Source organism: Hyla sarda, chromosome 11 (genome assembly GCF_029499605.1).
Source record: "Hyla sarda isolate aHylSar1 chromosome 11, aHylSar1.hap1, whole genome shotgun sequence".
NCBI classification, from domain to species: domain Eukaryota; kingdom Metazoa; phylum Chordata; class Amphibia; order Anura; family Hylidae; genus Hyla; species Hyla sarda.
In genome coordinates this window covers 17,561,671-17,633,759 of record NC_079199.1, presented here as the reverse complement: position 1 = coordinate 17,633,759, position 72,089 = coordinate 17,561,671, and the positions used below count along the sequence as shown (strand labels likewise).

At 40.3% G+C, this 72,089-nt stretch overlaps 2 long non-coding RNA genes across 6 annotated transcripts; one reads left to right on the top strand and one right to left on the bottom strand.

Annotated features, from left to right (window-relative positions):
* Window positions 1-15,876: 15,876 nt before the first annotated feature.
* LOC130295519 (uncharacterized) lies at window positions 15,877-67,993 on the bottom strand. 5 transcript variants are annotated; one of them, XR_008848868.1, is made up of 5 exons: window positions 67,903-67,993; window positions 41,071-41,240; window positions 16,799-16,886; window positions 16,292-16,356; window positions 15,877-16,070 (listed from the first exon to the last, which is right to left on the bottom strand). It is a non-coding gene; the product is annotated as an uncharacterized LOC130295519 (long non-coding RNA). The 5 variants fall into 5 exon arrangements; XR_008848866.1 differs by lacking the exons at window positions 41,071-41,240; window positions 67,903-67,993 and adding exons at window positions 17,526-17,737; window positions 32,070-32,084; XR_008848870.1 differs by lacking the exons at window positions 41,071-41,240; window positions 67,903-67,993 and adding an exon at window positions 35,905-35,928.
* On the top strand, window positions 18,989-27,710 carry LOC130295520 (uncharacterized). Its single transcript, XR_008848871.1, has 3 exons — window positions 18,989-19,234; window positions 20,569-20,758; window positions 26,305-27,710. It is a non-coding gene; the product is annotated as an uncharacterized LOC130295520 (long non-coding RNA).
* Window positions 67,994-72,089: the final 4,096 nt, after the last annotated feature.

Sequence of the window (72,089 nt, the reverse complement as noted above, 5' to 3'; positions counted from 1 at the left end):
CCAAAAAAAGTGATGTTACTCAGTACCTAATCCTGATCATGTACATAGCATTTTTATGTGTCTAGGACCTATATATCCCTAACAAATAGCATTTATATCTTTCTCTCTTGCTTTGTCTTCTTGCCTTGTGGAGGGGGGGTGTCCATCTCTCTCCCTCACTGTGATGACTCATCTGCTCTGAGTCTGTGAGCAGCCTGGCAGTCTGCAAATCACTGCACAGTAGTTTTTATGCATACGTTTTCTATCTGTTCCTAGTAAAGCTGGCTGCTAATCAACATAGCTGTCACTATGGGTGTCATTCAGCTTTCACAGCTACACTGTGTTAGAGCAGTGTAGCCTTTAGCTGTTGCAAAACTACAACTCCCAACATGCCCACACATTCTTTGTCTGTAGTTTTGCAAGAGCTGGAGGCACACAGCTGGAGAATACACAGCTCCATCACAGAGTTTTACAAAGATATTACCCTTAGCTGTTGTATAACTACAACTCCCATCAAGTGAGTTGTATTTTAGGAACAGCTGAAGGCTGCAGTGGTGCAATGGTGATCTCCTATACTGGATACCAACACACTTTACGGCCGTTATCCAGTATGCTGCAAAACACAGAGTAGTCTGCATAAAGATAGATGACCCCTAGTGGCGGCTATTTTCATTTTAAATTTTTTAGTAACATTTTTTTTTTTTTTAAATAAATGTATATTTCAAAAAATCCTCTACAAAAGTAGTACTACAAAATATAAAACGTTTTTCATAATGACAGTGCCTCTTTAAGTACATACAGATGTAGCAGCATTAACAGTCAGAGTTTTAACTCTATATCTGTATGCACAGATATAACTTGCTGCAGTCTTTTCGATTACATTGTGATTATTCTGCCCCCATATTTCACACACTAACAAATAAACCTTTCCCTCTGTTTTTCCCCTCAAAATAATGTAATAGGCACAGATAGTACTGCTTTATTGTCTATCCTTGTAAATCATGTAGATACCAATAATCCTGCCTCACTGTCTTCCTTTGTAAACTATATAGCCACAAACTGTAGTGCCTCATCATATCTGCCTATAAATAATATAGGACAAGATGATGTTGTCTCCCTATCTCTCCCTGTAAATAGTATAGGAACAGATATTGCTGTCTTCCCATTTCTGCATCAATATTTTTTGTGGATTATATAGGAAACAAATAGCATTGTTTCCTCATCTATTCCTGTAAATTATATATAGGGAAAGAGAGTACTGCCTCCTCCTTATGTTGCTATATACTATATATTCTTATACAAAAAATAAATAAACTAGTATTATCTCACTACTTCTGCCTACAAATAATATAGGGACAGAAAGTACTATATCCCCAACTTTTCTTTTAAAATATATAGGAATATTGGCCAGGAAATATTGTCTCATCATCTCTGCTTTAAAATTATATAGAAACAGATAGTATTGCCTACCTATTTTGTAAATTTAGTGACAGAAAGTGTTGTATACCCATCTCTTACTGTAACTGATACAGATAACAATGCCTATAAATGATACAGAAACATTTCAACCTCTCTGACAAAAAAATGACGCAGGAACCCCAAGTACTGTCTCCATTATTTCTGCCTGTAAATGATATGGAAAAAGATAGAACTGCCTCACCCTCTCTGCCAGAAAATGTTATAGAAACAGATACAGTAAAATTGTTTCATTTCTATGCGTAAATAATATTAAAAAAAAACAGATAATATTGTCTCTCCATTTTTTCCTAGAAATGACATAGGAACAGATAGTGCTGTTTCCTTCATCTCTGCCAGTAAATGACACATGAATAGATAATAATGTAATACTATAGTTTCTTTCTGTAAATAATAAAAGAACAGACAGTGATGTCTAATTAATTTATTCCTGTAAAAGTTATAGGAACAGAACATTCTGTCTACTTTATTTCTGACTGTAAATGATATAGTAACAGATAGTGCTACCTCCTTAATTTCTGTATGTAAATGATACAGTAAAATATAGAAATGCTTCACCATCTATGGCAGTAAATGCTTTAGGGACAGATAGTATTGCTTCACAACTTCTGCCTGTTAAGAATATAGGAATACTGTAGATAGTATTATCTCTCCATCTTTTCCTATAAATGATATAGGAACAGATAGTACTGTCTCCTTCATCTATGCCATTAAATGATACAGGAATAGGTAATACGGTTTCCTCATTTCTGCCTGTAAATGACAAAGGCACAAGTAGAATTGGCTTGTCATCTTTTCTTCAAAATTATATAGGAACAGATTGAATTGTCTTGACAATTGTAGGAACAGATAGTACTACCCTGTTTCTCCTACTGATCACAATATGAATAGATAGTACTGTCTCCTTTAGTTCTGCATGTAAATGATATAAGAAACAAATAGTAGTACCAGTTTATCCTTGTAAATAATATAGGTACAGATAGTACTGTCTCCTTTAGTTCTGCTTGTAAATGATGTAAGAAAAATTAGTAGTACCAGTTTCTCCTTGTAAATAATGTAGGTACAGATAGTACTGATAGGGATGACCCTTATGTTTCTAATGACTGATTAATATACTAATACTAAAATGCCATTGCTGCTGGAAAAATATATCTGTTCCCTACCCTTTAACCCACATACATCAGAATGCTATCTGTTTGTGACTTGGGAATGAGACCTTGCCATGACGCCATACAGCAGTAGAAAGACAAAATATCTGACGAACAGAGAACTTCTGCCAAGAAATTAATGGACACTAGATATGCTAATATATACGGACACAAACAATCAAAATGTAACATGCTAATTGTGATGTCATAACTAACCCTCCCATCTTCCGAATGTAAAAAAACAAATTTACTTCCTGTAATAAAGGAGAACTCCCTGGGATTCCTAGGAGGGAACTCATACCAACCTGGCCTGGTGTGAATTTTCTTACGTTGACACTCGGCAAAAATAGATTAGCGGTAGTCTCTCACAGATTAAGGCCGCACATTAACCAATCCTTAACAGAACAATCTCCTTTAGTTCTGCCTGTAAATGATATAAGAACAGATAATACTGCTCCATTTCTACTTGTAAATGATATAGGAACAGATAGTGCTGTGTCCTCATTTTTTGCCTGTAAATGATGTCAGAACAAATAGTACTGTCTCCTTTATAGCTGCCTGTTAGAAGAACATATATATATATATATATATATATATATATCTGTCCTTTTTCTCATTTTAATGAGAATGGAACAGTTAGTCTCCTTTATTTCTGCATGTAAATGATGTAAGAACAGATAGTACTGCCTTGTTTCTCTTTGTAAATGATGTAAGTACAGATAGGACTTCTTTATTTCTGACTGTAGATGGTATGAGAGCAGATAGCTCAGCCCTGTTTCTCTTTGTAAGTTATAAAGATAAAGATAGTACTGTCTCTTTGTCTTTTCCTGTAAATGACTTAGATTTGTAGATTTGTTGTCACAGATAACACTAATATATATGTAAATTTTATCGGTTAATGATGATTTAGTTAAAGGGGTATTCCGGCTTTATACATCTCATCCCTTATCCAAAGGATCGCTGGGGACCCCCGCGGTCTCGGTGCAGCCCCCGGCATTCTGTGCTGGGCACTGCGTCCGAGACGGGACGTGACGTGACGTCACGCCATGCCTCCTCGAGGAGGGGGCGTGGTGTGACATCATTATCGGGCGTGGCCGTGATGTCACGTTCTGTCTCAGAGACAGCACCCAGCACAGAATGTCGGGGGCTGCACTGAGATCGCGGGGGTCCCCAGCGGTGAGACCCCTGCGATCATACATTTTATCTGCTATCTTTTGGATAGGGCATAAGATGTATAAAGCCGGAATACCCCCTTTAAAATCTAAAAATTCAAAAAGTATATACCAAGATATCAGTATGACAAACCCAGCTCTGCTGCACTAAATTCAACCTCTCTTCATCTATCATTTTTAGCATTCTTCTTAAAAGAAAAAAAAAGCTGTACCTGAAGTGAATACGGGTTATCCATATCCATTAGTTGACAAATGTTATCTTAATGGTGCCTGATCAGACGTAGAACGTTGCTCATTCTAGGCGTCAGTGAGCCGTGGGGTGTTGCTGGGTTTGAGTTATTTATCAAGCTTAGTCTTTTTTATTCTACTGGGTAATGATGGAAAAAAAAAACTATAATCTACAACCCAGTCTTTTATATTCCAATACTCATATGGGGTTCTGTGATTTTTAGTCCTAATTTTACAGATGATTGAGAGTCATGAAATTGCTCATGTTTATCTTCATTCACAAAACAGGCAGCTGAACCCTGGAGAGAAGGTTCCTCAAAGCTTTGAAAGGCTTAGGATTGAACACAGATCTGCACTGATGTTTAAAATGGCTACACACTACTTCATTGTGTCTACCGTGATGTCACAAATGACATCATTAGATGATGATGTCATGAGTACGAGGTCACAATAGAGGCTTGAAAGAATAATAGTATCTTCAAAACAAAAGGTGTCTTTAAAATTTTTTTCAAGATTAAAAGGGTACTCCACTAGCCAGCGTTCGGAACATTTAGCTCCGAACGCTGTGCTCGTGCTGCGTGGGTCGGCCACGCCCACTTGAGACGCCAATTCACCAAGAAAACAATTGGCAACACACTATGCAGTGAAGTACTGAAATCCTGCAGCGTCCGCAAGGTCCCCCTGCTCGATAACTCAACTGGACAGGCTGTGGGAAGTTGGCCATAGAACATCTGAATGATAATTTCTTTGTCAATGGGTGAACATACAAAATCATCAGGGGATCAAATTATTTCTTCCTCACTGTATTTCCCACCCTACCTCCAATTTTCATGGGCTGTGCTGCTCCATAGTTTTTATGTTATCAGAAAGGTGACACGTTTCACTGAATGATGAAGAGGAAATCTTTGGATGGATATGTCTATGATCTCTCCAGAGTAAGCAGAAGTCCTCATCCTTAGCTTCGGCGTTGCCTACTGCTGTTGTCTAACCCATAGCCGCCGAGCCATTTATCTTAATGGATTATATTTGGAATTTAAAATATTGCAATAGATCACAATATGTGACATTGGATGAAGAGGGAATTGTTAATAATTGGAGATTTCTGAGGAATATTACACCTTGGGCAGAGGAGGGGCAGATGCCGCCTTCAGAGGAGGATAAAATTAGTGGTTTGGATTAGACATTTAGCCAGTTCGGAGAAAAGTAATTGAAGTATCTCCAGTGCATTATATTGTAAGCACCATCCAAGGTTACAGCCATAGATTATGTTACTAAATGTTTTGTGAAATTCAGTGCCATTAATCTAGTTCAAGAGGAAATATATAACTACATTTCTCATAGTAAAACTGCAGATAGCTCTGGTCCGAAAAAATGAAAACTTCCTTAATGTCCAAAGTTTCCGGCCCACGCGATCTTCATCTCCAGCGTGGGGAGTCGCAGGCCACGCTGAGCGGATCAGTTGCCGAGGCAACCAAACTCCGTTCAGCGGAGTTCCGTGCAAGAGTTTCATTCATCAGAAAAAGGCTTGTACACGAAGCTTCGCTGATGGTGTACAGGCCGATCCGTTGCCCCATTTGTCTTTGTTCTTCCTTATTAAAGGGGCTATATGGCCAAAAAGCAGCACCCGCATTCTATGTGGGGCTGTGTCTCCAGTCTTGGAAAGCTCTTTGTTTCCGGGACTGGAGATGTGACATAAAGCCACGCCCCTTGTGACATCACTCCACGCCCCCTCCATTCATGTCTAACGGATTGGCTTGTGGTAAGTATTATTTTCATCAGTCTCACCTGCAATACAAGTCTGTACCAACAGGTTAGTGCAGATGACACTTATGACAGATTCCCTTTAAGGACAAATACTTTACAAAAGTACTGTACATGAGGATCGTAGAGTACTGGAAGATTTACTTTTTTTAGTTGGAGGGATGTTTTATAGAGGACCTGTGACCAACTCCAAGACTGTTATTAACTGTCATCAGGTAGCCAGGTAGTGTAGATTGCCCTGGTCACACAACTTTTTACGGTTTCTTGATCCACCCTCCTGTTCCTTAGATATGAGGGTTTATAGTCTGACACTTTAGGGAATAAGTCAGATGGGTGTGAACTTATGGGAGTGACAGGTGATGGGTGGGATTATACAAACAGAGAGTGTGTACTGTAGAAGGCATACACTGTATGTAAAACTTCACAGCCCCTGACTGCAAAAACCCCGCCCATCACCAGATACTCACTCCTATTATTAAAATTAAGTTCACGCCCATCTGACTATTACCTGAATCATCAGACAAACTATAAACCAACATATCTCTGGAACAGAATGGCGTATCAAGAAACTTTAAAAAGGTGTGTAATCAGGGTGTCCTAAATTATTTCATGATAATGAAATCTCATTTTTGGGGAGTTGGCCACATGCCCTTTTTAATAAAGAGTTGATACAATCCTAATGACATCAATGACATCTCTATTATACTTCATTGTGTGACCTCTTCTCCAATGGTGGCAGTTTGTCCTTTTCTCATGATCCTAAAGGGGCTGAACCTATTTGAACTCTATAATCTGACTCCCATAGCACCTCCAGTGCAGTTTCACCTGGCGATGACGGCAGATGACTGGCAGGATATCACTGATCGATGGTATGGTGCAGATTCCTGAGCCTGGTAAATGATCGAATGCAGACTGAATCGCCTACAATTCTTCCTGTCTGATTCGGGATGAGATGTATGATTAGTGCCACAAAAAGAAAAAAAAATCTATATTTCATCTTCGCACTTGATTTGACATACAATATCTCAAACGAGAAAAAAAAAAGAAAACTAGCCGCTTTGAATAAATTGTCACCTATTACATTCTGTTTCATCTTCCTTTCACCATTTTTGTTTCATTAGAAGAAAAGAAACCTGTACAATTTGAAGGAAGGTTTTTACATAGTTACTACTCAAATGAATCTTGTTCTATTACACTTGTGCTTCTCAACAAAGACATTTTCTCCTATTTAGTCAATCTCTTTAATGATCTACAGTAAGTGTCTTTCTATAGGACTCTAGTTGTAGAGAACGTCTTAGATATACATAAGTATCCTCAGGTAATGGAAAAAGTATGTTGACTGAGCCGGTGGGGAGGTAATAGGCCAAAAAAAAAAACGTTTCCTCTATTTAGTCAATCTCTTTACTGGTTCGCAGAAAGCGCCATTCTATAGGATTTTAGAACACGTCTTAGATTTTCTCAAGTATTTTGAGGTAATGCTGTAAGAGCTGGAAGGGGTTATAGGACAAAAAAACATAAGGTATAGACAGAAATTAATGGGCTAAACAGAATAGGCCCACTGAAAACGCCTCTAAATGTTCAATATCTTTGTTAAATCAAAATGGCATTTAATGGCTTTTTCCTTAACGGCAGGAAAGGAAATACGTTTCTGACCAGTGTGGCTCCCACTGATAGGGCCTCCAAGGATGTCAAGAACATAGATCTCTTTTCCTATGACACTTGCTTGGCCACTGGACTAGTCACTCTCTATGGACTTCCAGAAAGAGTCCAGTGCTTGACTACCCTCAGAAGTCCCAAAGTGTGTGGATGAAGTGGAGGAACGCTGCTTCTCCATTCTTTTGTGGGATGACAAATCTCTGTTCTTATGTTTAAAGGGGGTCCTAGTGGTTCAACTGTAACTGATCAGATACATAGTTACATAGTTATTATAGTTTAGGCACATATCCACTTAAGTTCAGCCAAGTAGATGAAGGGAAGGCGTATGGGTGAATGAAGGAGAGGGGTATGGATGGATGAAGGGAAGGAGTATGGGTGGATGAAGAGAAGGGGTATGGGTGGATGAAGAGAAGGGGTATGGGTGGATGAAGAGAAGGGGTATGGGTGGATGAAGAGAAGGGGTATGGATAGATGAAGGGAATGGGTATGGGTGGATGAAGAGAAGGGGTATGGATGGGTGAAGGGAGTATGGGTGGATGAAGAGAAGGGGTATGGGTGGATGAAGGAGAGGGGTATGGATGGATCAAGGGAAGGAGTATGGGTGGATGAAGGGAAGGAGTACGGGTGGATGAAGGGAAGGGGTATGGGTGGATGAAGGGGAGCGGTATGGCTGGATTAAGGGAAGTGGTATGGGTAGATGAAGGGATGGGGTATAGGTGGATGAAGGGGAGCAGTGTGGATGGATGAAGAGAAGGGGTATTGGGGGAAGAAGGGAAGGGGTATAGCTGGATTAAGGGAAGGGGTATGGATGGATGAAGAGAAGGGGTTTAGGTAGATGAAGGGAAGTAGTATGGGTGGATGAAGGGGAGCGGTGTGGATGGATGAAGGCAAGGGGTATGGGTGGATGAAGGGGAGTGGTATAAGTGGATGAAGAAAAGGGGTATGGATGAATGAAGAAAAGGGGTATGGCTGGATTAAGGGAAGGTATATGGGTAGATGAAGGGAAGGGATATGGATGGATTAAGGGGAGCGGTATGGGTGGATGAAGAGAAGGGTATGGATGAATGAAGGGAAGGGGCATGGGTGGATGAAGGGGAGCGGTGTGGATGGATGAAGGGAGGAGTATGGGTGGATGAAGGAGAGTGGAGGGATATTGGTGGATGAGGGGGAGAGGATGCAATTCTATATCCCTGCATATTTAGCTCTTAACTTTTCCTTCTGTGAGCAATCCCTGAAGTAAACTGTTCCACAGATTCACAGTTCTTATGATAAAGAAGGCTTGTTACCTGTGGAGACTAAACCTTTTTTCCTTCAGGTGGAGGGAGTACCCTCATGTCTTTTAATGTTTTTCTCCATATGGACCATTTAAATAATTTGATCATATCCCCCCTTAAATGTCTCTTCTCAAGATTAAAAAAATCTAGTTATTTTATTATTTCCACATAACTAAGATGTCTCATGCCCTTTTTAGTTTAGTTACCGTCTCTCCAGGACGTTCTTTATATTCCATGTGAGGCGGCACCAATGCTTTATAAAAGTGTAATATTAGGGTGGGTTGGGACAGCGGCCTTTCTACTCGGAACTGTTTCTGTTTTAGTTTGTGCCGTTACGCAGTGAATTAAGCTTTCCATGTGGAATGATGGTGGATTTTCCGTGTTGAAATTCTGAGGTGGAAAAACTACAGTCTGCAGGACAAAGCGGAATCCTCATTGAAACTAATACTAAAACTTTGTGCAGAATTCACCCCATCATACATACTCACCACTACCCCCCCCCCTTTTTTTTCATTACCTGATGGCCCTTTTAGGTTCCACATTTAAATGGGTTGTCAAGGATTAGAAAAACCATCCTACTTACTTGCAAAAACAGCACCACTTTTGTTCATAGGTTATGTCTGGTATTGCAGCTCGGCTCCATTGAAGTAAATAGAACTGGGCTGCAGTACTACACACAACCTGATGGCAGGAGTGGTGCTGTTTTTGAAAGAAAGAAGCAGCATGTTCCTAATCCTGTTAAAGTTTTGTTTCAAAAACTAAAGTTTCAACCCCATTCAAGATATCTGATGGAATCGACCAAAACAGAATTTGTTTCCTAAGATTAAGAAAAAAAATCATATTTAAGTGTAGACATCCATTTTTAGATAAGTCAACAAGAACCAGAGTAGCGATGCAGTGCACATACCTCAAACACTTACAATAAGGTCAGTAACCCAGGTCAGGTGGAAAGGAGGAGACCCATACAACAGTAGAGAGAACATACAATGTTATAATACTTGACCTTACTGTCCCATTGCCTGGGGTGGGGGGTGAACCACTGAGCAGCCAGCATTTCACCCGTATGTTCGCCTGGAACAGTTGCTGGTCTGTTGTACCAGATTATTTTTGTATTAGATTAAAATCTGAAATTATATTGTACAAGGCGCTCTGCGAGTCTGGAAGTCACGACCTTCTGCACTTTAGGTCGCCGTTTCCTGCCTGTGCAATTGGTTTATTTGTCTCCATTGGCAGAGACATAAATCAGTCAGGCACCTGCTAAGTCTCTCGTATTCTGAGAGCTTATGTGTGACCGTAGCAGCACAGGGCAAAGCACTTTCATGTCCTACGTCAGTGTCAAGTGTCATCTCCTCAGATTGTGGAACCATACAAGTTGTTACATTAACCAAGTCCCGAAATCAGATCCACTTCTAACATACACATTGGAGGCAATCTTGCCAGTTGGGTTTGAAGCAGGTCTCTTGCGTAATGTTTTTATTCTTTTATTTTTTTTATACAGATAAGTCACTGGAAAGCATTGCCTTCCTACAATTCATCTCCCCTGTTGTGTCCACAATGAGACAATTTATAGAAACACATCAAAGTATTGCCTCCTCCGAAGGAATTTACTGACAGAAAATGTATTGCCATAAAAACATTGTTGCATTATAGTTTGATTTCTCAAAATTCTAATTTATACTCTAATTCATTCACTTGCTTCTAATCCCGTCCCATCCCAATCCCATATTTTAGATATCTAGTTGTTCTTAGAACTGTCCAGGCTAAAGTATATCCTCTGGCACCTGACTTCTTAAAGGGGTGCTCTGGTGCTGAAAATCTTATCCCCCTAAATACAGGATATGGGATGTGTCTGATTGTGGGGGGGTCCGACCGCTGAGACCCCACTGTGATCTCCTGCCCGGCACCCAGGCTTTTTCCATGCATGGAGCAATCTCCTCTCCATGCACAGATTACTGTTGACCATGGCAGGAAGGAGAGCCAGAGATACAGCATTCGTGTATCTCAGGCTCTCCCATAGAGATACATGGAGGGGCATGTCATCCACAGCTGTGGTCACAGCTGTGGCCCTTCAGCCAAAACTCTTACCAATTTGTTTTTTAGGACATGTGGTTAGGTACCAAGGGGTACCAGAGAATATTGGATCGGGGTGTACAATTTGTCTCAAGATTTTGGCAAGCTTTCTGTAAACAATTGGGAGTTGATATGTCCTTTTCTTCTGCTTTTCATCCACAATTTAATGGTCAGACAAAAAGAATGAATCAGAATGTTGAACAGTACCTTAGATGTTATTTAGCAGATACACAGGATTAATGGGTTTCTTTTTTGTCTCTTGGTGAGTTTGCTTTGAGTTTGCCTCGAGAGAATTCCTCTATCGTCATGTAACCATTCTTCTGTGTATATGGTTTTCATCCACGATTCTCTTCATGTACTGATGCTATTATTGATATCCCTGAGGTTGAAATGACTATGAATAAACTGTGCACAGTTTGTGCCCAGGTTCAGGAGAAACTGAGGAAAGCCCAAGAGTCTCAAAGTAAATTTGCCAACAAGAGACGCACTTGTGGCACTGTATTTAAAGTAGGTGACAAAGTGTGGCTTTCTACAAAGAATTTACATCTTAAAGTTCCATCCTGTAAATTGGTTTCACGTTTTATTGGGAATTATGAGGTATTTGAAGTCATCAATCTGGTCTGTTATATGTTGAAATGACCAAGTTCTTTTAAGATCCATAATGCGTTTCATCGTTCTTTACTCAAATGACATGTTACTTTTCAAACTCCCTTTCGTTTCTGATCCTCCTTCTCCATTATAGAGTGATGATGAAATTTCCAAGATATTGGATAGAAGTAGGGTGCAAAACTCTATCCAATATTTGGTGCATTGGAAGGGGTACAGTCCGGAGGAGAGGTCATCAATTCCAGCGTATTCCATTCATGCTCCCACTTTGGTTAAAAGATTCCATACCTCTCATCCGGACAAACCCGGACCCATATTTAAGGGTCCAGTGTCCCCTCCTAACAGAGGGGATACTGTCAGAACCCATAGGGTTAATCTGCCCTAAAAGTTTTTGTTTTCCTTAGTTGCTGGGACAATGCCTCTGTGCTTTGGGTGTGGTTCAGTTTGCAGCCAATTAGAATCCTTCTGTTAGTTGCACAGGCATATATAGAGGATGTTTTTCCCAGTCATTCCTTGCCTGTGAAAGTTCTTGTAACTGACCTAGCAACCTCTGTGCTCATATTGTTTATTTTGGTTTTTTGACTTTTGGCTCGGCTTTTGACTACACTGTAATTGTACTTCATTCCCTTCTGGCTTGGACTTGGCTCGTTGACTGCGTATTTGTATGCGTGCGTGTTTAGGTTTATTTCTGTTAGTTTGTGTGCCTCCAGCTGTTCCCGACCTTTTGTCAGTTTTTTGTACTTTATTATTTTGACTACTGACACCCATCACTTATATGGGAAGGGACCGGCACCGTGGTTGTGGATCCACTTCCTTGGGTGGGTACGTAAGTAGGCAGGGGCAGAGGGAGTGGGTGAGTTCAAGGCTGCACTCTATCTCTGTCCAGGTATGACAGGAGATTGGGTTACTAGAAGAATAGAGATTGGTGCAGCTCACAATTATATACTGGCTGAGGTATAGTAGGCAAATACTCATGTACCCAGGTATATATTAACAATAATTGAAAAACAGAGAAAAGAGCCTACACCTCAAGGACAGTAATAATCAAATTATATAATATTAGAAAAAAATGGCTGAGACTGTGCTTCAAATATGAATATTATAGAGATTTAATTAAAACAAATCATAAACATTAAATGCAATAAATGGAAAAAAATCCCCTCACAGGGCCCTTGTGGGGGGGGGGGGGGGATTACACATATAGAACATGAGACATGGTTAAAATGATAACAAATTATAAAATTGATATAATGTTAAATCAGCAGTGTGACTGTTAATCCAGCAATTTTATCTGACTGATACTCCGGTATAAGATAGAAAAAGGTCTGAAATAATGGTATAGACAAGTATATGTGAAGTATGTCCAGAAGTATTATCCGATATGTATCAATTGAATGCTGTAAAGTGAAACAGAATTATATTACCAGATGGTGGATTGTCCTTGTGTGTCTCGCTGGGTTGCGCTGCCCTGTAGGCGCTTGCATGCGCCGGCACGGCTAGTTCAGACCGCACTGAACCCGGTGTTTGCCGTGCGATGTTGCGGATATCCAGAGAAGTCAGTGAAGGTGGTGTTCGCTGGATTTCCTCGTGTAGATGGCGTCTGACGACAGCGGAAAACACAGGTAGTGGATGATCCAGGTGGAACACAGGGTCAGCAGCGACAGCAAAGTATGGAACAGCGAGTAGATCCCAAGGATGATAGGTGAAACCACATAGCAACTGGCCTATTCACAGCAAATGAATAGATGCAAAAATGATGATTTAGTCCATAAGTAGATGATGGAAGTCCATAAAATGGTCACACTGTATGCAGGCTAGGCTAAATGCGTTTCGGGGTACTATATAGAAAGTATTTGACCCCTTCCTCAGTAGCTAGCTACTAGTAATAATAATAAAAATAATACATATAATAATAATAATAATAATAATAATAATAATAATAATAGTAATAATGATGATGATGAGACCCCAAATGAAAAGTTCAATATGAAAACAAATATAAATAAAATCAGATGACAACTGCCATTAAGATATCATTAACAGCAAAAGCCTCTCTGGAGCAAAGTATGTAACGAGTAAGTCCCGTAAGAAGTAGTGCACTCAATAACTTCATTAAAAGGGTACTCCGCCCCTAGACATCTTATCCCCTATCCAAAGGATAGGGGATAAAATGTCTGATCACGGGGTCTGGCCGCTGGGCACCCCTGCAATCTCTCCTGCAGCACTCACTTGTTATCAGCTGCATGGATGATGACTCACGACGTCTCACGATACAAGGGCCGGAGTATCGTGACATCACGGTTGTGGCTCCTGTATCATGAGTCATCAGGCATGGAGCGATCTTCGCTCCATGCAGCTGATGACAAGTGGATGATGAAGGAGAGATTGCGGGGTCCCCAGCGGTGGGACTCCCGTGATCAGACATCTCATTCCCTATGCTTTAGATAGGGGATAAGATGTCTAGGGGCTGAGTACCTCTTTAAGTCCCTCTGGGAATAAAGTTTTAAACATATATATCCAAAATGATTTTCTACTAATAAGAGTTTGAAATCAATTTGGTACTCACGTAGATAAGGATTCAAGAGAAAGTCCCAACCTCTCAAAAGTCCCAACCACTTGATCGAGTTGCACAGGAAGTAACCAGTTGTGGATCACATGAACTTGCTCCAGCAGTACGCACCTTTCTATTCTTCAATTCGGTACGTAATCTGCTTAGAGCAAGAATACTTCTAAGATTCCTTGCACGTCTAAAATGATACCAGCCTTAGAAGGACTTTGCTTTTTCAAGATGGGGTCTAATTTCAATACTGCCCAATGTTTGTTAATAATTCTTTTAATTTTGGAGCTGCTAGAATTGAAATTAGTAGTAAAATGAAAACGTAATTTATTTATTAAATTAGTCTCCTCTTTGAAACAATTAGATTCTCGTGGTTTGACTCAATTACACTGTTCCTGTAAAATGTTAGATTGTTTATAGAAATTCACATTAGATGTACAATTTTTCGAACCCTACGGTATTGACCATAAGGGATATTATATATACACTTACGGTAATGACAACTACTAGCATTAAGTAGACTATTTACATCTACTTTTTGAAAATGCGTATGAGTCTTAACACCCTCAGAGTTCCTATAAATTTCCAAATCCAGAAATACCACGTGAGAATCAGAAATATTAGGTGAGAAAGTGAGACCCCAAGAATGGGTTAAGGTTTGCAATAAAATCAAGGGCCGCTTCCCTAGTGCCTGTTCAAATAAAAAATAAATCATCAATAAATCTCTGATAAATTAAAATATCGCCAGACCAGCATGACTACGTGATGTATTGAGACTCGAAGAGCCCCATATACAAATTTGCATGACTTTGGGCATATCGAGTTCTTGTAGGAAATCTATCTCAAGTAGGTACGTAGGTAAATGGACCTCTTTGTAGAAATATAGTCCAAGATATGTAGTTCATTGGTAAGTAGTCTATTAGTTGATTGGTGTCACCATGGTGCTCTAAAGTGCTGGGTTATGATCGAGCAGTCACTCACCTACATCCCCCTGCCCTTTGTCCCTTGACTAGACCACCCTCAGGCGCCTTCTTTACATTCCCATCCCTCTCTGGGTCCTACAATTTTGCAGTGCTCTACCCCGGTGAGCCCCTCACTCTTCTTTTCTACCACTTCCTCATTTATACAGATTTTAGGGAACCCTTCATTTCCACCAAGCTTATAGGATCCAAAGTTTAGGTCCTTGAGAGCGGGGAATCGTTTTCGGAGTTGTCATATGCAGATGGGTTCAGTCTGGCTATCCAGAAGACAAATCTCTAAGATCCCTGAACTACAACCATTGGAGAGTGACCCACAGGAGACATTTTTTGAGAACATCTCCCCCCCCCCCTACAACCAATTGACCCATGAGAAAACCCCTTTGAAGAACTATGTCTCAGGAGCTGTCAGCTTGGTCATATGTTGCCGACAATATACACTATGATCCAGTACCCACCTGACTTACCAACTTCACCCTTCTGGGCAAAATGGGAAACAGACCTTAATCTCTCACTATCATTGGTGCAAAGGGGGAGGAAACTTACTTTGGCCCACAAGTCATCTATTAGTTCCAAATATCAAGAAGCCGAAAATAAACTTATTTTGCGCCGATATAGAGGACCTGTACGATTGCCGTGTTACCTCAAGTAAGATGCTGGAGATGTGGTCAGGTGGAGGGCATCCTCCATCATATATTCTGGCCCTGCCCTGGTCCATCCTCAAATCTAGGGTCATAGCAGCTTGATCATGTATCCTTCTATACTGGAGAAGAACAGAGACCCCCTCCCCCCTTTGTTTCTGATCGGAGTACCTCTTTAAGCTTCCTCTTCCCCTACTGGATCTCTTTTCTGCTCCTTAATCTTCACCACCACTATCGGGAGCTTAGCCCCTACACCCACAAAGATACACACATACTACCACAACTCATCTTATTTTTTTATTTATTTTTTTCATATATTTTTAGATTTTTTTTATTTTTTTTTATTTTTTCAGATCATTTTCTATTTTTTTTATTATTTTTATATATTTTTTTTTTTTTACTCCCCTTTTATATTTTTCCCCTTCCCCAAACTCCCAGCTGTTCACATTCTCTGCAGATCGGTTCAATCTCCGCCGTCCTCCTCCATCTGCTTGACGTCATCAGCTTTTTTTCCTTTTTTGGTCTCTAAGAGAAAAAAAATAAAAATTCATCTCATATAAATGTTATAAGATTGGGGGTATACACATTACAACTGAAAATACGTCATTTATGTAACCTTCGGGTGATAGTCTATAGGCCTTGTCAGACCCCCACAAGCACAAACAATACCACCATAGATCACTAAGCAGGAGGCCCCTTAGGAAATGGGGTCTCTGGGCAGTTGTAGTATAAATTAGTATAGTTACCTCCTTTCCCCTCCACCACGACCTCTTCCAATTTTGAATACTTTATTTCCTTCTTATTGTTATTTCTAAAAAAAAAAAAAAAAAAAAAAAAAGGGAAATGTAAATATATTGTCATGGATGATATTATAGAAGAATTATATTATTAATAATATTAATTAATTAATAATATTGGAATTTCCACAGTTACAGAGACTGACCCCCTAGGCCCAGTCACACAATAAAGGCCGAGTGGATCCAGAAGGCGCTACACGGAGGAGGTAAGGGGACCTCTGGCCGCCATCTTGACTCATGTACCCCCGCAATCACGCTGTGCGTGGTCTGATGAGTGTCACTAAGGTGTCAATCTGACTGATTCCTGATCTGTCTGGTGTCGCCCATGGCAACCAATCACAGCTCAGCTTTCATTTTACCAGAGAGGGTTAGGATATAAAAGCTGAGCTGTGATTGGTTGCCAGGGGCAACACCTGACATCTAATTGTAAAGGGGACATCATGAAAGTGAACTTACCGGTGGCAAAAATACAGGTATAGGAAAGTCAGCATTAAAGCCGCCCAAAACACCCCCGCCGCCAGCAACAACAAAGCCGTTTTTAACTCTGTGGAGGAGAAGAACCATCTTTATATAGAGTTACATATAGAAATTCATTAAATACTCTATGGGGGAGATTCATCAAAACCTGTCCAGAGGGAAAAGTTGCTGAGTTGCCCATAGCAACCAATCAGATTGCTTCTTTCATTTTGCAGAGGCCTTTTCAAAATGAAAGTAGCAATCTGATTGGTTGCTATGGGCAACTCAGCAGCTTTTCCTCTGGATAGGTTTTGATAAATCTCCCCCTACAGCTCTATATCTGTGTATATACGCTATAGCTGCTGCAAAACTACAACTCCCAGCATGCCCGGACAGCCGTTGGCTGTCCGGGCATGCTGGGAGTTGTAGTTTCGCAACATTTGGAGGTCAACAGTTTGCAGACCATTGCTCTATAGAACTATCAGTCACCCCGCTCCCCCAATATATTATAGTTGGGAGGGACCCATAGTGTCTTAAGGGAGATTTAAATACATTTCGGGGGTCTAATGTGGGATCTGGATCAATAAAGGGGTTAAAATCTGGGATCTGAGGGTTTGATCTAAATTTGGGGTCTGAATGAATGTAAGGGTCCGGCCTCGGGTTTGTGCATTAGAAGGGAGGGGGTCAAAAGGTACGCACGAATCCCCAAAAACCCCATAGCACTTACCCATCCTCTTTCTCTTTTGAATCACCGTAGTGTGAAGCTCGGTCTCCAGATCAGCAGGATTTTGCTGTTCTGTTCTATTGTGACATCACATCTGCATCTGATGATGTCATCATGGCATCCAGCAGCTGATTGGGCTCAATGTCCGAGGTTGGGATCATACAGGGATTTTGTAGGGGGGTTTATTAGAGAACGGGTGAAATGTCCTCACTGTTCTATATGGGAGAATGCCGCTATAAACGAATAGTTATAAACCGGAACACTGAACCACTACAAGTCCCAGCATAACCTAGTAATAAATAATTACACAGTGCTGCAGGGATAGCTTTTCCTATTATCCAGGGCAGGACTGCATTCTCTAGGCCTCAGGCTCAGGAGTGTACAGTGCTTTATACCTGGTTAAAGGGGTATTCCAGGAAAAAACTATATATATATATATATATATATATATATATATATATATATATATATATATATCTCAACTGGCTCCAGAAAGTTAAACAGATTTGTAAATGACTACTATTAAAAAATCTTAATCCTTCCAACAATTATCAGCTGCTGAAGTTAAGTTGTTCATTTCTGTCTGGCAACAGTGCTCTCTGCTGACATCTCTGTTTGTCTCGGGAACTGCACAGAGAAGAAGAGGTTTGGTATAGGGATTTGCTTCTACTCTGGACAGTTCTCGAGACAGGTGTCATCATAGAGCACTTAGACAGAAAAGAACAACTCAACTTCAGCAGCTCATAAGTACTGAAAGGATTAAGATTATTTTAATAGAAGTAATTTACAAATCTGTTTAACTTTCTGGAGCCAGTTTTTTCCTGGATAACCCCTTTAATGCCGGACATCATCATGCAAAAATGTCCCAACTATTGAAATATAATGGCAAGGAAACCACACGGTCACTACACTAGATTACTAACCGCACCTGTATACGTTCAACGGAAACAAAACCGTGGTGTGGACCCTGCCTACCCTAGCCCTGCCAACCTGTATACATCATTGGACTGTGTAACCTCTGTATCCTGTCTGTATCTATTGTATCTTTATTGTATCTTTCACTGTATGCTCCAGAGTAAGTTGTGTAGTTCTTTCCAGTCTGACCACAGTGCTCTCTACTGACACCCCTGTCAATGTCAGGAACTGTCCAGAGCAGGAGAGGTTTGCTGTGGGGATTTTCTCCTACTCTGGACAGTTCCAGACATGGACAGAGGTGTCAGCAGAGAGCACTGTGGTCAGACTGGAAAAAAACACTCAACTTCCTCTGAAGAATACAGCAGCTGATAAGTACTGGAAGGGTTAAGATTTTTTAATAGAAGTAATTTACAAATCTGCATAACTGTCTAGGAACCAGTTGATTTGAAAACATTTGTTTTCGATTGGAGTGCAGCACAGCACCTCTCAGTAAATCTGCTGTCAAAGCATCATTTAAAGGGACAGTGACAAAATACTCATTCCAGCAGTTTGCATTACAGGGACAGCTTATTTGAGAAAAGGTTTGTTGGGATTGAAGGGGACATCAAGAGAGCAGAATGGAAGCTGGCAGCAGCTGTGGAAACTGGGAGGGGAATAAATTGTCCAGAGTAGAAGCAAATCCCCATAACAAACCTCTCTTGCTCTGAACAGTTCCTGAGACAGAAAGAGGTGTCAGCAGAGAGCACTGTTTTTCAGACAGAAATTAACAACTCAACTTCAGCAGCTGATAAGTACTGGTAGGATTAAGATTTTTAATAGAAGTAATTTACAAATCTGTTAAACTTTCTGGAGCCAGTTGATGTGAAAAAAACTTTTTTTCGCCGGAATACCCCTTTAATTTTCAACGGAGATCTCCTTTAAAGGGTACCTCTCATCAAATAAACTTTTGATATATTTTAGATTAATGAATGTTGAATAACTTTCCAATAGCATGTTAATGAAAAATATGCTTCTTTCTATTGTATTTTTCCCGATCAGTCCTTTCAGCAAGCATTTCTGACTCATGCTGGAGTCCTAAACACTCAGAGCTGCCAGCCTGCTTTGTTCACAGCCAAACAGGCTGTGAACAAAGCAGGCTGGCAGCTCTGAGTGTTCTCCTTTGTGAACAAAGCAGACTGGCAGCTCGTAGTGTTTAGGACTCCAGCATGAGTCTGAAATGCTTGCTGCCAGGACTGGTAGGGAGACCCCTAGTGGTCATTTCTTCAAAGTGGAAAATTAAATAGAAAGAAGCATATTTTTTAATAACATGCAATTGTAAAGTTATTCTGCATACATTAATCTATAATATATCAAAAGTTTTTTTGATCAGAGGTACCCTTTACGTTTACTTACCCTTTACATCAATGTTTTCCAAGCAGAGTATCTCCAAATGTTGCAAAACTACAACTCCCAGCATGCCCGGACAGCCGAAGGCTGTCTGGGCATGCTGGGAGTTGTAGTTTTGCAACAACTGGAGACATTCTGCTCTGAAAACGCTGCTTAACATAATAGTTTCTGCCTGCTCCTATTCCTTATATACGGGTCTGTATACTGAATATCAATGATCTGTGCATTTCCTTTAGTTAGCAAAGTTTTACATAAGTTTAATCGATCCGAACTTTTCGTTCTGTTCGACTTCAAACTTAAAAAAAAAAATCTAGTAAAAAGCTTAATAGTGAATAACAATACATGTAAAGTCATTCTTTTTAACCTAAATTCAATTGGTAGAACAAATGGAAAATGTTTATATATATATATATATATATATATATATATATATATACACAGTATATATATAAAAAAAGTGCCCCAATAATTTCAATGTAAGTTTTCTATAAGTTTGGAGAAAGTAATAATGACACATTATAACCGCAATCTTCTACGCGGCTTTTGTGTTGGGCTCTACGTGTCTCGTCGTCACGCCACAACAAAGTGCCTCATTACTACAAAGTCTTTCAGCTCTATTAATGGTGAGAGAAATATCAAGAGGTATTTAAAAAGGCTATTGTAAGAAGCAGCGGGGTACTCGAGTGAAAACATTAAAAGTCATGTACTGTCAGTAAAACATGCTCCTCTTTGTATAATTTGAAAGGATTACAACAGCCGACTGTTTGTCAGCATCTTCACAGTTCACTGGAAGTTAAGCGTGGCGGCGCACTCAAAGACAATATAAAATAAAGTGCGGCCTGTTGGTGTTCAAGAGGAAGGGAAGACACCTGGATCTGACGGTAATACATAGCCGGGGGTCTTCTTTATAACTGCAGAGATACTGTTGAGTAGAGGTGAGTGAAAGGATTTGGTACGAATTGGACTTGCTCCAGATTAGTTCGGATTTGTTAGAACATGAACTTTTTATGATCTTTAGCTCACATTCTTTTATTTATTTATTTAATTGATGGTTTATGTATTCATTTATACATTTTTTTATTTACTTATTTATTTATTATTTAATTTATTATTTTCGTACATGTATTTATTTATCTAATCTTTATATACTTATTTATTAGTTTATTTAATTGTATATATATATATATATATATATATATATATATATATATATATATATATACACACAGTGTATCAATGGAAAGAGCAATGGCATTCCAAGTCTTTATTCACTTCAAACCTTCAAACGGTGCTACGTTTCGGCAACCGCACGCTGCCATTGTCAAGCCTATATATATATATATATATATATATATATATATATATATATATATACACACACACACACACAGGACTCCCTGCTTACCTGGATGTATACCATAGCTCAGTGTGCTATACAGGAGCAGGGACTCCAATATAAGACAGGAGTCCTTGCTCACACTCCTTTAGTTATTTATTTATTTATTAGTTCATTTAATGGTTTATATATCTATTTGTTCATTTATATATACAGGAGTCCCTGCTCACTTTCCTGCACACTAAACAGCCCGTATGTAAGCGGCAACGTTGTAGCCATCTCAGCACTGTATCTGAAAAAGCAAATGCGTACCATCACTCAGTGTGTTATACAGGAGCAGGGACTCCTATATATGACAGGAATCCCTGCTCATGCTCCTTAATTTACTTTTATTTTTAGTATTTATTTATTTGTTTAATTAATTAATTAACTAGTGCTTTATGGTTTATATTATTTTTATTCATTTTTTTTATTATTCATTTTCTTTACAAACATGTTCATTTATTAATTGAATTATGTATTTATTTGTTTATTTATATCTGGATAGATAGATATGAGATCGATAGATACAAGATAGATAGATATGACATAGATATGACTGAGATAGATAGATAGATAGATAGATAGATAATAGATATGAGATTGATAGATATGAGATAGATAGATAGATAGATAGATAGCAAAAATACAGAAATCCGCAGCACACAAGTCCAATATGGTGAAAATAGATAAAGTTTTAATCCATAATGTGAATGTCTTACAGCGACATTTCTGCTGGCTCACCCAGCCTTTCTCAAGCTTCTGAGCTTGAGAAAGGCTGGGTGAGCCAGCAGAAATGTCGCTGTAAGACATTCACATTATGGATTAAAACTTTATCTATTTTCACCATATTGGACTTGTGTGCTGCGGATTTCTGTATTTTTGCTGTGAAGCCTATGGACCCCTAACCAAGGTCCGGTTCTGCGTGCACCCATACATACGAAGCTCCAGGAGCGCTGTTTTTCTTTGGATTTCTAGATAGATAGATATGAGATAGATAGATAGATAAATATGAGATAGATAGATAAATATAGAAATGAGATAGATAGATAGATAGATAGATATGAGATAGATGGATAGATAAATATAGATATGAGATAGATAGATAGATAGATAGATAGATAGATAGATAGATAGATAGATAGATAGATATGAGATAGATAGATATGAGATAGATAGGAGATATAGATAGATAGATATGAGACAGATAGATAGATAGATATGAGATAGATAGATATGAGATAGATAGATATGAGATAGATAGATATGAGATAGATTGAGATATATATATATATATATATATATATATATATATATATATATATATATATATCAGAAGTCTATATCTGATCGAGGAAAAGAGACACTTGTCCTGAGACTATGACAATCTGGTGACGGAAGACTATGAGACTTCCAGCAATTCTGTCTTGACAGTCTGAGGGAAAGTAACATATTCCGAAGTAAAACAGAGATACCCTTTAATGAAGCTGAGCATTGACTTGTAGGGACACCTACCTCCAAAAGGTGGCGCCAGAGAGCATTCCTTCCTCTATGTTGTGTCGCTTGGATTTCACACACTAGGGGGGAGATTTAGGAAAACCCTTGCAGAGGAAATGTTGCCCAGTTGCCCATAGCAACCAATCCCTATTCACTGCCACCAATACAAAATATAGAGCATTTGGGACTATGTATGAAGGGTGGCAGGACACCATGTGATTACACAATCACGTACCATTTCTACTACGTACTAACACTCTGCAATATTTCAAATTTATGCCGGATTGTATTGCTCCTTACCAGTGACGCTACAAACAATATCTACTTGCATTTTCCAAATCACTGAATGATACGGCGTAATTTCTTTTAGATTTGCTCAGTCACACAGTTCCGCGACCTCTATTTAACATCCTTGACCCCAGTGTTTGCTCCCGCTAAATACGGGTTTGATTTAATCTGTTTAGCACCGACGGGGGGAGGGGGAGAAAAAACGAAAACGCTTTGAAAAATATATTTCTGTTATTAGATTTCACATCGGAGACGTAACAAGACTTTCCCATGTAATGAAGGTCATGTTCATTTTCTCCGATACCCGGTCTATTGTATTTACGGCACAAATCTTCTTTGATTTCCCAAGACGCCATCTGAAAATACTAATGCAGTCAAAATAGGTTTTACCCCCAGAAATATGTTTATCTTCTATACGGAACCTTAATGCTACTATAAGGTCTCCAGGTTCTGAGGTATCTAAATTACCTACAAATTCGACGGCAGAGAAGGAGATCACAGGAGACACCCGTTCCTTCTCCAGCCGAATATGTCCAAGCAGTGTCAATTTCATGTATGACTGGTTTTGAAAATCTGTGGTATATAATCCATTTTTCAAGGCCTATTAATTCATGATGGTGGCTTTATGCGACGCTTTATGAAATATAAATAATATTTCATGAATGGTTTCTCCGGCAGAAACAATTCATCTCTCACCCCGGCGATGCTCCGTGTTCTGAGGTAAATGACTTCTTTTATTAAATCTAATGATAAACATTCGCAAACTCAGAGGTAGTAAAAAAAAAATAGGGAATTTAATAAATCTCGGGTTGTTTGGATGGTGGGACCGGACTCGATGCGCGAAGTGGGCGAGAGAATGGTAGGTGGAAATGGAATGGGAAAAATATGGTTACAGGAGAGAGGCGGGGGATGGGGGAGGGATGGTGACCAAAGTACTGCTGACTATTTGTATTGAGTAAGTAGGTGGTCATTGGCATCATTCCCAATTATTATAGCCAGTGTTTTTCAACAAGTGTGCCTCCAGCTGTTGCCAAACTACAACTGTATCTAGGTATATAGTTAGTATTACAGTAAAAAAAATACAATACTTAACCCCTTAAGGACTGAGGGTTTTTCCGTTTTTGCATTTTGTTTTTTTCCTCCTTACCTTTAAAAAATCCTATCCCTTTCAGTTTTGTACCTAAAAATCCATATGATGGCTTATTTATTGCGCCACCAATTCTACTTTGTAATGACATCAGTCATTTTACCCAAAAATCTACGGCAAAACGGAAAAAAAATTCATTGTGAGACAAAATTGAAAACATTTCGGGGGCTTCCGTTTCTACGCAGTACATTTTTCGGAAAAAAATGACACCTTATCATTATTCTGTAGGTCCATACAGTTAAAATGATCCCCTATTTATATAGGTTTGATTTTGTCGAACTTCTGGAAAAAATCCTAACTACATGCAGGAAAATTTATACGTTAAAAATTGTCATCTTCTGACCTCTATAACTTTTTTATTTTTCCGCGTATGGGGCGGTATGAGGGCTCATTTTTTGTGCCGTGATCTGAATTTTATAGCGGTACCATTTGCATTGATAGGACTTATTGATCGCTTTTTATTCATTTTTTCATTATAAAAAAAGTGACCAAAAATGCGTTATTTTGGAATTTGGAATTTTTTTGCGCGTATGCCATTGACCGTGCGGTTTAATTAATGATATATTTTTATAATTCGGACATTTCCGCACACGGCGATACCACATATGTTTATTTTTATATTTATTTACACTGTGTTTTTTTTTTTTTATGGGAAAAGGGGGGTGATTCAAACTTTTATTAGGGAAGGGGTTAAATGATCTTTATTCACTTTTTTTTCCACTTTTTTTTGCAGTGTTATAGCTCCCATAGGGACCTATAACACTGCACACACTGATCATTGTTATCCCATAGGGACCTATAACACTGCACACACTGATCTTTTACATTGTTCATTGGTTTCTCATAAGAAACCACTGATCGATGGTTCTGCTGCTTGACTGCTCAGGCCTGGATCTCAGGCACTGAGCAGTCATTCGGCGATCGGACACCGAGGAGGCAAGGTAAGAGACCCTCCTCGTGTCCTACAGTTCGGGACGCTGCAATTTCGCCGGCGATCCCGAACTGCTCCCTGAGCTAACCGGCAGTGATTTAGTTTAACTTTAGACACGGCGTTCAACTTTGAACGTCGCATCTAAAGGGTTAATAGTGCGCGGCACCGCGATCAATGCCGTGGCCTCGCGTTATAGAACGGGAGCTGACTCAGGACGTACATGTACGCCCTGGGTCCTTAACAGGTTAAGAAGCGATGGCTTTGTGTATTATGGGGATTAAATGTATTTGTGCATGGATACACGGGCATCGAGCTTACAACATATTTATTATTTATTTATTTATTTGTTCTTGTTTACTTATTTTTTCAATGGTTGATAATTAATTAATTAAAGGGGTATTCCAGGAAAAAACTTTAATTAATTAAAAGGGTATTCCAGGATGACGGGTGTCATCAGAGAGCACTTAGACAGAAAAGAACAACTCAATTTCAGCAGCTCATAAGTACTGAAAGAATTCAGATTTTTTTTATATCTGTTTTACTTTCTAGAGCCAGTTCATATATATAAAAAAAAATATATATTTTTTTTCCTGGATAACCCCTTTAATATATTTGTTTGTTCATTCTCCCCCTAGATCTCTATCTTTAAAAAAAGATTATTAATTTATAATTTATTTATTTATTTGGGTTATTTATTAATTAAAATGTTTATTGATATATTTAGTTGTTTGTCTATTTATTTTATTTATTTATGTATTATTTTATTTATTGAATGGTTTTATTTAGTTTATTTATTTATTTATTTATTCCCCCCCCATCCCCCGATCACTGGGCTAAAAGAAAAAAAAAGTTATTGAAAAATATATATATATATATATTGAAGGAGCAGATTATTAATTTATTTGATTATTTATTCATATATTTAATTGCATATTCATTTATTATTGTATGTATTTAATATTTCATTTATTTATTATTTGATTATTTGTTTGTCTGTTTGTTTTTTTTATTCCCTCCCTAGAGGAAAAAAAATGGCAGAGCAGATTAGTTATTTAATATTGTTGTTATTATTATTATCATCACTTATTTATTAGTTTATCTGTTCAGTTAATTGTTTGTTTATTTATTTTCTCGTTTATTTTCTTTATTCATTTAATTAATGTTCTGTTTTTTTTTATTTATTTAATTAATTAATTTATTCATTCATTCTTTTAATTAGCGATTTACTTATTTCCCACCCTAGATCACTTAGTTGGAAAAACCAAGTCATTGAAAATAAAAATGGCAAAGCGGAGAGCCATCTCCCTGCCCCTTCCCCACGCTCTTGAATGCCACAGGCTATTATACTGTAGGTCTGTAGTATATGAGAGGTTGGCAGCTTATGGATGTTGTGGGCAGCCGGGGGCAGGTGGCCGATGATGTTGCTGCATTGCACTGCCTACACATGGCCGAGAACGGCAGAGAAAGAGGTAAAGTGTGGATGAGGGCGTAATTACCATCTGAGGATATCATATATATTACCACCTGATGTATTATGGTTGAGGAGTTTGTGTATATTGGTAGAAAGTGCAGAGGAAGAGCAAGGAGCAAAAAATGTCCGTGCGGCAAATTCTGCAGAAATCGAGTCAGGACGACATCATGACGGTCTGGGCTGAATGGACAAGAAAATATAAAGGGGAAATATTTCAGTAAGAGAAGGTGTCACTTATGAGTCACTAAATGTAACTGCACTGCGTTTACAAATACACATACCGATATATATGGTCCCTATGAAATATACCGATTTATGGTCCCTATGAAATATACCGATATATGGTCCCTAAGAAATATATAGTGTTGAGCGGCATAGGCCATATTCGAATTCGCGAATATATGGACGAATATTCGTCATATTCGGGAATATTCGCATATTCGTAACATTCTCGTTTTATCTTCGCATATGCGAATATTCGCGTGTGCGAAAATTAACATATGCGAAAATTCGCATATACAAAAATTTGCATATGTGAAAATTCGCATATGCAAAAATTCGCACACCGTCTCACACAGTAGTATTAGAGCCTTCTTACACCACATAAGCTGGAAGCAGAGAGGGATGATCACTGTTATGTGTACTGTGAAAAAAAAATAAATAAATAAAAAAAATTAATATTCGTAATTACGAATATATAGCGCTAAAATTCGAATTGCGAATATTCGCGAGCAACACTAGAAATATACCGATATATGGTCCCTATGAAATATACCGATATATGGTCCCTATGAAATATACCGATATATGGTCCCTATGAAATATACCGATATATGGTCCTCATGAAATATACCGATTTATGGACCCTATGAAATATACCGATTTATGGTCTCTATGAAATATACCGATTTATGATCCCTATGAAATATACAGATATATGGTCCCTATGCAATATACCGATTTATGGTCCCTATGAAATATACAGATATATGGTCCCTATGAAATATACCGATTTATGGTCCCTATGAAATATACAGATATATGGTCCCTATGAAATACACCGATATATGGTCCCTATGAAATATACCGATATATGGTCCCTATGAAATATACCGATATATGGTCCTCATGAAATATACCGATTTATGGACCCTATGAAATATACTGATTTATGGTCTCTATGAAATATACCGATTTATGGTCCCTATGAAATATACAGATATATGGTCCCTATGAAATATACCGATTTATGGTCCCTATGAAATATACAGATATATGGTCCCTATGAAAAATACCGATTTATGGTCCCTATGAAATATACAGATATATGGTCCCTATGAAATATACCGATATATGGTCCCTATGGAATATACCGATATATGGTCCCTATGAAACATACCGATATATGGTCCTTATGAAATATACCGATTTATGGACCCTATGAAATATACCGATTTATGGTCCCTATGAAATATACCGATTTATGGTCACTATGAAATATACAGATATATGGTCCCTATGAAATATACCGATTTATGGTCCCTATGAAATATACAGATATATGGTCCCTATGACCTATGAAATATACCGATATATGGTCCCTATGAAATATACCGATATATGGTCCCTATGAAATATATTGATATATGGTCCCTGTATGGGGTAATATTGGTTTTTGTATAGTGCTTGTGCTCAGTAACAGTATGCTTATGTTATGTATAAGTTATGCTAGTATTCATGGTGTGTAGATATATATTGGCCCATTGGCCTTGATATATTGGGATTTGTTCTGTAATAATATAGTATTGCTATTTTGTATGGGAAAGAAGAGGAAAGATAACAATTCATCATACAGCTCCATCTGTATGCAAGTAGGCAGGGAAAATGGTACTGGGTGAGCTCAGGCCTGCACTATTCCCTGCCCTACAGGATATTGTCTGTGCCAAAACATGCGTCAGCGTGCGCCACCCTAAAAAATACAACATGAGCAACCCTCCATATTTCTGTGAATACCCCAAAAAAGGGGTGTAACCATCTGTCTCCAACATTATCTGACCTGTGTTCCTCAAAAAACATTTGAAAAGGCACTGCAAATTTCTCACCAGGGAAAACCTGTTCAGAAATTTTCCCCCATTTAGCTACGTACAACATTTTTTGTTTTTTTTAAAGTGTTAAATTAATTAGAAACTGTAATTATACATAGAAATGTGGCTTTTTTGTTTTGTTTCCACAATTAATAAAAAATGTTTCATAACTACATAATTTTTTTTAATTGAACATTATTGATTATATTTTTACTGAGAAATGAACCATGTCACTTAAAAAAAAAAAGTAAATTAACAATTTAATAGTAATAGTAAGGGTCTATTCACACTGCAGAATTTCCGTTTGCGGAATTCTGCCTCAAATTAAAGCCCATAGAGTTCTATGGGATTCTGCACTCCCATTCACACTTCTGAATTTCCGCAAGCGGTAAAGGTAAAATTTTAAGTGGTACTCCACTGGAAAACATTTTTTTTCTTTTAAATCAAGAAAGGTAAACAGATTTGTAAATTACTTCTATTAAAAAATCTTAATCCTTCCAGTACTTATCAGCTGCTATATGTTCCACAGGAAGTTCTTTTCTTTTTGAATTTCCTTTCTGTCTGACCACAGTGCTCTCTGCTGACACCTCTGTCCATTTTAGGAACTGTCCAGAGCAGGATAGGTTTCCTATGGGGATTTACTCCTACTCTGGACAGTTCCTAAAATGGACAGAGGTGTCAGTAGACAGCACTGTGGTCAGACAGAAAGGAAATTAAAAAAGAAAAGAACTTCCTGTGGAGCAAATAGCAGCTAACAAGTACTGGAAGGATTAAGATTTTTTAATAGAAGTAATTTACAAAGACAGATCTCTCCAGGACAGCACAGGATAGAGCTGGTGCACAAGACTTCAAGATGAAAGCAGATTTATTTTACCCGGCATGCAACGCGTTTCGCTGGATAACCAGCTTCATCATGCATGATGAAGCTGGTTATCCAGCGAAACCCGTTGCATGCGGGGTAAAATATATCTGCTTTTACCTTGAAGTCTTGTGCGCCAGCTCTATCCTGTGCTGTCCTGGAGGGATCTGTCTTTGCTTCATGTAGGGGCATAACACCTATTTCTCAATTTCTTCATACATTTTGAGGAGAAATGCCCAAGGAACAGAATAATGAAGAGTTTAAGGATTCTACTTTCTTAGGGAATACAAGTATTTACTAACATAGACAAGTCAGTAGAACTAACATGCAGCAGACCCCATGTTGTCAATAGGATTATACTTTGCCAAAGTTCCAACACAGATCTGGATTCCCCTGAATGAAGAAACATGTTCATTCTATGATTGGAATCTGCTTGGAACTGCATTGTAGTCAATGGGACCCATACGGCCTTTAAAGGAGTAGTGTAGTGGGACCTTTTATGATCCTCTTGGGCCCAGGCTGCAAAAAAAAAAAAAAACTTCTGCTGTTCCCCTGTTGTCTTTGGTCCTCCAGTCCCTTCCTACTTCCGTGCGCACAATGTCCCGCCTCGGCTGGTGAAAGGCTGAGCGCAGTGTCATGTAAGGAGACTAAGCAGCAGGGAGAAGGCGGGGCCAACTCTCCTTACACGACAGTGCGCTCAGCCTATCACCGGCCGAGGCGGGACATTGCTGCGGCCGGTGATACGCTGACTGCAGTGTGATGATCCCTGCGCACGGAAGTAGGAAGGAGACCGGGACCGGTGAATCGAAGACCGATGGCAGTGCAACAGGTGAACAGCGGAATGTGTGTTAAAGGGGTACTCCGGTGGAAAACATTTTTTTTTTTTTTTTAAATCAACTGGTGCCAAAAAGTTAAGCAGGTTTGTAAATGACTTCTATTAAAAAATCTTTACCCTTCCAGTACTTTTTTTAGCAGCTGTATGCTACAGAGGAAATTCTTTACTTTTTCTTTTTTGAATTTCTTTTTTGTGTTGTCCACAGTGCTCTCTGCTGACACCTCTGTCCTTATAAGGAACTATCCAGAGCAGCATAGGTTTGCAATGGGGATTTTCTCTTGCTCTGGACAGTTCCTGATACGGACATCAGGTGTCAGCAGAGAGCACTGTGAACAACACAAAAAAACATTTCCAAAAGAATTTCCTCTGTAGTATACAGCTGCTAAAAAGTGCTTATTTTTATGTCACTCTTTGGGCTGTAGGGAAACCAGGCAGAAAGTGTTTGATTTCCCTCCAGCGCTACCACTGGGGAAATTAGGTATTACATAGTTTACATTTAAAGGGGTACTCTGTCCCTAGACATCTTATCCCCTATCCAAAGACATGAATGGAGGGGGTGTGATGTGACATCACTAGGAGGCGTTGTGAGACGTCACATCTCCCGCCACGGGAAGCCAGCTTTCTGAACATACTGTTTAGAATGCCAGGTGCTGCATGGAGATCGCATGCCCCGCGACCCCCACGATCAAACATCCTGTGCCCTATCCTTTGGCTAGTGGATAAGATGTCTAGGGGTGGAGTACTCCTTTAAATCAGTGGGTTGTCTTTGTAATACAGGACAGGTCCTACAGAGAGAGAGAGAGAAATGCTCTTTGTAACCACTCTCTCTATAGATACGATCCAGAAAATAGGACTCCGTTCTATTAACTCACCATTTCCGAAAAGGATAAAGTGACTGGACTGCAACCGAACAGATTTTCCTGAACATTAGTTCAAGGCACAATATGGCAACCTCTGTAATGTGACAAGTTAAAGGGGTACTCCGCTGCTCAGCATCTGGAACAATGCAAGTCTATGGGAGGGGGCGTGACCCATAGACTTGCATTGAGGGGGCGGGGCATGACATCATGAGGGGGCGGGGATATGTAGTCACGAGCTCCTGGCGCCGGCTCCAGGAGAGTGTCAGGAGACTGAAGACAGCTTGGATTGTGGCTATTATACTGAACCTACTGAGACGTAGTCCTTCAATATAATGATGGGTGGGGGCGTGACAACCGTCACGCCCCCACCCATAGACTTGTAGTGAGGGGGTGGGGCGTGACATCATGAGGGGGTGGGGCTATGTCATCACAAGCTCCCGGTTCTGGCCCCAGCGTTTGGAACAGTTTGTTCCAAACGTTGAGCAGCGGAGTACCCCTTTAAGACGATGGCAAAGGTATGGCGGGAATGTAAACCCATCATTATATTGAAGTACTACGTCTCAGTAGGTACAGTATAATAGTCACAATCCAAGCTGTTTTCAGTCTCCTGATACCCCCACAACCCTAGGCAAAAAAAGAGACAATGGGCGGTAATGTACTGTGCCAAAAAAAAATCACATTGTTTGTGTTAAGACAAAGAACACGGAGCTACTTTCAATTGAATCTGACAGAGTTCACATTTCCAATCTTCCCGGTGAGTCACAAAATATAAATGCACTTAAAATTATATTTCAGCAAACCACAATGCATTCTCCTTTTTCCCTTTCTCTCAGAACCAAGACCAAATGATTGGTGCAATTCAACAAGACATATGCTATAGGAACAATAATTGGAATTACCATTTTTTATAGCCAGCTGCTATTTGTAATTCATTTTTTCTTCTTGCCATTGGGCTCAAAATCTGTTCCAGCCTTCTGGATTCCATTATTAGAACACAAGAGGTTTCCTTTTCTACACGTCCTCCAGGGTTACTGTATAATACATGGAAGACCAAGTCTTGTTACCTCCCTGAATGAAGGTTGGAATATTTATTTTCTTTCATAAGTAAAAGATATGCTAATGCTATGCCAGATAGATCCTTATATCAAGAGAGTCCCATGTATAACAGTACGTTATTATATGCTGAGCAAGAAACTCAACTCAAAGCTCCTGGGATCCAATGAAACATTTGTAATAGGCCCCATAATTCCCATGTGCAACCTATAATAATAATGTCTCCTTATCTTACAAAGGGGCTTTATCGCCCCCCCCCCCCAAATAATCGTCCTCCAAGGCTCTATTGCAGCGGTTTCCAACGTTTTAGTACCCCTTGACAGCCCATTTACAAAAATTGTACTCTCCCCCACCTCCATATTAGGGACATATTTGTAATTTAGATAGTTGCTGTTATTTCTCATTTATATGCTTCTCTTTACTCCATATCCACTCTCCAGGCCCCCTCTCCTCTCCCTATCACCCCAGGAACTTTCTCCTCTCCCTATCTGCCCAGGCCCCTTCTCCTCTCCCTATCTGCCCAGGCCCCTTCTCCTCTCCCTATCTGCCCAGGCCCCTTCTCCTCTCCCTATCTGCCCAGGCCCCTTCTCCTCTCCCTATCTGCCCAGGCCCCTTCTCCTCTCCCTATCTGCCCAGGCCCCTTCTCCTCTCCCTATCTGCCCAGGCCCCTTCTCCTCTCCCCATCTCCCCAGGCCCCCTCTCCTCTCCCTATCTGCCCAGGCCCCTTCTCCTCTCCCTATATGCCCAGGCCCCTTCTCCTCTCCCTATCTGCCCAGGCCCCTTCTCCTCTCCCTATCTGCCCAGGCCCCTTCTCCTCTCCCTATCTCCCCAGGCCCCTTCTCCTCTCCCTATCTGCCCAGGCCCCTTCTCCTCTCCCTATCTGCCCAGGCCCCTTCTCCTCTCCCTATCTGCCCAGGCCCCTTCTCCTCTCCCTATCTCCCCAGGCCCCTTCTCCTCTCCCTATCTGCCCAGGCCCCTTCTCCTCTCCCTATCTCCCCAGGCCCCTTCTCCTCTCCCTATCTCCCCTGGCCCCTTCTCCTCTCCCTATCTCCCCAGGCCCCTTCTCCTTTCCCTATCTCCCCAGGCCCCCTGACCCACAGTTAATGTCTTCTCTGATCTGAGTTATTCACTTCTTTTCCTCTCTCTGCTGCCTAGTCCGCCATTAATATTTTTCCAAGACTAGTCTGCCAGACAAACATTTTAACAGAAAAGAAATCCAAAAAGAAAATAATTTCCTCTGTAGTTTACAGCCGCTAATAAGTACTGGAAGCATCAAGATTTTTTAATAGAAGTAATTTACAAATTGTGTAACTTTCTGGCACCAGTTCATAAAAAAAAAAAGAGTCCGATATAATAAAATATTTTCTTTAACTTGTACAGAGAACATTGTAAAATAAAAGTGATCAAAATGGTGTCAATAAAAATAAATAAATAAATAAAAAAAGCACACCTTGCAGAAGACAAACCCTAACACAGTCCTGTAGATGAAAACAGTAAAAAGTTATGGGTATCACAATATTGTAACCAGAAGCTACGGTATTTTTTGTTTTAATTTTAATATTTTTTTATTTATTTTTAAAATAGTAAACCATAAGAAACACTATTTAATTATATAGTCTATAGTCAATAATTAATCTATAGTCATAATGAAGTGAATATGCCATTTTTGGCAGAAGACTGTATAAAATCGAAACCCATGATGCTATTACTTTTTTTTATTCCACACTTTGACATTTTTTTGTTTCTTTATCCATGATATGGAGCATTAAATTGTGGTTAGTAAAAAAATTCAACTCATCCTGCAAAAAACGAGCCCTTATAGGGCTATGTCAATTAATAAAATAAAATAAAAAACAAACAAAAACAAACTAACGATCAAAAAGTTATGGCTTTTGGAAGGAGGGAATAAAAAGACAAAAAAATAAACTAATAGCCCTATGAGAACGCAACTAGTTTTATGTTTTTGTCTTTTTTTTTTTATCCCTATGCTTACATGTATGTAGCTATGTAAATCCATTATCCTTGTCCTAGATTGCGCATTCAGGTTGTCATAATTGACTTGTAGAACATTGCTTCTAAATATTTACAGACGGTCCATTATTCCACTTGACACAATGCGCCAGAAAAGAAAAACTAACAACTTTATAATGGCTCCCAGTGAAAATATTTCTTTCAATAATTTTGTCGATCTCATCCCTCCAGTTGGTCGATAAGAATCAGGAACTGAATATGTGAAGCAATGGCTGATGTAGAAGAGAAATGTTGGGTGAATTAACGCCGGCGAATACTACGTAACTATGGAAACTGGATCTTGTATGGCCCTTTATTTATTTCAGTTTGTTTATTAAATATTGGGATCTATGATTATAATAATAATGTAACAATTTGTGATATCAACACATCGTCTTCTGCGCATTTAGGGAGTCGGCTCGTACGCCGTTTAATGTCGAATTAGTAATTGTAGGTAATGTGTGGTCAAGGGAGTATTATGCAATAAATACTATTTTTGGGGAGAAAATCCTTTCTTTATGTGATTCATTACTAGTGTTGAGTGAGCTTTCTAAAAGTTTGGTTCGCTAAACTTTCGGAAAGTGTGCGACGACACACGCATTAGCCATGCAGAACTGCAGCAGTGCCGGGTCCGTGTGCGGTAGATCGTGGGGGGTCCCATCGGTCTGACCCCCCTGCGATCAGACATAAATGTCTAACATCTCAGTACTCCTTTAAGCTGGAGGCTCGCTGTTGCTACAATAAAATGACAATTACTCCCAGACAGCCTCAGGCTGTCGCGTTGCGAACCCCCAAAGGTTTGGAACTAATCCAGGTTGAGGGGGGGGGGGGGCTCAGTTCACTTAACTCTATTATTTACCAATACAAATTGCATATATGAATCACCCTAGCAATTCGAGTTAAATGGAAGAAATGCCTCACCACGGATGCACCATATGATATATTCTCAGAAAGATTAATCTGCATTTTTATTTAAAAAGTATGAAAAACAATTTTTTTTTTTTATTATTATAATAATTTCTTTTTTCCAGGTTCTCGATTTCTCTTGGTTGGGGGGTTCATGTAAGATCTGACCTAGTGAAGTTTAGGGAGCGGTGGGGAATCAGCCCAGAGCTACACCGGAGGATCTGGTCAATGATCTCAAGGATTCTAAGACCATAGTCACCAATCAAAAAATTGGTAACTCATTACGCCGTAAATCCCGCAGTGCCCGCAAGGTCCCCCTGCTCAAGAAACTACATGTACAGACCCCTCTGAAGTTTGCCAATGGACATCTGAATCATCATCTTGCATGGATTGAGGGGGATTTATGGTGTCGGACGGGGTAATGTGTAATTAACCTTATCGTGACGCCGGGGCGTAGTTGACCTATACACCACCCGAGGTAGGTTAGCTTCACCTGTCCCAGGCATGGAGCAAATAATCACTCCGACACAAGGTTACGGTTAACTTGCTTGCTTTACTGAGGTTGGAAAGATGGTACAATCTATTACAGCTCATATTAGCATGAAGGAGTTGCAGGGTGAATTTAGGGAAGCTTATCGGCTTGCTGAGACTTATAGTTGATTGTGCTGTATATGACTGACTTGACCGGTATGCAGCCTACGCTATACTTTAGCAACTTGGACTTGACTAACTTGACTGAAGTAATCCCCGAGACTGTAGGCTTACCACAAGGCTTTGGCTTTCACCTGGGTAGTGGGGTTAATTTGTAGTTGATGTGTGGTTTCTGGCTTTTCAGATCCACCTCACAGACAGACTTCACTCCTCACCAAACTGTACCTCAGAAAGACTGAACTCTGAACTCTGGCTACAGTATATAAGGAGACAATTTAGAGCCTTCCCATTGGGCGGATAAGTCACATGTTCACCTCTGCATACTCCCCTTAACAACAAGGTCCTTGACAACAGGTTTCTTAAGGTAACAAGTGCATAGAAAATACATTACATTAACCCTTATATAACATTACATTATTTAGTGCATTTTACAGAGTTCTAAGGAGAGGAGACCCATGACAGACATTGAGCAGCATCTGCCACACAGGATGGGCAGGAGTACAGAAGAACACGTGATTCTGTACTGGGTCACCCCAGATTGACAATAATTTTGCGTTTCTTCTATTGGTGAATAATCACACCATAAATTTCTTCCCAAGCGGCTTGGTGATGGTCTTGTAGCCAATTCCAGCCATATGTAGGTCTACAATCTTGTCCCTGACCTTGGACAGCTCTTTGGTCTTGGCCATGGTGAAGAGTTTGGAATCTCATGGATTGATTACTTCTGTGGACAGGTGTCTTTTATAAAGGTAACAAGTTGAGATTAGGAGCACTCCCATTAAGAGAGTGCTCCTAATCTCAGCTTGTTAGATGTATGAAAGACACCTGGGAGCAAGAAATGTTTCTGATCGATAGGGGATCAAATACTTATTTCACTGAGTAAAATACAAACCAATTCACAATTTATTTGAAATGCTTTTTCAGTTTTTTTTATTTTTTATTTTTTTTTATTAATCTGTCTCTCACTTTTCAAATAAATTGACCATTAAAATTAGAAACTGATCATTTCTTTGTCAGTAGGAAAACATTCAAAATCAGCAGGGGATCAAATACTTTTTTCCTTTACTGTATAAATAGGAAAGGTACCATGTCTCCTTGCCCTAACAGCTATCTAACTGTGTCAGCAGTTTGGGACGTGACAGATAACACAGATGACAGATACCCTATAAGTGATTGTTGCCTATACTCGGAGGCACTGGAGCCACAAGAAGTATAATGCTAATACAAGGTGAAGACTGTAATATAAACTGTTCCGCTGCACTTTAGGAAGAAATGAAGAGAGAAAAAACGGAACCTTGTCGAGGCGCTTTTCGCAGATCCAGGTTAATGAAACACGAATATGTATGGGAAGTAAAGTGCCCGGAGGCACTATGTTTATTAATAGAGCTTCCAATAACGCGTTTTGGAGGGTATTTCCTCCTTCCTCAGATTGGCCGATGCTCCACAGGAAGTTGTGCAGTTCTTTCCAGTCTGACCACAGTGCTCTCTGCTGCCACCTCTGTCCATGTCAGGAACTGTACAGAGCACAAGCAAATCCCCATAGCAAACCTCTATTGCTCTGGACAGTTCCTGGCAAGGACAGAGGTGGCAGCAGAGAGCACTGTGGTTAGACTGGAAAGAACTACACAACTTCCTCTGTAGTAAACAGCAGCTGATAAGTACTGGAAGGATTAAGATTTTAAAATAGAAGCAATTTACAAATCTGTTTAACTTTCTGGCACTGGCTGATTTGCAAACAATTGTTTTCCGATGGAGTGCCCCTTTAAGAGCTAAGAGTTTACATTGCAGGCAAGTTCTCTCTTTCTCCTAATTGTCGCTTACATTTGGTGCGACCGAACCGCGTCGAAAGGGGGGGGGGGTTCCTTCTTCAATATGACACTGAAAGAGGGTGAAGTGACTGCAACATAAACTGTGATAAACCGCGCCAAAGTTTTCTCGGTATCTCCCCCCCCCCCCCCCCCACCTCCTGCAGGATGACTCTCTTCCACCGAGGAGAGGATGTAGCCGAAATGACAAAGCATTTTGAAATCAGCGCAGAGATAATGTAAGGAGATTGTGGAAGAGGGAAAAGAAAAAAACGAAGCGATTAAAGGGCTCAGCACAATCGCTCTGATTTTATCTCTCAATCCTTCGCGGCGCGGTAATTATGTCATTACAATCCTCATCATTTCATTTAAATAGTCGTCTTTTTTTCGAAGGACGGAGATTAATTAATCTCATTAATTTCCACGTTCTAAACCACCGTAATGAACTTTTGTCAGAATTCATGTTCGAACCCCCGTCCTCGAAATTAATGGGAAGATTAAGAAATAGGGCAGACCACGAGGATTACACAGTCACTGAGATATTAATGCGCAGGAAATTTGGTATTCTTTGTAAGCAAGGGTAATGGGTGGTAGAAGTGAACCCCCACCCCCCACCCCCGCCACAATACACTGTAAGGCAGGAATGTAGGCAGGAGGCTTGATGGAGGTACATTGGTTCATGGAGCAATGGATTATGCATGTGGTCTCAAAATGAGGCCCTCCAGATGTTGCAAAACTTCAACTCCCAACATGCCCGGACAGCCAACGGCTGTCCGGGCATGCTGGGAGTTGGAGTTTTGCAACATCTGGAGGGCCACAGTTTGAGACCTTTGGTCTATAGGGGAGATTTACATCTGGAAGGCCACAGTTTGAGACCATTGGTCTATAGGGGAGATTTACATCTGGAGGGCCACAGTTTGAGACCATTGGTCTATAGGGGAGATTTACATCTGGAGGATCACAGTTTGAGACCATTGGTTTATAGGGGAGATTTACATCTGGAGGGCCACAGTTTGAGACCATTGGTCTATAGGGGAGATTTACATCTGGAGGGCCACAGTTTGAGACCATTGGTTTATAGGGGAGATTTACATCTGGAGGGCCACAGTTTGAGACCATTGGTTTATAGGGGAGATTTACATCTGGAGGGCCACAGTTTAAGACCACCGATAATAATAATAATAATAATAATAATAATAATAATAATAATAATAATAAAATATTTAATAAAAATAAAATTATAATAAAAATAGTAGCAGTGGTCTCAAACTGTGACCCTCCAGATGTTGCAAAACTTCAAATCCCAGCATGCCCGGACAGCCATTGGCATGATGGAAATTGAAGTTTTGCAACATCTGGAGGGCCACAGTTTGAGACCAATGATAATAGTTATGATGATAATAACAATAATAATAATAACAATAATAATAAATGAAATAAATAAATAAATACATACAAAAATTATAATAACAATAATGATAATAATAATAGTAGCAGTGGTCTCAAACTGTGACCCTCCAGATGTTGCCGTTGGCTGTCCGGACATGCCGGGAGTTGCAGTTTTGCAACATCTGGAGGGCCACAGTTTGAGACCTCTGGATAACAGAACCTTGGCCTCCCCTATGGGGTCCAATATGGAGATCTATCTATCTATCTATCTATCTCATATCTATCTATCTTATATCTATCTATCTCATATATATCTATCTCATATCTATCTATCTATCTTATATCTCTCTATGTCATATCTATCTCATATCTATCTATCTATCTATCTCATATCTATCTATCTATCTCATATCTATCTATCTATCTATCTATCTATCTCATATCTATCTTAGTGTTGAGCGGCATAGGCCATATTCGAATTCGCGAATATCCGCGAATATATGGACGAATATTTGTCATACTTTCGCGAATATTCGCATATTCGTTATATCCTCGTTTTATTTTCGCATATGCGTAAATTTGCATATGCGAAAATTCACAGATGTGAAAATTAGCATATACAAAATTAGCATACGCAAAAATTTGTATATGCGAAAATTCGCATATGCTAATTTTCATATATGCGAATTTTCGCGCGCCAGTCTCACACAGTAGTATTAGAGCCTTCTTTATACCACACAAGCTGGAAGCAGAGAGGGATGATCACTGTGATGTGTACTGTGAAGAAAAAAAAAAAAAAAAAAAAAAAAGAATATTCGTAATTTACGAATATATAGCGCTATATTCGTGAAATTCACGAATTTGCGAATATGCGATATTCGCGAATAATATTCGAATTGCGAATATTCGCGAGCAACACTAATCTATCTCATATCTATCTATCTAACTCATATCTATCTATCTCATATCTATCTCTCATATCTATCTATCTATCTATCTCATATCTATCTCATATCTATCTCATATCTATCTATCTATCTCATATCTATCTCATATCTTACTATCTCATATCTATCTCATATCTTACTATCTATCTAATATCTAATTATCTATCTCATATCTATCTCATATCTTACTATCTATCTCATATCTATCTCATATCTATCTCATATCTATCTCATATCTATATATCTATCTCATATCTATCTCATATCTAATTATCTATTAGTGTTGAGCGGCATAGGCCATATTCGAATTCGCGAATATATGGATGAATATTCGTCATATTCGCGAATATTCGCATATTCGTAATAGTCTCGTTTTATTTTCACATATGCGAATATTCACGCATGCGAAAATTAACATATGCGAAAATTCGCACACCAGTCTCACACAGTAGTATTAGAGCCTTCTTTACACCACAAAAGCTGGAAGCAGAGAGGGATGATCACTGTGATGTGTACTGTGAAAAAATAAAAATAAAAAAATAAAAATAAAAAACAAATATTCGTCATTACGAATATATAGCGCTATATTCGCGAATTCGCGAATATGCAATATTCGCGAATAAAATTCGAATTGCGAATATTCGCGAGCAACACTATTATCTATCTATTAAGTACATTTTCCCTTCTTACACATTTTCACTGTAGAAGAAATGGGAGGCTCTGACCGTCCACAACATGGAGCCAATGTCAGGTGGGGAGCTGTAGACAACCCCCAAATTTCTATATTTCTGGGTTCCTGGTCAGTCAGTTTGCCCCTGACCTGTATCCATAGACATATGATTTATATGTACCATAGACCTTGAGGAGTTTGGAATGACATCTTTGAGATCCTCTATTCATACAGCCTGACCTGACGTTGGAGGCTCCGTCACAGATTCGGTCATAAAAGATGGGAAATATATAAATATATATGAAAATATAGGCCGGCGTGTGGAAACCCAATGGACCCCAATTTAGTCTATGGAGTCCAACAAGGCGCGGGTGGTGTTCTCATTGTGTAAGTTGGCACTGCTGCTGTTTTTCTGCTCCTGTAGTAAATCTAGAATAGATACAGATATATTAGAAACATTCGGCCTTACCGTCACGTCTCCTGGATGTGTTCAATGTTTAGATAGTAAGGATGGAAATGTGGATATAACATTCATCTGCACACGCAGTTCTGGATGTCCCCGAGCAGCATGAACCCATGAACATGCTAATGGATGCCTCCGGCATTGGTTAGGAACTACAGATAGTCGTGTGAAATTATCTGGAGAAACATAAAAGAGGACACTTAACCATTTAATGTGAGGACTATATTTGGACCAGAAATGACTAGATCATTTTTAGACTGGTAAAACGTCAGCTGTAACATTTTTATATGTGCATTATAAAGCAAAAAATATATTAAAAAAAAAAAAAAAAATATATATATATATATATATATATATATATATATATATATATATATATAGAAACAGGGATGAGCAAGTGGTGCAAGCAGCCAGGTGAGGCCCAGGTCAAGAGCCACTGTAGATCCAGAAATAAAGTATGCTGCAGCACTCAAAGTACAATGAAACGTAGGTAGCTTTATTCCATTCCAAAAGAAAAAATATGCAACGTTTCAGCTGCCCATGCAGCCTTTTTCAAGCATGTGCATGGGCTTTTTCTTTTGGAATGGAAATATATTTACGGTATATATCCAAGCAAATGTGGTGGGTGCCAGCATCAGATGCAGTCCAGGTCAAGGTCTTCTATTCAGCCAAGTAAAAAAAAGAGGTTCCGCAGCACTCCAAAGTAAATTTATGGGTGCATTCCCACAGGGCGTATACGCAGCGTATTTGAAGCTGCGCAAAATTTACGGCAGCAGCGGGAAAAACGCTGCGTATTCCCTGCTCACTATACAGACAGGGCTTTCCGGCGTCAGCACTATGCGTGTAGTTAGTTTTGGAGGCGGAGCCGTGCGTCACAGACACGCCGGCACACGGCCCCGCCTCCAAAACTCACTACACACATAGGGCTGCCGCCGGAAAGCCCTGTATGTATAGTGAGCAAGGAATACGCAGCGTATTTCCAGTTGCTGCCATAAATTTTGCGCTGCGTATACGCCAGGTGGGAACTCACCCTAAAGGTGATTTATTATCCCATGCAATAGATACAACGTTTCACCGGCCTCTCGCCGGCTATTAAAAGCCGGCGAGAGGCCGGTGAAACGTTGTATCTATTCCATGGGATAATAAATCCCCTTAAAATTTTATTTTAAGTGCTGCGGAACCTCTTTTTTGGAAATATATATATACAGAATGAAGAGCATGGAGCTCACCAAACCGGTCAGGGATAAAATCGTGGAGAAGTACAAAGCAGGACAAGGTTATAAAAAAAAAAAATCTAAGCTTTGAACATTTTATAGAGCAACATAAAATCCATCATCAAAAAAATGGCTAGAATATGGCACAACCACAAATCGACCAAGAAAAGACCGTCCACCCAAATTGACAAGCCAGAAAAGGAGAAAATCTTATAAAGAAGGAACAAAGAGGTCCATGGGAATTATTAGAATACTTACCATCAAACTTTATTGGTCTCTTTATTGTTTGTGTCACACTAAAAGGTATTTTGCACTTTCAAAGTACTATGTATGTTGTTCTGATCCAATGTTAAAAGTCTATTTAAAAAGGTTCTCCACCATAAGGTGACTTTAGTACTTACCTACCAGACAGTAGTGGACATGCTTAGGAAGGATCCGTGCTTATCTTAGGGCTAAATGGCTGTCTTGTGAGTCCACCATAATGCTGCTGATTTCCTATTGTGAACTGGCTGTGTCCTGTTGGAGTTACCTCCCTCCAACTACAAGTCCCAGGATCCCTTGTTTGTAAGTGTGAGGTCACTTTTTTCCCTCCCACACATCAGCCACCCCACCCATTGCAGTACAGCCAGCATTCGGTACACCCGTTGAAGCACTGCCATTTTCCCTTTCAACACCTGACTAGTGATGTAATGTCTCGGCTACACAGAAACCTGGGAAAACATGAGACGACACTATTAAGAATTGAGAGACCATCTATCAAACACAGGTACAGACACTTTATTATGAACTACACTTATTTTAAAGCCTCTTTAGCACAGCCCCCAAAAAAATCCTGGAAGTAAAAAGTAGTGCTTCAAAGAAGGACACCGGTCTGAGCGTGGCGCTGAACACAGAGGATCAAACGAATGGATAAAAGCAATGGTAAATCATTCTCCTATCATGCAACGCGTTTCACTGCAACAGCAGCTTCATCAGGCAATCAGCTTCATCAGGCAAAAAAAAAAAATCCTGGCTTATTTAAATTTCAGTTTGTAAAAAGAGCAAATGAATAAAAAGCTGGGTGAATAGTTATGCCATGTTGCAGCGTCTCTCTCAAATTTTTTAATTCCATTGACTGTTATTTCTTTTGATGTACTGAGGGCCCCCAGGGACGTAGATTAAATTGTTATTATTTATTTGGATTTTTATTTAGTTTTTATTTCTTTTTATTATTATTTTTACTTTACATTTTTATGTATGTCTTAAAAAGACCTTTATTTCTTATTTTATTGATTTATTTTTTAGTGCATACACATACATTTCCCCTAGGAATGTAGCAGTAGCGGCCCTGATCATGTGACAACCGTCACAATGCGAGTCATGTGACCACCGGCACCATGAGACTCATGTGACCGGTCTGCTAGCACAAACACATGATACCATGCAGCCATTATTCCTGGTAAGAGTAATATCACCATGATAGAAAGGTTAATCCAAACTCATACATGGGCCTCCACATAAAGCACATGGCGGTACAACATGGCCCCCCAGCCAACCACGGGCGCCGTATTACAGATGCATACTTAATCTTATTGATGCATTTGATGATCCTGGTCCCCGTTGCAGGTTTATGAATATATAGCAACATAAGGAGCATCTTTTGGAAAAAAAATCCAATTCACCATGTATTCCCAAGACTTCATAACCGGTGTAATACTGAATGGTTTATGCGTCGTGCATGACAGATTGTTCATCATCAAGTCATTCTAGGAGCACATCGTGAAGATGTATGGCGGTAAATAAAAATAATACATGTACATAAGAGGAGACATATCAATCTCCCCTGCAAAAAAATAGATTAGAGCCTTTAAGGCTTAAAGGGCAACACGCGCAAGAGGAGGGAGGCTGGTGATTGATATTCATGGCGGCACCCATGGAAGTATATTGGGATTTTTATGTCATTATTAACATTATAGCACCCCGGAGATCTGAGCATTCCAGGTTTGTTTGTTATCGGAGTGAAGTGAATACAACTCATATTTACTTTATACTTCCGCCTGGGGGTAAAAGAAGGGCATAGATGTGCCGAATAGGGAAAGACAAAAATAGACAAAACCTAGGAGAACACATCTAGTTTGTTCAATCTTTACCCCATAGGCTTATTCATGGAGAATACAGAAAACCTTTCCTGATCCCATCCAAATCACACGTATGCAGGGCTCGTTACATTGTGTCTGGACATTGTCAGGGGTGGACTGAGAATATTCAAGACATTTGGGCATCGGGATGAAATATAGAAAATGAGCCTTGTAGATCTATATGAGTATTGTATATATCATCTGCTCAGCTCCTCCTGCTCTATAACATGATATCTGCAGATTGTACTGTATTGTATATATCATCTACTCAGCTCCTCCTGCTCTATAACATGATCCCTGCAGATTGTACTGTATTGTATATATCATCTGCTCAGCTCCTCCTGCTCTATAACATGATACCTGCAGATTGTAGTGTATTGTATATATCATCTGCTCAGCTCCTCCTGCTCTATAACATGATACCTGCAAATTGTACTGTATTGTATATATCATCTGCTCAGCTCCTCCTGCTCTATAGCATGATACCTGCAGATTATACTGTATTGTATATATCATCTGTTCAGCTCCTCCTGCTCTATAACATGATACCTGCAGATTGTACTGTATTATATATATTATCTGCTCTGCTCCTCCTGCTCTATAACATGATACCTGCAGATTGTACTGTATTGTATATATCATCTGCTCAGCTCCTCCTACTCTATAACATGATACCTGCAGATTGTACTGTATTGTATATATGATCTGCTCAGATCCTCCTGCTCTATAACATGTTACCTGCAGATTGTACTGTATTGTATATATCATCTGCTCAGCTCTTCCTGCTCTATAATATGATTCCTGTAGAATCGACTGTATTTTCAATGTGACTGGTTCCCTTTAAAGAAACCTAACAGTATAAGAAAATACATCTACTTTCTTCTAGAAACAGCGCCACACTAGGTTCTGTGTCAAATTGCAGAACAACACCACTCACTTCAAGAGAGCTGAGCTGCAATACCAGAAATAACTCACGGACAGTGGAGGCGCTGTTTCAGGAAGAAAGCAGCCATGGTTTTCTTGTCCTGCACAACTACTTTAACATGGCGTGACCCCTTAAAACACCCGCTGCTTCTTTTACAGCATTTGCTTACAAATAGATGAAATAGGATCACGAATAGTGTTGAGCGGCATAGGGCATATTCGAATTCGCGATATTTTGCGAATATATGGACGAATATTTGTCATATATTCGCTACATTCGCATATTCGTAATATTTGTGTAAATTTCGCATATGAAAAGAAATTCGCATATACGAAAATTATTAGCATGTGCAAAATTTGCGTAAGCGAAAATTCGCTTATACGAAATTTTACATAAGTGAAAACTCGCATATAAGAAAATTAGCATATGTGAAAATTGCACAAGAGAAAATTCGCATGTATATGAAAATAAACATGCGAAATTTTACATTAAAGAAAATTCGCAGTTAAGAAAATTCGCATAAGCGAAAAATTAACATGAGTATAAATTCGCACATGCGAAGAGTAGCATATGCGAAATTTTACAGAAGAGAAATTCTTATTTGAGAAAAGTTCGCATATATGAAAATTAGCATAAGAGAAAATCGCATATGTGAAAATTAGCATACACGAAAAATCGCATATGCGAAATTTCACATAAACGAAAATTCGTATTTAAGAAGATTCGCATATGTGCAAATTCGTATATAAGAAAATTTACATAAGAGAACATTCGCATTTAAAAAAAACTAGCATATGTGAACATTAGCATATGCAAAAATTAGCATATGCGAAAATTTCGCATATGCAAAAATTCGTACGGCAGTCTCACACAGAGGAAGGAAGCAGAGAGGAATGATCACTGTGATGTGTACCGTGCAAAAAAAAACAACAAAATAACGAATATTCGTCATTGCGAATATATAGTGTTATATTCGCGAATATTCGAGAATTCACGAATATGCGATATTCGCGAATAAAATTCGAATTGCGAATATTCGCGAGCAACACTAATCACGAAGAATGCACAGGCAGTTAGTTAACTACACAAGGTGAATATGAAAGGAAAAGAAAAAAAAAAGTGGAGAGGATGAGAAATGTCGGAGAGGAAGAATTTTATATCCCCCCCGTGTGTCGTCTTTTTGAAATACACCGGGTGCTGCAGTTTGTTTGTTGCCTTAAAATTGGAAGCATTGATTATTATTACAGGAAAAAAAGAAAGGATTTACTAGAAAGTTCGATATCTTTATAGCCCCATTCATTTTCATAAAGAACAAAAGCTAATAAAACGTCCCTTAAAATCTATTGTGGGGCTTCAGTAAATTAGGACTAAACCCTTAAATCACCTGACTACTGTACTGCGTTAACCACTTCTTGGGTGGACTTGTAGGACAAAGGCACATGAGTGCTGCATCGGCTTATCAAGCAGTAAGAAATAGTTAAAGTGTACCTGCCATTTGCATAAACTTAATGTAGTTAATACTATTGTATGTATATTTGTAATAATCATTGGTTATAAAATGTGTATATTTTTGGGTGAAAAAGGCTCTCTCTGCAGCTATTGCCTGTGTGTCTCTGTACACAGACAAAATACAGGAAGTGAGGGCAGGACAAGCAGGGCTCTGTGCAGGCTTCATCCTGATGTGTGAGCCAGGAGAGTGTCATAGAGCCTCAGTGTACAGAGCCCTGCTTGTCCTCAGTGTACAGAGCCCTGCTTGTCCTGAGTGTACAGAGCCCTGATTGTCCTCAGTGTACAGAGCCCTGCTTGTCCCCAGTGTACAGAGCCCTGCTTGTCCTCAGTGTACAGAGCCCTGCTTGTCCTCAGTGTACAGAGCCCTGCTTGCACTCAGTGTACAGAGCCCTGCTTGTCCTCAGTGTACAGAGCCCTGCTTGTCCTCAGTGTACAGAGCCCTGCTTGTCCTTAGTGTACAGAGCCCTGATTGTCCTCAGTGTACAGGGCCCTGATTGTCCTCAGTGTACAGGGCCCTGCTTGTCCTCAGTGTACAGAGCTCTGCTTGTCCTCAGTGTACAGAGCCCTGCTTGTCCTGAGTGTACAGAGCCCTGATTGTCCTCAGTGTACAGAGCCCTGCTTGTCCTTAGTGTACAGAGCCCTGCTTGTCCTCAGTGTACAGAGCCCTGATTGTCCTCAGTGTACAGGGCCCTGATTGTCCTCAGTGTACAGGGCCCTGCTTGTCCTCAGTGTACAGAGCTCTGCTTGTCCTCAGTGTACAGAGCCCTGCTTGTCCTGAGTGTACAGAGCCCTGATTGTCCTCAGTGTACAGAGCCCTGCTTGTCCTCAGTGTACAGAGCCCTGCTTGTCCTCAGTGTACAGAGTCCTGCTTGTCCTCAGTGTACAGAGCCCTGCTTGTCCTCAGTGTACAGAGCCCTGATTGTCCTCAGTGTACAGAGCCCTGCTTGTCCTCAGTGTACAGAGCCCTGCTTGTCCTCAGTGTACAGAGCCCTGCTTGTCCTGAGTGTACAGAGCCCTGATTGTCCTCAGTGTACAGAGCCCTGCTTGTCCTCAGTGTACAGAGCCCTGCTTGTCCTCAGTGTACAGAGCCCTGATTGTCCTCAGTGTACAGGGCCCTGATTGTCCTCAGTGTACAGGGCCCTGCTTGTCCTCAGTGTACAGAGCTCTGCTTGTCCTCAGTGTACAGAGCCCTGCTTGTCCTGAGTGTACAGAGCCCTGATTGTCCTCAGTGTACAGAGCCCTGCTTGTCCTCAGTGTACAGAGCCCTGCTTGTCCTCAGTGTACAGAGTCCTGCTTGTCCTCAGTGTACAGAGCCCTGCTTGTCCTCAGTGTACAGAGCCCTGATTGTCCTCAGTGTACAGAGCCCTGCTTGTCCTCAGTGTACAGAGCCCTGCTTGTCCTCAGTGTACAGAGCCCTGCTTGTCCTCAGTGTACAGAGCCCTGCTTGCACTCAGTGTACAGAGCCCTGCTTGTCCTCAGTGTACAGAGCCCTGCTTGTCCTCAGTGTACAGAGCCCTGCTTGTCCTTAGTGTACAGAGCCCTGATTGTCCTCAGTGTACAGGGCCCTGATTGTCCTCAGTGTACAGGGCCCTGCTTGTCCTCAGTGTACAGAGCTCTGCTTGTCCTCAGTGTACAGAGCCCTGCTTGTCCTCAGTGTACAGAGCTCTGCCCCTGAATGCTGAGTGCAATGCATTCCGTGCATTGTCCGCAGAAAGAATGTGTATTCTTTTTGTGGACACCGGAATTTGAATTTCCACATCAGATGTTTCCAGCATGGAAATTCTGCTATGTAATGAGCGCAGCAGACAGAAATTCAATTGTGTGAACATAGCCTTAAACATGAGCCATTGTCAGAAATTTGGAAAATACATTTGCTGTCTGGTCTTGGTTTAAATTTACTAAGGCTTTCACAGGAATAAAGGAGTATTCCATCTTTTAAAAACGTACCCACTATCCACAGCATAGGGGGTATGTGTATGATCGTGGGGGGTCAGACTGTTGGAACCCTCTACAATGATAAGAACAAGGCCCGTCTCTCCTACTTCGGCAGTGATGGCCTGCTCAGCCAATCACCAACTGAGGCAGGACATCATTGCAGCCAGAGATTGGCTGTTGGGTTGACATTGCCATTACTAGTATGTATTGGAAGGTGGGGACAAGAGGGCTTATCGGTTAAAGACGGGCCCGGTTTTGGAGATCGAGGGGGTCCCAGTGGTCTGATAAAACACAAACTATATTATAAAGTTTAAATTTATATGCAGAAAACTATAATTATACATTAGGAGAATTTACGATATTAAAGCAAGAAACAAATGGGCCTGGTGGGCCCAGTGGGAAGTCAGATAACACTATAGCTCTGGATCCTATGATTTATTGCCATTTTTTTTGCAACACATTTTTTGACTTTATATCAAACTATACAAGAAAACAAACATCAACTTCTGAAATATCGCACGCCGAGAAGTCATTGTCATTCTAAACAAAACAATTCACCAAATAACCCATTAACACATTTGCATATAAGAGAACACTTGGTCCCTATCGCGGCTTCACACAGCTGCAGGTAACAATCCATCTAGAAAAAGAGATAATTACATGTCACCACAAAACAAATTATTTCTCTTCAAACATCTCTCTGGACCACCGGGAGTTAATTGTACGAAAACTGTCCTCATCTGGAAAAAAAATAATAATTAAATGATGTGATAAAAACTGGTTCCTCAATAGCTTCTTAAAGATATATGGTGAGAAAACTATGGGATAAGCACCATACATTTTAAAAAAGAAATCATTGTTTAGTTTTTTCAAAAACAGTGCCACCTTTGTCCATAGGCCAAGAATGGCATTGCAGTTCAGACCCATTTAAAAAAGAAAACATTACAAAAGAAAACTTTTGATTTGCCATTCTTGTCATTAGTCAATGTCTGAATACTCAGACTCTATCCAATAAAAGTTTGAGATGTCCCAAGGAGATGCCAATAGTTTTTTTAAATTGACAGGAACACCTTAAAGGGGTACTCTGCCTCGAGACATCTTATCCCCTATCCGATAGGACCTCGTGATCTCCATGCAGCTCCCTGCTTTCTAAACAGTACATTTAGCACGCTGGATGTACCGTGGCGGGGTCGGGATGTCAAGCCCCACCCCTCCATTCATGTCTATGGGTCAGGGTGTGACTCCATGTTTAGGAAGCTGGGTTCCCACAGGAGGGGTGATGACGTCACACCATTACTTGAATTAGAGGTATAATTTGTTTTCTTTTTTAGCGCCTTTAGCGTAGCCATGAGCACCTGTCACCTCCTGTCTATCACACATATTCCTGAGGATTCCTGTGAGCCTCCCAGACGAAGGTGACGTACCGAAATGTGCGTTGGAGTGGTGCTATTCCGGTGTCTACCCACCTGCGATTTTTCTTCTTTCTTCTTGGTAATATCTTTATTGTTCTGTATCTGGTTTTTGTTTACATCACTATGTTCTTATGCACATGACACTCGTTTTCAGCACCTTTCTACCTCATTGTGAGGCTTGTTGCCATTGCTGCTATGGATATGTAGGTGCAATATATACATTACACACTGTTGATGTTTACATACTGCAACCTGACTACTGTCTTTGGTTGCTCCTAGATATGTACTGTATTTTATTTATATTACTAGTGGAGTACCCGGCGTTGCACGGTTTTTCCTTTCTAATCCTTGTTGAGGAGGAAAATAAACAAAGGAGGAAGCTTTTGACTTCATATCCCGTCCTCATATATTGTTGTCATATCCCGACCCCATATCCTGTCCTCATATCCCGACCTCCTATCCCGTCATCATATCTCGACCTCATATCCCGTCCTCATATTCCGACCTCCTATCCCGTCCTCCTATCCCTTCCTACTGTCCCGTCCTCCTATCCCGTCCTCCTATCCCGACCTCTTATCTTGACCTCCTATCCCGTCCTCCTATCCCGACCTCCTATCCCGACCTCCTATCCCGACCTCCTATCCCGACCTCCTATACCGTCCTCCTATACCGTCCTCCTATACCGTCCTCCTATCCCGACCTCCTATCTTGACCTCCTATCCCGTCCTCCTATCCCGACCTCCTATCCCAACCTCCTATCCCGACCTCCTATACCGTCCTCCTATACCGTCCTCCTATCCCAACCTCCTATCCCGACCTCCAATCCCGACCTCCTATACCGACCTCCTATCCCGACCTCCTATCCCGTCCTCCTATCCCAGTCCTCCTATCCTGACCTCCTATTCCAACCTCCTATCCCGTCCATCTATCCCAACCTCCTATCCCGTCCTCCTATCCCTTCCTCCTATCCCGACCTCCCATCCCGGCCTCCTATCCCGGCCTCCTATCCCGGCCTCCTATCCCGACCTCATATCCCGACCTGTAATATGTGACCAGTTATTGAAATATCTTCAGCCGTACAGAAGTTATGTGGGAACATACATTTCCCATTGATTTGCATGGGACTTTAAACAAAAACCCAGACACTCACAAATGGGGGTAGTTAAAGGTTAAATTAACTATCCTATATTTTAAGTGGACACATAAGTAACATGTGACCAAATATTATCAAAATATCTCAAGACGTTTGGAAGTTATGCAGTAACATATATTTCCCATTGACTTGTATGGGACTTTAAACATAAACCCCGCCCCTGGCAAATGGGGGTGAGTAGATTCATGAGTATATACTCATCCTAGTGGGTGGAGCCGGTGATTTCACCTTTTTTTGCTGTATTCCTCATTTTATATGTTTTTTTACCTTACTTGTATTGTCTGTGTAACTTGTATTGTCTGTGTCCATTGGACACGGTACTTATTTGTATAAGTGACTCCGATTTTCTTTTCTTTTTTGCTATATGTTAGTTATGGAGTTCACAACATAATGGTCCACATACCAGCTCTGGGAGCATAGCCTGATATACATATACAAATCTGACTAGTTGTCCTATCCCCTAGGGGTGTTGTCCTTGTATATTTATCTGTTCCTGTGAGACTATGTATAGCTAAAGTCAGGTATCCCTCCTACAAGTGAGCTACACTAGTCTTAGCTACCATAAAGTTCAAGCCTGTTGCCTTGGTAATCTTGCTGCAAGGATTATTCAGCTCTTCAGCATCGTCTTCAGGGGATATTGCAGAGTTAAAGGGATTATCCACAATAAGGTGATTTTAGTAGTACGTATCTGCCTGAACTGGGTATTTCCTGTTAAATTTCGTTCTCTAAACTACACATCCCATAGCTCCATAGTTTGTAAGTATGAGGTCACTTTTCTCCCTCCCACACATCAGTCACCCCACCCATTGAAACACACCTGTGATCCCTTTAATGCAATACACTGGTGTTTCCTAATCAGGGTGCCTACAGCTGTTGCAGAGTGATCTCTCTCCCACCCACCGGTCACTCCACCCATTGAAGCACGACAGACTGCCTCTTATCACCTTACTAGTGATGTCCTGTCTCTACGAACTGCAACCTGGGAAATCCAGAGACCTAAGTAGTTTTGTATGCTGTAAAAAAGAAATATTGGGACAAAAATCACACACAGGTACAGACACTATATTATGAACTACACTAACTTTACAGCCCCTGTAGCATAGTCAAATAAAAAAAAATCCTGGAATACCCCTTTAGCAACTGGTCGAAACAATGCCTACGTGTTAAAACAGGCAACAGAAGTAAGTGGAGTGAAGTCAACATTTTTAAAAAGGTGTAAGGTCTAGTGATGAGTGGCATAGGCCATGTTCAAATTTGCGATATTTCGCAAATATATGGACAAATATTTGTCCAATATAACAAATTATTTCTCTTCAATCATCTCTCTGCACCACCGGGAGTTAATTCATCCAATATTCGCGAAAATTTGTCCTATATTCCCGAATTTCACATATTTCCCAATGCGAAATTTGTAATGAAATTCACAAAATGCACATGCGCGATTATATCTTTCAACCTACTACTTTCCTATTGGTTGCTGGGGATGTTGCTAACCTCTGACAACTGTATTTGCATCCTTCTCATTGGCCCACAAGCTACAAGAAGCGAGGGATCAGTGTCCTCTGGAAGGGATGATATTCGTGAATTTTCGAATATTTGCATATTCACCTTCTTTGGACCACAAGCTGGAAGCAGGGAGGGATGATCACTTTTTATTTACACAGTATACATCATTGTGATATGTACTGTGAAAAAAATAATAATAATTATATTCATCATAACGAATACCGTATATACTCGAGTATAAGCCGGGTTTTTCAGCGCGATTTTTTGTGCTGAAAACACCCCCTCGGCTTATACTCGAGTGAACTCTCCACCCTCAGTCGTCTTCAACCTGCGGACCTCCAGATGTTCTAAAACTACAACTCCCAGCATGCCCGGACAGCCATCGGCTGTCCGGGCATGCTGGGAGTTGTAGTTTTGAAATATCTGGAGGTCCGCAGGTTGAAGACTAGTGTTGCTCGCGAATATTCGCAATTCGAATATTATTCGCGAATATCGCATATTTGCGAATTCGCGAATTTCGCGAATATATAGCGCTATATATTCGTAATTACGAATTTTCATTTTTTTTTTTTTTTTTCTTCACAGTACACATCACAGTGATCACCCCTCTCTGCTTCCAGCTTGTGTGGTGTAAAGAAGGCTCTAATACTACTGTGTGAGACTGGCGTGCGAAAATTCGCATATGTGAAAATTAGCGCATGCTAATTTTCACATATGCGAATTATCGAGTATGCGAATTTCCTATATGCTAATTTTCACATATGTTAACTTTCGCATATGCGAAATTTCGCATATGCGAAAATAAAACGAGAATATAACGAATATGCGAATATTCACGAATATATGACGAATATTCGTCCATATATTCGCGAATATTCGCGAATTCGAATATGGCCTATGCCGCTCAACACTATTGAAGACCACTGCCCGGGCCTTTGTCATCATCCAGACCCCCCCCCCCCCTTTAGTTTTGTACTCACCTCCGCTCGGCGGGATGTTAGGGTGAGCTGGTCAGGACCATCTGTGCTGCAGGGACCGTCCGGTGGGGAGGGATAGTCGTTCCGGGCTATCCATCTTCACCGGGGGGGGCGCCTCTTCTTCGCGCTTCGGGCACGGCCCCGGAATAATGATGTTGCCTTGACGACGACGCACAGGGATGTTGCTCATGAACGTGAAGATGGACAGTCCGGAACGACTATCCCTCCCCACCAGACGGTCCCTGCAGCACAGATGGTCCGGACCAGCTCACCCTAACGTCCCGCCGAGTGGAGGTGAGTACAAAACTAAAGGGGGGGGGGGGGAGGGGGTCTGGATGATGACGAAGGCCCGGGCAGTGGTCTTCAACCTGGGGACCTCCAGATGTTTCAAAACTACAACTCCCAGCATGCCCGGACAGCCGATGGCTGTCCGGGCATGCTGGGAGTTGTAGTTTTGGAACATCTGGAGGTCCGCAGGTTGAAGACCACTGTTAAATCAGACATTGACAAGCGGTGATGATGAAGGGGGTGGTGTGGGATGATGACAGGGTAATGATGGCAGGCGGTGATGATGAAGGGGGGGTGGGATGATGACAGGGTAATGATGATGAAGGGGAGATGATGACAGGGGGATGATGACAGGGTAATGATGAAGGGGGGGATGATGAAGGGGGGGATGATGACAGGTGATGATGATGAAGGGGAGATGATGACAGGGGGATGATGATGACAGGGTAATGATGAAGGGGGGATGATGACAGGTGATGATGATGAAGGGGAGATGATGACAGGGGGATGATGATGACAGGGTAATGATAAAGGGGGGATGATGACAGGTGATGATGATGAAGGGGAGATGATGACAGGGGGATGATGATGACAGGGTAATGATGATGGAGGGGGAATGATAACAGGATGATGATGAGGGTGTTAAATGGGCACTGTCACCAACTTTATTTTTTGATATGTTGTAGTACTTATGTACTACAACATATCTCTAATATACTTTTATTATTATTTTTTTCATTAAAAAGGTTTAATTTACATTTAAAAACCGGCTACTGAAAAAGGACTGATTTTGGCCTGGCAATCAGTCCTTTTTCAGCTAGGCTGCACTCGCTCCCTGCCTGTCAATCAGACAGGCGGGAGCGAGCGCATTGGCTCCCTGGCCACTGGCTGGGAGGCCACTCCTCCCGCAAATCGCCGCCGCCGCCTCGTTGCCGCCGCTGTCCCTGCACGCCCGCTGCCGGACTCTGCAGTGACTGCAAGTGTAATGAGGGATCGGGGTATGCGGGGCGAGGGGGGGGGGAGGAGGGAACGGGCTAGTGCTGTAGCGGGGGGGGAACGGGCTAGCAAAAAAAAAAAAAATAGGATGGTGGGAGCTACCCTTTAATGACGGGGGTCTGGATGATGACATGGAGGGAATTATGTATTTCCCACCCTAGGCTTATAGTCGAGTCAATAACTTTTCCTGGGTTTTAGGGGAGAAATTAGGGGCCTCGGCTTATATTCGGGTCGGCTTATACTCGAATATATACGGTATATTTCGCTATATTGAAATTCAAATATTCGTGCTCAACACTAGTAAGGACATCAGAAAGGTAAAAATGTTGTTGCAAATGACACAGTGCTCACCTTAAAAGGAAAAACAATAGACAGCACGCGCTCACAAGCAGTAGTTTAAAAGTAATTGTAAAAGGGAAAATAATTTCTCAGAACTCACACCACTTTTGGGGGGGGACTGTACTTGATTTCCAGTAACGCCCCCCCCCCCCCCCCCCCCCCGGTTCAGCAATCACGTAATCCACACCACTGACGTCCTCTGATCCACATAAACACCACAACCCGATGTATAACCATAGGATTTATTATGTAAAATTTATAAAAAGCATTATAAAAATGATAGCCAATAGCAACGTGTTTCTGGGCATATGGCAAACTTCCCCCTTCCTCTGGCTTAACTAAAATAACAATTGTACAGTATATTTATACCTACTGACACATTGCTCACCTGTCAGAGAACCTTCTCCTGTAGTTTTGCAACAGTTTGGAGACCACTGACCAACATAAAATTATCTGAGATAGATAGATAGATAGATATGAGATAGATAGATATATAGATATGAGATAGATAGATAGATAGATAGATAGATATGAGATAGATAGATAGATAGATAGATATGAGATAGATAGATATGAGATAGATATGAGATAGATGGATATGAGATAGATAGATAGATAGATATGAGATAGATGGATATATAGATATGAGATAGATAGATAGATAGATAGATATGAGATAGATAGATAGATAGATATATAGATATGAGATAGATAGATATGAGATAGATAGATAGATAGATATGAGATAGATAGATATGAGATAGATATGAGATAGATGGATATGAGATAGATAGATAGATATGAGATAGATAGATATGAGATAGATAGATATGAGATAGATAGATAGATAGATAGATAGTTGTAGTTTTGCAACATCTGGAAGTCCACACTTTAAAGAACACTGCTGTAAAGCATATCTTTAAAAACTTTTAAAATAATAATAAATAATAAAATATAAATAAATAAATTACAATTAGAAAGTAGATGAGGAAAAAAAAAGACATGTTGCATTATCATAGGTAAAAAAAAAAATAATCAGTAAAAAAAAAAAAAAATTCTAGACAACACACTCCATTTAAGTCCATTTTCCTTGGTAATTCTAGGACAGACTAGAAAAGCTAAAATATCCAGACTGATTAGCCTGTTGTACTAGAATCAGAGATTGCAAGAATGGAATTTATGTTTGTTTATTTTAATTGAAACCCATTATAAACCTTTCTTTATATAATAAAAAATATATAAATAAATAAATACATTTTCAACAATATCTGAAATGCCTAAGCTGTTCAAGTGTTTGCTTGATGTTCCAAACATTTCTATTTGAAAGCTTTAAAGGGGTATTCCAGAGGAAAAAATAAATAAATTGTATATTACTTCTATTTAAAAATCTTAACCCTTCCAGTACTTATAAGCTGCTTTCTGCTCCAGAGAAAGTTGTGTAGTTCTTTCCAGTCTGACCACAGTGTTCTCTGCAGCCACCTCTGTCCATGTCCGGAACTGTCCAGAGGAGAGGTTTGCTATGAGAATTTGTGCATGCTCTGGACAGTTCCTGACATGGACAGAGGTGGCAGCAAAGAGCACTATGGTCAGACTGGAAAGAAGTATACAACTTCCTCAGGATTATACAGCAGCTGATAAGTACTGGAAGGATTAAGATTTTTAATTAGAAGAAATTATAGCTGTATAAATGTATAACTTTCTGGCTCCAGTTGATTTGAAAACATTTGTTTTCCACCGGAGCACCCCTTTAATTTGTTTTACTCATAAAGTAGTTGTCCAACAAAAGATACAACCTGCACATGGTGTAAAAAAAAAAAGTATAATAAAACCACTTATCAATATAATGTTATTATTCTGCACAGATCTCTCCATTTCAGCTTAGCTGTTTAACATGTAGCCGTGACATTACATCACACTCTCTAAACGCAGAGCTCTTGTCCCTCTTCTCAGGATAAGACCATTGATGTGAAGAGGGAGGGAGCTCATATTACTGCTCATTACATTTAAAGGCAGCAGGAAGCATTTGTCAGATAAGACAGCAGTGAGCCTTTTCTGACTGAAAATATTGGGAGTACAAAGGGCATTCTGCTGCCTCAAAATCTAGTGAGCCATAATATGAGCTCCCCTTCTTAACATCAATGGTCGTGTCCTGAGCAGACAAGAGGAGACAGGGGAGCAGGGACAGGAGTTCTGTGGGATATGATGTCACAGCTACACGGGAGAGATCAGAGCCGATATCTGTGCAGTATAATAACATTAGATTAGTAAGGTGTTTTCTTATACTTTTTGACATTATACACAGGTTGTTTTTTATTCCCTGGATAATCCCTTTAATTTTTCCGCAACTTACATATGTTTGATGTTCTCCGAGAGACATCAGGAAAAAAAAAAAATAAATAAAAAAAAAGCAAATATTTTTTTTCTATTTACAGTGATCTTTGTAGTAATATAATGGTTGACCCCTGGTTTACCCACAAGTCTTTGATAGTGTAATTCTGTGACTTTAGGGCATGCATTTGATGTTTGGGGAGGGGAAGCTCTTTCATGGAGATGAATTCTCCCGGAAGCTTTGGAAAAAAGAATTTGATGTAAATAAAATCTGCTAAAATGTGGCCAAAGGTTGTATTCCCTCCCAGCCTTGGCTCGTAACACACAGTCCAACCTTTGGGGCCTTTGGTATTGAACTTTTCCTTGTGACACATAAAACAGTGCCTATTACCTAAAACGCGCAGTGTCACTTGGCTTTCAGGGATTTGCGCTATAAAAAAAACCACTGTCAAAATCCCTTTGGAGGCCGTATGATTGTGTGACAAGTGCGTGATCTCCACTACAAACCACCTCGCTCACTTCTCCATTAGGTCGAGCAGCTGGGGGAAGAAAATAAAAGAAGGATTTTCACTAGTTTGCAGTTGGACAGCCGAAGGGCATGCTGGGAGTTGTAGTTACGCAACAGCTGGAGGCACACAGTTACAACTTCCATTATGTCCTTTGGCTCTTGGTGCCTGCTGGAAGTTGTAGTTATGCAACAGCCAGAGGATAAAATGGCCACTAGCTAGTGCATAACTACAACTTCCAGCATGCATGGACAGCCAAAGGGCATGCTGGGAGTTTTAGTTGTGTGCCTCCAGCTGTTGCAAAAAAAAAAAAACATTATATACAGTGGTCCCTCAAGTTACAATATTAATTGGTTCCAGGACGACCATTGTTTGTTGAAACCATTGTATGTTGAGACCAGAACTCTATGGAAACCTGGTAATTGGTTCTGAAGCCACAAAATGTCATCCAAAAATAGGAAAAAGTGAGGATTAAAGAAAAATAAGAAGATAACTTATACAGATAAAGCAAATCCTTACATATAAAAGTAAGAAAGATCTGCTGGGAGCTGTAAATCACTGTCTATGTCAGTGTTTCCCAACCAGGGTGCCTCCAGCTGTTGCAAAACTACAACTTCCAGCATGCCCGGACAGCTGTTGGCTGTCCGGGCATGCTGGGAGTTGTAGTTTTGCAACAGCTGGAGGCACCCTGGTTGTTAAACAATGGTTTATGTAGAGGACGGGTGCTTCTTCAGGGTCCTATACAGTACACACAGTGTCCCAAATGGAGCCACCCTTACTTGGTGTCCAAAAGAGCAGCTAACCCTGGCACAGGTAAAGAGTAGTACAGAACTTGCAGTTCCTCCCTGTACTGTAGGGGGCGCTACCAGACACCAGTCAGTGCATGCACTTCAGTAATACAGGTAAAGAGTATAGAACATGTAATACCTCCCTGTACTGTAGGGGGTGCTACCAGACACCAGTCAGTGCATACACTTCAGTAATAGACGTGGTTTACCAGTAAAATGTTCATTCTGATTGGTCAGTTCCTCCAGTTGTAACACATTTCACAGATTTGGACCGTCTGTACATTGTATGTTGAGTCTGGTTTCAAGTTACGATGGTCCAGAAAAAAAGGATCACTGTATATGGTAGTTTGTAGTAGCCGTATTAATCCAGTGATGCAAATGCAAAATCATAGAATGTTGCAAAATCTTGTAATACCTTTTTTGATTGGACTAACAATATTTTGTAAAGACAAGCTTTCAGGATTCCTCCCTTTATCAAGTCAAAAACATATATATATATATATATATATATATATATATATATATAGTTATACAGTGGGGCAAAATAGCTGTAATCTTCATCATAGGTTATAACCTCAACTATGAGAGACATAATGAGAAAAAAAATCCATAAAATCCCATTGTCTGATTTTTAAAGAATTTATTTGCAAAATGTGGTGGAAAATAAGTATTTGGTCAATAACAAAAGTTCCTCTCAATACTTTGTTATATACCCTTTGTTGGCAATGACAGAGGTCAAACGTTTTCTGTAAGTCTTCACAAGGTTTTCACACACTGTTGCTGATATTTTGGCCCATTCCTCCATGCAGATCTCCTCTAGAGCAGTGATGTTTTTTGGGCTGTCACTGGGCAACTCCCTCCAAAGGTTTTCTATAAGGTTGAGATCTGGAGACTGGCTAGGCCACTCCAGGACCCTGAAATGCTTCTTATGAAGCAACTCCTTTGTTGCCCGGGCGGTGTGTTTGGGATCATTGTCATGCTGAAAGACCCAGCCACGTTTCATCTTCAATGCCCTTGCTAATTGAAGGAGGTTTTCACTTAAAATCTCATGATACATTGCCCCATTCATTCTTTCCTTTACACGGATCAGTTGTCCTGGTCCCTTAGCAGAAAAACAGCCCCAAAGCATGATGTTTCCACCCCCCATGCTTCACAGTAGTTATGATGTTCTTTGGATGCAATGTAGCATTCTTTCTCCTCCAAACACGACGAGTTGAGTTTTTAACAAAAAGTTCTACTTTGGTTTCATCTGACCATATCACATTCTCCTTCTGGATACTCTTCTGAACACTCTTCTGGATCATTCAAATGCTCTCTAGCAAACTTCAGACGGGCCCGGACATGTACTGGTTTATGCAGGGGGACACATCTGGCACTGCATGATTTGAGTCCGTGGAAGCATAGTGTGTTATTGATGGTAGCCTTTGTTACTTTGGTCCCAGTTCTCTGCAGGTCATTCACTAGGTCCCCCCGTGTGGTTCTGGGATTTTTGCTCAACGTTCTTGTGTTCACTTTGACACCAAAGGGTGAGATCTTGCATGGAGCCCCAGATCGAGGAAGATTATAAGTGGTCTTGTATGTCTTCCAATTTCTAATAATTGCTGGGGCAAGTAACAGGTGTTGGCAATATAAAAAAAACACATCTGAAAGCAGATAAAAGGAGAGAAGTTCACTTAGTCTTTGCATTGTGTGTGCCACACTAAGCATGAACAACAGAAAGAGGAGAAGAGAACTGTCTGAGGACTTGAAAACCAAAATTGTTGAAAAATGTCAACAATCTCAAGGTTACAAGTCCATCTCCAGAGATCTAGATTTGCCTTTGTCCAGAGTGCGCAACATTATCAAGAAGTTTGCAGCCCGTGGCACTGTAGCTAATCTCCCTGGGCATGGACGTAAGAGAAAAATTAATGAAAGGTGTCAACGCAGGATAGTCCTGATGATGGATAAGCAGCCCCAAACAAGTTCCAAAGATATTCAAGTTGTCCTGCAGGCTCGGACCATCAGTGTCAGCGCGAACTATCCGTCAACATTTAAAAGAAATGAAACGCTATGGAGGAGACCCAGGAGGACCCCACTGCTGACACAGAGACATAAAAAAGCAAGACTACATTTTGCCAAAAAGCCAAAATCTTACTGGGAAAACATCTTGAGGACAGATGAGACCAAGATGGAGCTTTTTGGTAAAGCACATCATTCTACTGTTTACCGAAAATGGAATGAGGCCTACAAAGAAAAGAACACAGTACCTACAGTAACATATGGGGGAGGTCAGTGATGTTTGGGGTTGTTTTGCTGCCTCTGGCACTGGGGGCCTTGAATGTGTACAAGACATCATGAAATCTGAGGATTACCAATGGATTTTCGGTCGCACTGTACAGCCCAGTGTTTAGAAAGCTGGGTTTGCATCCGAGATCTTGGGTCTTCCAGCAGGACAATGACCCCAAACATACATCAAAAAGCCCCCAGAAATGGATGGCAACAAAGTGCTGGAGAGTTCTGAAGTGTCAGCAATGAGTCCAGATCTAAATCCCATTGAACACCTGTGGAGAGATCTTAAAATTGCTGTTGGGAAAAGGCCAACAATAAGTGAGACCTGGAGCAGTTTGGAAAGGAAGAGTGGTCCAACATTCCGGCTGAGAGGTGTAAGAAGCTTATTGATGGTTTCAGTTATTTTTTCCAAAGGGTGTGCAACCAAATATTAAGTTAAGGGTGCCAATAATTTTGTACAGCCCATTTTTGGAGTTTGGTGACATTGGGGGAGATTTATCAAAACCTGTGCAGAGGAAGAGTGGTGCAGTTGCCCATAGCAACCAATCAGATTGCTTCTTTCATTTTCCACAGGCCTCTAAAGAGGCCTGTGGAAAATGAAAGAAGCAATCTGATTGGTTGCTATGGGCAACTGGACCACTCTTCCTCTGCACAGGTTTTGATAAATCTCCCCCATTATGTCCAACTTGCTTTTCTTTCCTCCCTTTTTTGGTTTAGTTTCAATACACACAAAGGAGTTTTTCTAGAAAAATTTCAGGGGTGCCAACATTTACGGCCATGACTCATATATATATATATATATATATATATATATATATATATATCTCTGCTATGTGAGCTGAATAAATCCACTATTGTTTGCACATAATCCAGGAGTGCTGCGCTTTTTCTACATATATACTACAAGGACTGTGTGGTCGAGTCTGGGCGCTGGCACCCACTACAATACTGGCTAAGTAGTGCTGCAATTTCTCTCTCTCTCTCTCTCTCTCTCTCTCTCTCTCTCTCTCTCTCTCCCCATATGTATATATATATATATATATATATATATATATATATATATATATATATATATATATATATATTACATTTATTTATTTATACAGTATATATTAAACAAATATAAGTGCAATATAAATAAATATGCAACGTTTTGGCATGCTTAAGAAAGGTTGCACAGACAGCCGAAATGTTGCATCTGAATTTCTTGATGGATTAAAGCTACCCACTATTTTTCACTTCAACCTGAGTGCTGCAACCGCTTCGTTTTTTTTTCTAGATAGATATGAGATAGATAGATATGAGATAGATAGATATGAGATAGATAGATATGAGATAGATAGATAGATAGATAGATATGAGATAGATATATAGATAGATATGAGATAGATAGATAGATAGATAGATAGATATGAGATAGATAGATATGAGATAGATAGATAGATATGAGATAGAAAGATAGATAGATTGATAGAGATATGAGATAGATAGATATGAGATAGATAGATATTAGATAGATATGAGATAGATAGATATGAGATAGATAGATAGATATGAGATAGAAAGATAGATAGATAGATGTATAGATAGATAGATAGATAGATAGATAGATATGAGATAGATAGATAGATAGATAGATATGAGATAGATAGATATGAGATAGATAGATAGATAGATAGATATGATATAGATAGATAGATAGATAGATATGATATAGATAGATAGATAGATAGATAGATATGATATAGATAGATAGATATGAGATAGATAGATATAAGATAGATAGATATGAGATAGATACATAGATAGATATGAGATAGATAGATAGACAGATAGACAGATAGACTGAAAGACAGGAGATAGATAGATTACGTTCTGGCATTCCTTGGGGGGAGAGCAGGGTGGGGATGTGAAAAAGCCTTGTCTATTAATTTTATTATTATTATTATTAATAATAATAATGATAATAATTACATTTTTTCTAGTTTATTCTCATACATCCCCTTAACTGTGTTTATTCACAACCTGATTATTATTTTATACTTCCTGTCTGTAATATTTATCTCTTTTCATATATAATTATATCTGAAACTACCTCTGGTTTAGATTTCATTATTATTACTATTATTATTCTTCTGGTTAAACCTGCAGGAATTTATTATATTTTATAGCAGTATTATATGTGGAAATAAAACAGTTTTTCAATTTCTTTCTTTTTTTTTTTTTTTTTTTTATTCTTTGAAAGTGGAGGGGGGGGGGGGGGGTTGCATGTCTTAACCCTATAACCACACACACACTAATGATTGCACATTTCTACTCTTACTTTCCAGAAAGCATAGAGGAAATACACTGCACTGCGATTTAAAGCCATGGATTTGCCCAGCGGAGGGCGCTGTGTAGTGCGTCTCATTGCACGATGCCATCGGAGCGGCGGCATTTGCTATGGATTGAATAAATATAACTTAATTTGCTCGGTGAGCTGCTAAAACTTAATTATTCTGCTCCGCGTTATGAAGAGTAATAGACGTACACAGATGGAATTTATTTATATAAGGGAAATAAAGTTCCATTTACTGAGCAGCTTTAAATAAATCCCTCCTGAGCAGTCTGCGCCACGGCGGTGAGAGAGCGCCGTCAAGTCACTTTCTCTATATTGTAATATATATTTGTTTTATAACTTAGTTGCTATTCACTTTTTGTTTCTGCTGATTGTGCACCACGTTTATTGCCGAGCGGCTCGATGAAAAGGAAAAAAAAAGCCACATTTTTTATTTATAGAATCATCATGACGACTCCAATTTTAATTTTCCGGATCTGTGATTCCATATTATATAAAAAATAATAATAAAAAAAAATAATAATAAAAAAATATATATAAAATAAAATATGTCAACAACAAACAAATGTTCACAGTTTTGTTGTTCATTATACAGATAAGCTGTATATGTAAGAGATTGTCCCTGGATCAGTGGTCTCAAACTGTGACCCTCCAGATGTTGCAAAACTCCAACTCCCAGTATGCCCGGACAGCCGTTGGCTGTCCGGGCATACTGGGAGTTGGAGTTTTGCAACATCTGGAGGGCCACAGTTTGAGACCACTGCCCTAGATGGTGCATACATACAATTTTCCAATTCTGGGGACTGTCTTCCCCTCCCTTTGTTTGGGAACTACAATTCCCAGCATGCTCTGACAGCTACAGGCTCTCATGACCAAATATCTTGGGGGCAGGTGATTGCATTCCCTTCTTAAAGGGGTTATCCAGGAAAAAAAACTTTTTTCTATATATCATCTGGCTCCAGAAAGTTAAACAGATTTGTAAATTACTTCTATAAAAAAAAAACTTAATCCTTTCAGTACTTATGAGCTTCTGAAGTTAAGGTTGTTCTTTTCTGTCTAAGTGCTCTCTGATGACACGTGTCTCGGGAACCGCCCAATTTAGAAGAGGTTTGCTTCTAAACTGGGCGTTTCCTGAGACACGTGTCATCAGAGAGCACTTAGACAGAAAAGAGCAACCTTAACTTCCGAAGCTCATAAGTGCTGAAAGGATTAAGATTTTTTAATAGAAGTAATTTAAAAATCTGTTTAACTTTCTGGAGCCAGTTGATATATATAAAAAAAAAGTTTTTTCCTGGATGACCCCTTTAACCCTTTCCTGCGGGGGGGGGGGGGGGCTCATAGAAAATATTAAAATGGTCCTCCTATTATGGCGTCTGATTTTGCCCCTCCCAGGACAGATAGGTCTGGTGTTTATTCCCCTTGTCCCATGACCCATTGGCCAATACCCCCCTTCATTAAATGGGTACTCCACTGGCCAGCATTCGGAGCATTTAGTTCCAAACGCTGTGTCATGCTGTGGGGGTTGGCCACGCCACCTCATGATGTCATGTCACGCCCCCCTCAATGCAAGTCTATAGGAGAATCTGTAGAAATAGGAAAACATAGGAACGAAGGCGCCTCGTTTATTACCCTAAATCAATGGGTGGTGACTGGGGGGCAACCCTGCGGAGCTTATAGTTGGCCGCTCATCTTCGAATGATTGTTAATGTGCAAATAATCCACCATAAAATCGGGGTACCAATGGTGCGAGCCGCTGCTGTGCCAAAGGGTTGCAGGAGAAGACAAGAGTCATCCTGGAGGTAAGTAATGGAAGCATTTTATTAGAAAAAAAATAAAAATACATTTTTTTTACAGGATTATACCTTTCGGGAGGATCTCTCCCTTCCTCAGATCAAGGCAATCTGAGGAAGGGAGGGATCCTCCCAAAACGCGTAATCCTGTCCATTTTTTTATTTTTTTATATTTTTCTAATAAAATGTCCTGCTGAGGACTTTTTCACTATCTCCGGCATCTGCCTCATCCTTCCGACAAGAGGAGTCAGTAGCGCCTACTTCAAGGGTTTTTTCCTGCCTTGCTTCCATTACAAGTCTATGGTAGGGGGCGTGACGTCATGAGGGGGCGTGGCCGACCACAGCAGTGCGCTCTCACAGCATTTGGAACTAAATGTTCCGAATTCTGGCCAGTGAAGTACCCCTTTAATTTTCTGACAATGATGTTTCCTGGAGAAAGGAGTTCTGCAGTTTCTTACCAATACAAAAAGGAATGGGACCATCCAGGATAGGGCCCAATAGCAGCCGCATGTTCTGCCACTATGTAACATACGCCCTTGGTTACCGTTTATCTCCTTGCACAGACTCCTCCTTCCCATCACTCCTAAAGCAGATGTAAAGCCCCTTTCACACTGACGTTGTGCCCCATCGGCAAACGTCCATCAGGCACTTTTTTTTGTGTGTGTGCCTTAAAGGGGTACTCCGGTGGAAAACTTTTTAATCAACTGGTGCCAGAAAGTTAAACAGATTTGTAAATTACTTCTATATAAAAAATCTTAATCCTTCCAGTACTTATTAGCTGCTGAATACTACAGAGGAAATTATTTTCTTTTGGAACACAGTGCTCTCTGCTGACATCATTAGCACAGTGCTCTCTGCTGACATCTATGACCATTTTAGGAACTGTCCAGAGCAGCATATGTTTGCTATGGGGATTCTCTCCTACTTTGGACAGTTCTTAAAATGGACAGAGATGTCAGCAGAGAGCACTGTGCTCATGATGTCAGAAGAGAGCACTGTCTTCCAAAAAGAAAAGAGAAAATAATTTCCTCTGTAGTATCCAGCAGCTAATAAATGCTGAAAGGATTAAGATTTTTTTAATAGAAGTAATTTACAAATCTGTTTAACTTTCTGGCACCAATTGATTTAAAAAAAAAAAAGGTTTCCCCTGGAGTACCCCTTTAAGCAACGTTATTTTTGATGGGGCATAACGGAAATAACGGGTCCCATTTATAATTATGGGGTCCCTCAGGCGCCATTGTTTTCTGACAAGAGTAGCGGGAGGAAAAACCGTTACATGATGTATTTTTCCTCCCGCTATTGCCCTCGGGTTCCCCGACGGATGTCACACCGCCATGTCACAACGGCAGTGTGAAAGAAGCCTTAAGGTGTATTAGGTGTAATACAGCCAAAAATGTAGCACGAGATAGATACTGGCCCTGATTTACTATTGTAAACCCGACCTAATTTGAAAACATTTAAAAACCCGACCAACTCTCCATTTTAGAAACCTTTTAAAAAGGGGCGTGGCCACCTGTAAAATGGGGTGTGGCAACAAAAAAGGGCCTGTCCCCAACATTTTCAAAAAATCTCAACATGTTTACTAAGGTTTCTAGAGAAAATGTGGACGTACAGGGGGTGCAGCTGTCCGGCAACGGGACCGTTTCACATGCTTAACATGCTTCGTCTGGCCTAAAGGCCAGACGAAGCATGATAAGCATGTGAAATGGTCCCGTTGCCGAACAGCTGCACCCCCTGTACGTCTTATCTCTCCCCATGTAAGTGAGTATCAATAAAGAAGAAATTGCCTGAAAACCAGCTCCGGTGAGTCGCCGACTTTTTTCTTTCATCACTGCCGTAAGATTTGTAATTGACTTCTATTAAAAAATCTTAATACTTCCAGTACTTATCAGCTGCTGTATGATCCACAGGAAGTTCTTTTCTTTTTTAATTTACTTTCTGTCTGACCACAGTGCTCTCTGCTGACACCTCTGTCCATTTTAGGAACCGTCCAGAGCAGGAGGAAATCCCCATAGAAAACCTCTCCTGCTCTGGTCATTCCTGACATGGACAGAGGTGTCAGCAGAGAGAACTGAGGTCAGGCAGAAAGGAAATAAAAAAAAAAAAAATAATTACTTCCTGTGGATCGTACAGCAGCTGATAAGTACTGGAAGGATTAAGGTTTGCTATGTATGTACTGGGGCATAGCAAAAAGATAACACCAGGAGGGCAGTCTGGATGGGACAGGCCAGAGTACAGGAGCATAGTCAGAAGTAGCCGGTAGTCAAGGCCAGGAGTCAGACAACAGGCACCAGGCAGACAATCCGAACAAGCCAGGAATCCAATTGGGTACGAGATTGAGGTCTGAATCAAGAACATTAATCAGAGGAGGCAGGTACACAGCGCACCAGAGGGTGGTCTCTGTGGAGTACAGGGGGTATTTTTAGAAACCATGCTGAAAGACACTCACCTTCCCTCATCGGTTGTGCAGTCTAGGCAAAACTCTAATGAGAGCGTCTCAGGGGTAGAATGCCTTAGTAGGCTGCAGCTCATTCGGTCTTCAGAGTTGGTGCCAATGCAGATATGGTTGGGCACCTTCATTGGGTTGACACCTTGATAAAAGCGCGTTTCACAACACCTTTCAAGCGCGTTTCACAACACCTTTCAAGGTCGTACTTCCTTTGTAAGATCCATGTACAATATAGCACATAAATGCTTTTTATACATGCACCGAGGACATAACCTGAAAGTAAAAAGAACAATATACTGTAGTAAACAAAACAAGGAATGTAATCCTTTGCCCTACCATGTCCTTTAACTAATTCCTAGTTGGCTTGTTGCTCAGTACTACAATTCCCAGAATACACTGTCTTCCCTCAGCCCTCCTAGCCTGCCTGCTCCCCTCCCACAGCAATCCTGTCAGTTCTCCGCCAGAGCTGCTGCAGAACTTTTTAGGACACAGCAGACTATTGCTCTGCAGTAGGTAATTCTGCAACACCTGCTATTCATTCCCTGTCTGCTTCTTTGCCTGTGGCATTGCTCAGCACAAGGCAACTTGGTATAAACACACCTCATTCTACCTAAATGTCCTAATAAAAAGTTATATATGTATATGACAGGGATATGCAGATGAAGGCTATAGTGGCTAGTCAAAAGTGATGATATCACTCAGGGGGGCGAGACTAGAGCTCAGAGACAAGCCACACCTCCCGATATAGCAGAGGATGATGCGTATTCACAGGCGGAAGAATCCGGGGAGCTGCAGACGCAACACCACATTGACGATGGAAGGACTACACAACTTCCTGTCAGGAGAGAGGGAAGAGCCAGGGAGCTACTAAGAAAACACCACATTGACAATGAGAGGTCTAAACTACTTCTTGTCAGGAGAGAGGGAGATGCTGGGGAGCTGCTGAGGCAAAACCACACTGACACTGGGAGGACTACACAACTTCCTGTCAGGAGAGAGGGAGGAGCCAGGGAGATGCTTATACAACACCATACAACTTCCTATCTGGGGAATTTCAAGCAAAAACTGCTGATGCCAGTATAATTTGTGATAACACTTTATTAGTAAGTTATATAACCCGAGGTCATACTTATTTATTTATTTTATTTATTTGTTTAATTTTCTGATTTCTGAACCAGAATTCTGACTGCTTTAAGACTACATACCAGACTGCTTGGAGTACGTAAAAAGAACTACATTGTTTCAGACAAAACAAATTGACGACAAAACCATCAGATTACAGTAAATACCGCCATGTGGGGTCAATGCACACAGCTGTGCCATGAGACAATATGTAAAAAATGTTTAATAATAATGATAACAACAATTATAATAAAAAATTATACTAACTATAATAGTAAAATAATAATAAGAATAAATGTTAATAGTAAAAATAGTCATAATAAAAAATACTAATATAATAAGAATAATAATATTTACTATACTAATGATAATGAGAAGAAGAATAAGAATAAATGTTAATAGTAAAAATAGTCATAATAAAAAATACTAATAATATAATAATAAGAATAATAATATTAAAGGGGTATTCCAGGTTTTTTTTTTTATTTGACTATGCTACAGGGGCTGTAAAGTTAGTGTAGTTCATAATATAGTGTCTGGACCTGTGTGTGACGGTTTTCTCACAATTCTTCTGTGATTTTCACCCCAATATTTATTTTTACCAGCATACAATTGACTGTTGTCTCAGATTTTTCCCAGCTTGCAACGTGGCCGAGACCTGACATCACTAGTCAGCTGATGACAGGGAGCCTGTCTGCTTCAATGGGTGGAGCGATCGCTTGGTGGGAGAGAGATCAATCTGCAACAGCTGTAGGCACCCTGATTGAAAACCACAGGTCTTTTGGGCTAATTTATGTTTCAATCGGTGGAGTGGCTGATGTGTGGGAGGGAGGAAAATGGAATTATGGGATTTGTAGTCAAAAAAGAAAAGTCAAACAGGAAATACCAGTTCACAAACAGCTAGCCACAGTGTTATGGTAATCTCACAACATAGCCATTTATCCCCAAGACAAGCGCAGATCCTTACTAAGCATGTCCATTACTGTCTGCCAGGTACGTACTAAAATCACCTTGTGGTGGAGAACCCCTTTATCTATATGAAGAAGAAGAAGAAAGGTACTGTATTTTTCGCTCTATAGGACACACCGGCGTATAAGACGCACCCAATTTATAGGTGCAAAATCTAAAAAAAAAAGAAGATTTTGAACCCAATAGTGGTCTTCAACCTGCGGACCTCCAGATATTGCAAAACTACAACTCCCAGCATGCCCGGACAGCCGTTGGCTGTCCGGGCATGCTGGGAGTTGTAGTTTTGCAACATCTGGAGATCCGCAGATTGAAGACCACTGCATAGGAGGTAATACTCACGTGTCCCCGCCTCTCCGGACCCGTCACCGCTGCCGGCCGAGTATCCTCGCTCTCCGTCGCCGCCATCACGTCGTTACGCACGCCGACGCACGTACGCGACGACGTGATGACTAGTGTTGCTCACGAATATTCGCAATACGAATTTTATTTGCGAATATCGCATATTCGCAAATTCGCAAATATTCGCGAATATAGCACTATAAATTCGTAATTACGAATATTCGTTAATTCATTTTTTTTTTCACAGTACACATCACAGTGATCACCCCTCTCTGCTTCCAGCTTGTGTGGTGTAAAGAAGGCTCAAATACTACTGTGTGAGACTGTATATTCGCTAAATTCACATATTCGTAAAGTTCGCGTTTTATTTTCGCATATGCGAAAATTCGTACATACGAAAATTTTTATATATGCGAAAAATTTGTATATGTGCATTTTCGCATATGCAAATTTTTTAAATGCTAATTTTCGCATGCGCAAATTTTTTTTTTTCCTATGCGAAAATAAAACGCGAATATTACGAATATGCGAATTTAGCCAATATATGACGAATATTCGTCCATATATTTGCGAAATATCGCGAATTCGAATATGGCCTATGCCGCTCAACACTAGTGATGACGAGGAAGGAGAGCGCCGGCCATACAGGGGATCCCTGAACGGAGAAGACACCGAGGAGGCAGGTAAGGTCCCTCCCGGTGTCCTGTAAGCACTAACCCGGTTATTCAGTCAGATTTCACCGCGGCGGTCCCGAACAGCCCGACTGAGCAGCAGGGTTAGTGTCACTTTCCCTTCAGACGTGGCGGTCAGCTTTGATAGCCGTGTCTGAAGGGTTAATACAGGGCATCACCGCGATCGGTGATGTCCTGTATTAGCCGCGGGTCCCGGCCGTTGATGGCCGCAGGGACCGCCGGATAGGGGTGTATTCGCCGTATAAGACGCACCGACTTTTTCCCCCCCAGTTTTGGGGAAGAAAAAGTGCGTCTTATACGGCGAAAAATACGGTACTAGTCATTATAAAAAAAATACTACTACTAATAATAATAATATTAACTATACTAGAGATGAGCGAACTTACAGTAAATTCGATTCGTCACGAACTTCTCAGCTCGGCAGTTGATGACTTTTCCTGCATAAATTAGTTCAGCTTTCCGGTGCTCTGGTGGGCTGGAAAAGGTGGATACAGTCCTAGGAGACTCTTTCCTAGGACTGTATCCACCTTTTCCAGCCCACCGGAGCACCTGAAAGCTGAACTCATTTACGCAGGAAAAGTCATCAACCGCCGAGCCGAGAAGTACGTGACAAATCGAATTTACTGTAAGTTCGCTCATCTCTGAACTATACTAATGATAATAATAAGAAGAATAAGAACTAAAACAATTATAGTAAAAAGAAAAAATAATAATAATGATAATTAATGATAATAGTTATTATTATTATTGTTATTATTATTATTATTATTATTATTATTAGGAGATGAGTAACACTAGTTTATAGGACTCTTCTCTTAGGCAGGACATTTTGGGCAGTTCCTCTTCCATACTGAGATGATAAAAGATTACGGTAATAGAACGCGGCTCGGCTACATGAGAACGATCATTAATTTCACTCCACTTCTCCTCCATTGCAGTTGGCTCGGACTCCTCCAAGGCGGCGGTGATTTCGCAGACTACATTTGTTGCTAAGAAATTTTGGCTTTGATCTTTGATCCAGCGGGGTAGTTCATACATCCCCTGCAGCTATCGTAAGGCAGGCAA